At 46.1% G+C, this 72,089-nt stretch overlaps 1 long non-coding RNA gene across 1 annotated transcript; it reads right to left on the reverse strand.

The window, feature by feature from the left end:
- Positions 1–13,569: 13,569 nt before the first annotated feature.
- On the reverse strand, positions 13,570–46,173 carry LOC134944522 (uncharacterized). Its single transcript, XR_010181894.1, has 4 exons — positions 45,532–46,173; positions 18,762–18,891; positions 17,349–17,431; positions 13,570–14,978 (listed from the first exon to the last, which is right to left on the reverse strand). It is a non-coding gene; the product is annotated as an uncharacterized LOC134944522 (long non-coding RNA).
- Positions 46,174–72,089: the final 25,916 nt, after the last annotated feature.

Raw genomic sequence — 72,089 nt, forward strand, 5'->3', positions numbered from 1 at the left:
TCTGAATCAAACACAATATGACTTATTTGAACTTTGTTTTGCAACAATAAAAATAAATTTTAGCATCTTAAATATTATGAGAAACACATTGTCCCTTGAAATTTCATATCATTGGCTTATTGATAACACAACAATACACGTGGATGTTATTCATCAGCGTCGCGATGCGTCCATCGGAGCCGGTCGATCACAGCCGCGTTTGTAATGTACAGTGCATCATTAAGACCTTGATATCGCGGACGAGCCCGCATCTGTAAATACCAAATTGCTTTCTAACAAATATTTAAAATGCCCACTCTAATATATACTGCAGACGCCAGGCGCATCTTATTACCATATACGATAAAAGTGCGCTGTACATCTCAAAACACTGCATCCCATAAGAGAAAACAATACACCCACACATTATCTGAGTTCCAAAGCTCATTGATGTATATATTTGTTATTAAAAGGATATGTATTTAGTATATCACAATGTACAGTATACATATAGTTACATGGATACAATAGCACAGTAATCAGTTAATACAAAATACATACAGTTACAGGCCAGCATACCATACCCTTCCCTCAATGCATCTTCCTCTTAATATATCTCTCTCTCTCAGCAAATAAATGCAGGAACCGGATTAGAAGCACCTCCATCATCGTCTGGGACAAAACAGTAACTGGCAACTGTGTGTCTCTGTAATGTGTTATCTAGTTTTGGGGGAGGGAACTTTCTCATTCATGATGAGTCATTAGTCTGTTCGTATGCTAAATAGGTTCAGCCTTGAAGACATCAAAAGGGGCTGGCCTGAGCTTCCTGTCCACTACCTGTTTCTGTAAATGTCTATTGTCCTAATAAGAGTGATTTTAGCTTTCATACATTTAAGCATAACTCCTTGTTGCAATGTCCTACAACTTAATAACAAGTATCAAATGAATCTACACATTAATCTGCTTGCTTTAATACCAAATATGACAGGTGTATCTGGCTTCGTTCCCATAATACACATACATGACATTACTCCTTTATATAATTTTAAATCATTATGATGTCTGGCGCTTGATATTATTATAATTATGTATTGTATGAAATAAGTGTCGAATCCATCTCTGTGGCATGTCCGTGTAAATGCGTGTGTGACCATATATTGCTGTGCTTGCTGCACGTATTTGCAAGCATAGCAACTTATATGTGTGTAGTCTGTATGTTCTTTCTATGTAATATTTTTTTTACTTCGACAGTCGACACCCATTAGGATGACACCCATTGGTCGACAGTAACTAGGTCGACACTATAAATATGTCGACATGACAATTAGATCGACATAAACACGGTCGACATGCAAAAAGGTCAACATGAGTTTTTCACATTTTCTTCTTTTTTTGAACTTTTTCATACTTTACGATTCACGTGGACTATGATTGGGAACGGTAACCTGTGCTGAGCGCAGCGGTAGCGGAGCGAGGCAACTTGCCCCAAGCATGGTGAGTGAAGCGAGCCATGTGAGGGGACATGGTGCACTAATTGGGGTTCCCGGTCACTTTACGAAGAAAACAACATCAAGAACATACAGCCTTTTTTCATGTCGATCTTGTTCATGTCACCCTAATGGCCGTGTTGACCTATTTCTACTGTCGACCTAGCCACTGTCGACCAATAGATGCTGACCTAATGGATGTTGACCTAGACACTGTCGACCCTGAGTCCCATACCCGTCACGGCGACCCCACCCACCACCACCACCACCACACATACATACAGAGGTGGATTTAGAACTTATGAGGCCCAAAGCAAGGCACTGATTTGGGCCCCCCTTCCTTAAACAATTCTAGTGTGCAGCTCCGCACCAATTGTAGCAGACAGGCCCCCACTCATTGTGCTGACCCCCAGTCAGTGTATGATCCCCAATCTGCCCCCGCCCAATTACAGCAGGCAGATGGTAGTTGTACTAGTGTACTTAAAATCAAACTTTTACCAGCAGGGCCTCCTGGGATCAACAGGGCCCTAAGCAGCCACTTGGTTGCCTTGTGGTAAATCCTCCTCTGCATACATACATACATACATACATACATACATACATACATTCACACACATTTAGGCACAGACATACATAAAAAAACATATATACATAGATATATGCACATATACACACACACACACACATAAACATATAAATATACACACAGATATACACAGACATACACATATACACACAGACATACAAAAACACACACACATATACACAGACATATACACACACAAACATACATAAATACACACATATACTCACACATACTGTATACAAAGATATATACACATAACACACACATATACACACAGACATACATAAGCACACATATACACAGACATATACATGTATACACATAAACTTACATATACACATTAACACACAAACACTCACATTTACACAAACAAACACACACACACATACATATATATATATATATATATATATACACACACACACACAGACGTACACATAAACACACAGTATACAGAGACATAAACACATACACACATATACACACAGTAAACACACATTAATTATCACTAAGTGTGCAGCAGCAGAGCAGCTCCTCGTTCTAGCCTGGAGGGGCGGAGCTTCTATGTGATTGACTTCCGTAGGTAGAAGGAAAGGACTGATGAAAGGGAAGGGGTGGCCACTACACTGCCTGCATGTTTCATGTCACTGAATGCAGATACCTGACAGCAGGAAGGTTCTTCTGGCAAGCCTCCAAACCTCCCCTCTTCCCTAACTACATACCACACTACACTGCACTGGACGGACTCTCTTCACTGCAATCAGTGATATGGAACATGCAGGCAGTGTGGTTGCCACCCCTTCCCTCTCTTCTAGTCATCTCTTCCTACCCTGAGTCCTGGCTCCCAGCTCTGTTACAAAGAGACGGCGCCTTCTGTCCCCTGCGGCGCCTGGAGCTCAAGCTCCACTCGTTCCACCCTGGCTATACCCCTGATTGTACATGTGCCACATGTTCTGATTTACCACCACAGTATTCCAGGGAAGACATTGATGGCAAAATTAAAGCAATTTTCTTGTTAGCTGATGTATCAACAAAAGCACATTGTCTATGGACCTTAGATTAGTTTTACAAGTTCATTTAAAAAAGAAAACAGTTGTTTAAACCTATAGTTTGTGTTCATAAAAAACTTTAAAAAATCATAAAATAGAGCAAATATAAGTATTAAATAAGAGTCACACCAAAATTGAAAAATCTTTTTCCGGCAAAAAGTACTTTCAGGTTTGAAGCCCTGATTTTAAAGCAGTCTTGCAATGCTAAGACCAGGAGAACACATTTCATCTGTGCTAATCATATTTGTATATTTGGCACATCCTCTCGTATGTCTATATAGGGGGTAATTCAGATTTGGTCCCTAGGCAGCAATTTTTGCTATCGTGCGTTCAGATAGTCGCCGCCTACAGGGGGAGTGTATTTTCACTCTGCAATTGTGCAAACGCATGTGTAGCAGACTGCATAAACTGCACAGCCAAGTACTTACTCAGCCGCTGAGATCATATCAGCCTGTTCGGGACCGGATTTGATGTCAGACACCCTCCATTCAAACGCTTGGTCCCTCCTGCATTTTTCCAAACACTCCCTGAAAACGGTCAGTTGACACTCACAAATGCCCTCTTCCTGTCAACCTCCTTGCGAACGCCCGTGCGAATGGATCCTTCGCACAAACCCGACGCTGACCGGCGATCCACTCTGCAGCCGTTCATATCGCCTGCACATTGAGGTGCATATGCATGCACAGTTTGGATCTGAATGCCTGCTTTGCGAAAACACACAACAGCGGTCAGATCTGAATGACCCCTATAGTCAAAATTTAAATACTTCAGATGGAGGATTGAGCAGAAGCAGTCAGGAGTCTGCAGTAGGGAACAAGAGAGGCAAATTAAAATTTGTTTTTAACAACAACAACAAATAACTTTTTTGGATGGGTCAAATTTGTTTGTCCAGGTTCCTATTCACTGTTGTCCCTACCCGTAACTACCTGTAACACCATGAGATGCAGACAGGGCTGGCTCTAGACCTTGTGGCACCCAGGGCGAAAAAATACAGGTGTGGCTTCATGGAGAAGGGGAGTGGTCAGTTATGCCCCTGTAGCTGTGCCCTCAGTAGTTGTGCCCCCTGTAGAGTTGTGCCCCCTGTAGAGTTGTGCCCCCAGTAGTATTGCCCCCAGTACTGTGCCCCCTGTAGAGTTGTGCCCCCTAGTTGCGCCGCTTACAAAAAAATAAAATTTTTTATTAATACTCACAATCCCCGCTCCTGCTTCCCGACTGCTGCTGCCCTCCGTCTCCGGCCATCAGACAATTATGACCTCTAGCGTCTATGTGCCGCTCCCACAATGCAGTGCAGTGCGATCATGCACCGCACAGCACCGCATCTACACAGCACCGGGCGGCACCAGTAGCCGATCTTCCCACGGCGGCGGCGGCCTCTGGAAGGCAGGGCCCCGGGCAAAAATCCTGCTTGCCCATAGCAAGATCCGCTACTGGATGCAGATGGTGAGCAGTGACAGATCAGTGAATAACCAAATAAAATTTGGGAAATAGAAATGCCAAGAAAGATTTCCTTCACTGACTCCTTCATCATATACAGATACAAAAGTACACAAGAGCTGATATGGTAATTCACTGACCAGTCACCGTATGCCTCCTGATCAGGGCCGGCACCACCATTAGGCAGCTTTAGCTAGCTGCCTATGGGCACTGGTCACTGGAGGGCGTCATTAGTAAGGATTGCAGCCATTTTATCCCCGCCTCTGCCCTAGACAGCACTTCAAGTTCTCCCCTCTGGCTACCATCGACGATCCCTCCCCCTAACATTATCATCATTACTGCTGCCGGAAGCCCCAAGATGAGGATAGAATGGGCAGAGGGGTGACGCTGCGGATGATGATGTCTACTGCATCTGAAAGGTGAGAATGCACCACTGTGGCACCAGGTTAGAACTCTGCTCCTGTGGGCACACACAGTAACACCCCCTAGTGATGTGCGTGAGTTGTCACCACTTCTGCCGCTGGTCACATCCACTAGGGCTCACCAGTGGTGCAATTAGAAATAATTTTTCTTAGTGGTACTGAGTGCCGAAAAATGGGCGTGGTCATGTGTTGTGAGGGGTCGTAGTCACATGCTGCTAGTGGGAGTGGCTACATGACACTAGCGGCGTGGCCACACGGCAGCCCCTTTTTTTGGGGAATCTGGAGGCAAGGCTAAAAATATATAGTGATACCTTCAGTATAATAGAAATCTATAGTAATGCCCCCAATTTCATAACAATATATAGTAATGCCTCCATTATAACAGGAAAATACAGCCACTGTCACACTCCCAGTAACCCTGACAAAGTGGGAGGAGCTGTCATGCTGCCAAGCACCATGGTCTTGTTGCTTTGTGGCACATTATAATTGTGGTAATGGCAAAGTGTGTGGCAGGTGGTACTGCGTACCCGCTGCCAAATTCTTAAGGGTACTATGTACCCGAGCGTACCCACATACTTCGCCTCTCCACCGCCCTGGTCACTGCTTCCCATGCACGAGTTCAGGATTTTGCCCGTGCTGCACCCCTTCAGTGGAACGCACTCCCCCGCTCCATTAGACTCTCCCCAACCTTGCAAAGCTTCAAACGGGCACTAAAAACCCACCTATTCATCAAAGCATACCCTCCCGATGCATAACGCAGTGCTGAAGCCGCGCCTCCACCCCCCTGCCTCATGCCGTGAACATCTCAGCTTTGCTTGCATACTGCCATCAGGCTACCTCCCACTTGCCTGCACCTCTTGTTATCTGTCTGTCGCCCCTCCCCATTAGATTGTTAGCTCTTCAGAGCAGGGCCCTCTTTCCTCTTGTTATCTAAGCCATCATCTCAACACATTTCACTCACAGCTCTGCCCTACTCAACGACCATCTTTATCCTGCTAGTAAAGGCTCATCTCCATCTATGGCCACCAGCCTCTAGTAGTACGATGATCACTCCCTCAATACTTACATCTTAGCTGTATTATGTCTTGAGAATGTGTGGTGCTCTGTTACCTGTACTCTATTTCTGTTATTTATTTACTGTAATGCAATGTTTTGTCCCCTGTACTGTCCTTTGTACGGCGCTGCGAAACACATGTGGCGCCTTATAAATAAAATGTAATAATAATAATAATAATAATAATTGCACCACTGGGGCTCACCTAGTTTAAGAGTTCCCACAGGACTAGGATCAAGCTCAGCACACTGCCATAGAGAATCAGTACAGTACCAGTGTCTCTACTATGTTGCTCATTATGTCTCTGCCCTCGGAGTCCACCCCACTACACTCCCCTCTTTTCTCCTTCCTCAGCTTCTTTACTGGCAGTGAGGGGACTTTTGTCAGGCACACATTACCCAGGAAAAATGCTGCAGGCACAGCACAATAAGTTGTACAAGAATATCTCTCACTGTGTTTGCTTCTCCCTATCCCCTCCCTGCCGCCCGCATCTCCCTATCCCCTCCCTGCCGCCCGCATCTCCCTATCCCCTCCCTGCCACCCCGCATCTCCCTATTCCCACCCTGCTGCCCGCGTCTCCCAATCCCCTCCCTGCTGCCCAGCGTCTCCCAATCCCCTCCCTGCCTCCTCGCGTCTCCCTATCCTTGGGGTCAGGGAACTTTTTTACTTTTTACCCCAAAGTATATTTAGATACGTCAACGTTACCCCCTTGATTTGAAAGGAAGGAAATCATATATTATTGTGCATATACAGTATACTGGTTATCACTATTTATATGGCATTTCTGAGATACTGTGTCTTTTTACATTGTCTTTTTTTATTTCTTTTTTTTATTATTTTCGCCAATTATTTTTTGGCCATAAATGGGTTAATTAACACTTTCTCCCCAAACCACCAGAATGAATGTAAGAAAGATGGATGAGGGGTGAAGGGGGGGATGACACAACTTTTAGGAGACAGATGGTCACATCCTCACCTCAGTAATGTCAGTGGGAATTTCCCACTGTTACGTGGGCCACTGTCTGATCCTGCGAAACTCCGTCAGCGGTCAGCCGCAGAACACTTCAAGTTCTGCGTGTGGGTTGGCGGGCCGCGGGTGGGAGGACAGGACAGCGCAGGACGGGCGTCGTGAGGGAGCACAGCACAGGGCGGCCGGGAGCACAGGGCAGGGCAGGCAGGAGGAAGCGCAATGTGACGTCAGCACGGCCGGCCGGTGCTGGACGGGGCTGTGTCTCAGCAGCATGACTGTCCATTACACCCAGGAATTTCATTTTTATTCCATTTGGGGTAATTTACTGCCCTATCCCATCCATGCCACTCCGCGTCTCCCTATTTCCTCCCAGCCGACACATATCTCCATACTCCCTCTCTGCCGCCCGCGTCTCTCTATCCCCTCCACGCCATCCCGCGTCTCCCTATCCCCTCCCGGCCGCCCTGCGTTTACCTATCCCCTCCCTGCCATACCGCTTCCCCATATCCCCTCCCTGCCACTCGGCGTCACCCTATCCCCTCCCTGCCGCTCGGCATCTCCCTATCCCCTCCCTACCGCTTGGCATCTCCCTATCCCCTCCCTGCCGCTCCATGTCTCCCTATCCCCTCCCTGCCGCCCCACGTCTCCCTATCCCCTCCCTGCTGCCTGCGTCTCCCTATCCCCTCCCTGCCGCCCCACATCTCCCTATCCCATCCCTGCAGCCCCGCGTCTCCCTATTCCCTCCATGCCGCCCGCATCTCCCTATTCCCTCCCTGCCGCCCCATGTCTCCCTATCCCCTCCCTGCAGCCCAGCGTCTCCCTATCCCCTCCCTGCCACGCTGCGTCTCCCTATCCCCTTCCTGCAGCCCCGCGTCTCCCTATCATCCTGCATCTCCCTATTCCTTCCCTGGCGCCCTTTCAAGATTCTGCTACGGGGGCCCACAAAGTTCTAGTTACAGCCCTGGTGCCTATCTATAATACTGTATAAAAGAACAGACTGTGGTATTATACTATATATGGATTTGGGGCTGGATGCATTTTGACCTGTGTGTATTTAATATAATATTTGTCATAAGGTTTTCTTTTTCTGTTATTTTGCTGCTTCAGGAGGATCAACATATTGTTAACTCTAGATAACGTGATCACTCCACTGTCCAAGCAACAGGGGGAGGGGGGTGGGGGTGGGGTGTCGAGTAGTCAGAAATTTTGCCTAGGGTGCCAAGAAACCTTGCACCGGCCCTGCTTCCTGATTCTCATGAGGCACACTGGCTGTGCCATGAACATGGCAGTTCCAGGTTGGGTGGCATACAGTAGATGTCATCATAATATACATTTTTTTTATCATGAAATATTAATTGTATCTTTCCTTATATTTTATTTGGGAGAGAGAAAACGTTACAAAACAGATAATAAATGTGGTGCAGATTAAAAAATTCTGAACTTTACACAATAATAAATATGAACACTTATATAAATTCACCTTAATTTATCTTAAATTGTTTTGGTGTATTTGGTCATTGTGACTTGTAGGCTAATATTTATGCCTTGCAAGCAGGGCCATTACTAGGTATGTGTGGAGTGTGACACTGCACATACCGCTGTTGGGTAGGGGCGCTGTTGTCAGCACTTGTCAATTATCTGTTTTTATTACTTCCACTTGTATATTCCCCCATTTTGAAGCCCAGCATCTCCTGACCACCCCTGTCTCCTTCCCGCACCCCTTCCTAATAGCTATACAACATTCATGAACATAACTTGAGAGCTCATTGTGATTCAGTCACACTGTCCTGTATTAAATTTCAAGTTGCTGACATGCCTGGGACTCAAACCCATTGCCTGTGGCATTGCAGACACTCTATTCATTGAGCTATCTGCAACAGGTTATGGGTTTGAATCCTGGGTATTGCAGTATATTGAGATGTGTTATTTAATAAAGGGTATTATAGTAGAATAAAAATGAGCTCTCCCAAGTTAAGTGCATTAAAGTGGTATAATGAGGATTTGTGCCCACATTTTGTCCTGGCCCGTACCCACAAGGGCATACGCCTCATGTTCCTATTGGAAAAATGGGGTGGTAGGGGGAATTTGGCGCCAAGTCTTTTTCTGGTACAGACAACCACAAAGTCTAGTTATGGCTCTGCTTGCAAAGATGCTAACAACAAAAAATATTTTTTTAGGTTATTTCTCAAAAACCTTTACATTTCAAGAGCTGTTACTCACAATTAAACACTGTGGGGGTCATTCCGAGTTAATCGCTAGCTGCCGTTGTTCACAGCGCAGCGATCCATGAAAAAAATGGCTAATCTGTGCATGTGTATGCATCTCAATGCGCACGCGCGACATACGGGTACAAAGAGCATCGTGGTTTTGCACAGGTTCTAGCGAAGCTTTCAGTCGCACGGGCCGAACGCAGGAAGATTGACATGAAGTGGGCGTTTCTGGGTGGCAACTGACCATTTTCAGGGAGTGCTAAGAAAAACGCAGGCGTGTCGGGAAAAACGCAGGCGAGGCTGGGCAAACGCTGGGCGGGTGTGTGACGTCAAAGCCGTCCCTCTGTCGTTATAATCAACGCACACGACGAGTAACTACAGGGCTGGTCTTGTTTTGCACAAAACGATTTTGCAGGCGCTCTGCTGAACAAGCATTTGCACTTCTGCAAAGCGAAAATACACTCCCCGGTGGGCGGCGACAATGCGTTTGCACGGCTGCTGAAAACTGCTAGTGAGTGATCAACTCGGAATGACCCCCTGTAACTGCAAAGCATGCAATATGTGTAAAAAGAAAACCCACTATATTGTGTCCACATCCATTTGCATTCAAACATAAATGCATATGCACTGGAGTTTGGTGCAATGTCTCTCTGCACCCTAGAAAAAAACATCAGCCTACTATAGCGCCCCCTAACCTACCAAACCCCCCCCCACACACACACACACACACACACACACCAAATTTCGGACAGAAGATGCAGGTGGCCAATAGGAAGTCTGAGGTGAACTGCATCATGATACATATACAGAGAAAAAGGTCTATTAAATTGAAAAAGTATATTGTAAACAAAGTCAATACATTTTGTTACTTTATTCACAATGTACTTTCACTGTCACCTTTAAATCCTTGAGTAATGACCATTCTTTCTGCCTATGTATACACGCTAGCTGAATTGTATAGGACACTGAGACCAATGGGCATATTTAATTGTATGTGGGTATACATATACATTTAGTAGGGGGCAAAGTCAGCCCTAGGCATAGGTAAACTAGGCAAATGGCTAGGGCATTTTGAATGCATGGGAACACCCTAAGCCTAGGGCTGGCATAGCTTGACTGCGGGCAGTGGCAGTTTGTGGCACACAGTGGCATGGGGACCGTGAGGCGCTGCCAGGCAGGCAGCATCAAATGAACATGTCTGACATGTCAGTGAAGCAGGCAGGAGAGGGCAAGGTGCGCAGCCGCATCTCACGGTCCCTGCTACAGAAATATATGACAAGTTTCCACAGGTTGGTGTAATTCCCGGCACCTGCTGTTCTGCCTGTTACCCTGGGGTCAGCTTACAGTTATGGCTGTGGGTTTAATGCTATGAGTATGATGCAGCTCTGGGACCTGGGACGTGGGATCCCCACGACTGGATGTTACTTAATAAACAAAATTATGGTCCATGGACCTAATTCAGACCTGATCGCAGCAGCAAAATCGTTCTCTAATGGGCAAAACGAAGTGCACTGCAGGTGGGGCAAATATAACATGTGCAGAGAGAGTTAAAGGCCTCATACACTAAAACGATAATGCCCAATTTCATCCGATTTCGGGCACTTGGGCCGATATATCGGATGAAATCAGGCATTTTGGAGGTGTTTCCGATCCGATCCGATGCGCGTTCCCGTGAGCATCGGATCGGATCCTCCAGATTGACCGTGATGCACTAGCGATCATGTCTGACCCTGCAGGCATGGCTGGGATCGCCCAAGATACATCGTATGCAAGAGGACAGCATACGATGTATCTTGGCCGATCCTGCCGCCTGGGAGATGGCCTGCGACATGATCGTCAGACATGTCGCGTTAGTGTATGGGGCCCTTTAGATTTGGGTGGGGTGTGTTCAAACTGAAATCTAAATTGCAGTGTAAAAATAAGGCAGCCAGTATTTACCCTACTCAGAAACAAAATAACCCACCCAAATCTAAATTTCTCTGCACATGTTATATCTGCCCCCAGTGCACATGGTTTTGGCCATTAGAGAACAATTTTGTTGATGCGATCAGGTCTGAATTAGGCCCCATGTTTGTATACTGTATTGATTGCATGCGGCAAGTGCACAATGGATTGTTTTATCCAAAACATGTTTTATGAGAAATATACATATTGCATAATGTGTCTTCTTAGAAAGCAAACCTTTCATTTCTATACTGCTAATGTAAAATTTGTTGAAACATTTTTAGATTGGGGTGTAATAATATGTGGCATACGTGTAAGGGGCATTACTGTGTGTCATTATTTGTATAAGGGGTGGAATTACTGTGTGACATTATGTATATAAGGTGTGGTATTACTGTGTGGCATTATGTATATAAGGGGCGCTATTACTTTAAGGCACTGTGTGCATAAGGAGTGGTATTACCGTGTGGCATTATGTGTATAAGGGGCGCTATTAGGACTTGGCTGGCAGGCATTTGTGAAATATGCATTTGTTAATCTCTAATTAAATCTAGTTCCACAAACACTGCAGCTCAAAATCATTATGTGGCCTTTCCTCACCTCTGCCATGAGAATACCAGTATCAATGCTTACTACCCCTCCGTCTGAGAACATCATGACTGCCCCCGGGCCTACCACTTAAGTTGAGCAGGGAACTGAGGGGGTGTACACTAGGAGCAGGACTAGCAGGGTTATTTCCATTGGACAAATAGTGTGTGCCCCACATTCTCACACCCACCTGCACTGCTCCCATAATGCCAGGACATTTATAATTTTCTCAAAATAATGTTATTACAGTTTTCTACCATAAGTTTGTTCCTGCAATGTGTTCTTTTTCTTTTTACATCATACCTCCACCCTACTGTGTGCTATTACTACACTGATTGCACACCCTGCAAGCAGCGACCTACTAAGTGCACCCCAGATGGCTGCCTCAGATGGTTCCTCCATGGGCAGTGTGTACTTCATGGGGGCCACCCATCGCAGAGCAAGGACGCCCAGCATGCTGACCATCCCTCCCCCTTGACCAAGCTATCGCACCGTAATTTCTGCTTGATCGCAAAAATGGGGTAGCCTCCAGCCGGCACCCACAGGAGGCCCGCTGCCATTTTTCTGATCACAGCGGCTGCCTGTGACATCATACAGCCACCCCCATCATGCGCAACACCCCCGGAACGCTCCGTCTCCGCCTTTGGAAACGGAGTGTTCCCGCCCCGCGAACGCATCTGCCTGATTGACAGGCACATCTTTTTTGCATTTTTTGCGGTTGGATCGCATATTGCAATCCAACCTGAATTGGGCCCTATATGGGCATATATGCGAAGCATGCAAATGCATCCAGGATTTGTCAATCAACAGTATGCAGGTATAACATGTGCAGAGAGAGTTAGATTTGGGTGGGGTGTGTTCAAACTGAAATCTAAATTGCAGTGTAAAAATAAAGCAGTCAGTATTTACCCTACTCAGAAACAATAAAACCCACCCAAATCTAAATCTCTCCCCCCCCCCCTCCCCGCAGTGCACATGGTTTTGCCCTTTAGCTAGCAAATTTGCTGCTGCGATCAGGTCTGAATTAGACCCATGATTCACATGTACAAAGGTTTTCTGTTTACTGTATACACATTTTCACATGCACTTACATACTGGATAAGAGCCCTAAGCGCAAACAAGATAAAATTAAACAAGAAATAAAAAGCCATAAAATGTGTTGTACTTTTCAACTTTCGAGTGATTTTGTTCTACAAACGGAATATTTTTTATTTTTCTTTAATCTAAAACTATGCCTTCATAATAATTTATTGCTATTTGATGCTGCTGAGGTACACAGTAAGGTACAGCCTATAATACCAGAATACTGAAGGGTTAACTATGTACTGGTGACCTGTTCTCTTGCCTTGTTCACACAGTCTGACACCATAGCAACAAGGACCATTAACTTGTCGCGATCTTGTCACCACCATGTTAAACCCTAATAGTTCAACAAAAGAAAAACATAAAACAAAATTTTATCTAAGTCGATCTTTTACACAAAGTAATTTCTCAGAAACTTGAGCAGCACTACAGACAGCAATAACCTAAAATGGAAAAAAAAACTGGATGGTGGGAGATCTCATTCAGCCATTTAATAGATGACAGAAAAATGGCTGGACACATAATCACAGCATTTGACCTTTTTGACTGACAAGTGAACAATTGGCCACCAAAATATGATTATGATCCTTTTACTTAGCTCTAGATAAGAATAAATCAGTTTTCAAAGTCAGTTACATGCATTTTTTTATACAGCACAACAAATGACATATACGTAATTCTGCTGATAACACTTATATAGTCTAAATAATAATGTATTAAAGTAATAATTTTGTAGTGAATTAAAATATATATATATTTTTTTTTTTACATTTTAATTTTTATTATTGAATTTTTATTGACGTTTTTCAACATATAAACATCATAGTATGGGGGAATACAAAAAGAAAGGAGGGGAAAATGGGGGAAAGGGGTATATAAGTACATATAGTAAAATAGGCACACAGTATAGTATGGAGATTCAAGTGTAGTTACATGAACAATTCAACATGTCATCAAGAGATTCCATTAATAAGTACACTGTTCTAGAGACACGCAACGTACATTCGATGAATATAGAAATAAATGACAAAAATAGAGGGATCACTATATATTAGCACTGAATCTGAGATATAAGTGGAGGAAGCCTCCCTAACTCTTTTTCAAGGGTGTAGTATGGGTGACCGGCGGTCTCCTGACCGCCGGTCACCTTACCGACGCCGGGATCCCGGAAGCATACCGACACTGGGATCCCGGCGGGGAGGGGCGAGTGCAGCAAGCCCCTTGCGGGCTCGCTGCGCTCGCCACGCTGCGGGCTCGGTGGCGACCTGTGGTCGCCGCGGTTTCTATTCCCACTCTATGGGTGTCGTGGACACCCACGAGTGGAAATAGTTCCTGTTGGTCGGCATGCCGACCATCGGGATAGTGAGCTGTCTGGCTCACGGAGGAGGTCATGTGACTGTCGGTCAGCCGACCGGCGGTCACATGACTACCACCCCTTTTTCAAGGCCCTGTAGTTGTTCCACTGAAACCATATAAGATGAGGACAATTGGCAGAGGAGTAATAAGCTGCTCCAGCCATTTTAAACGCACAATGAGAATGAACCACATTTTATATAGCATCCATTGAGGGGATTAAAGATGTGCGCCAATGGCGCGCTTTTAATATTTTAGTTGTAATGAGGATATGACTCATTATATACCTATTGTTACTTGACATATTGCCGTAATATAAATGGAGCAAATCGAGTTTCGGGTGGGGATTTACGTGGAATCCTTAGACTCTAGATATGAGATAAAAAACCAAAATCAATACCCAACATATCAAATTAGGGGCAGTTATAGGAAAAAGCAGGGAAGAATAAATAAAGAAAAAAATAGAAGGACAAAAGGCAACTCAAGGATGCTATCTGAGGTTGCCAGAAGAAGTAACACAAGGGGTCATGGTAGGGTAACACACCCTCCCTCGCTCCCTAAAACATAAGAGCTATATAAAAGGGAAACTGTTTTCATATATTTCAAATACGGTAACATCAGTATTAATCAATAATTTGTAAAATATTGCAAACAACATGGCGATTAGTAATAACCAGCAGATGCATTCTCCAAGACGGGTAAACATTACCGTAATCCGTCCCTTTGAAATCTCCTCTAATATAGAAGAAGGTGGATATGGGCGTATCCATTCTTAGACAATACACCGTGGGGACATAATGACCACAACCATAGCTATATCTAGTTTAAAAAAAAAAGAAAAAGAAAGAATGCATCAATACTGTGAAGATAGGAGTGGATCAACACAAAGATGCCTGGGCAGTACAAGAAACCAAACATCCTCAACATAGATTGGATGCAGCATCTGGTGACCCTGAAAGAGTCGGTACAAACATATCCATCTCTCATAACGTTTTCCTAAACATATCCCAAATATTTCAATAATTCTAAATATTATTACAGAACAAGTCCAGTTTGAAATAAGAACAAAAAACAGCTTATTGGAATCAATCCCATATGACCTGTATGTTAGTGTGGTTAGGTCCCGTTCAAATCTCCAGCAACTGACGAATCCTGATCAACCTTAAGGTGTTTTGGGGCTTTACTTGGAATGTCCTCTAAGTTCCATTTAGCTAAGAGCTGCATCTCCACATCTGGGGTCGAAACTACTGATGTGAAGCCATGTCGTCTCATAAAGAGCTTGGTTGGAAAGCCCCACTTATATGGTATCTCAGCTTTTCAAAGTGCTCTAGTAACTGGAAAGAAGGACCTTCGCATAGCTAGAGTTGCAGGTGAAAGATCGCAAAACACCTAGAGGTACCCAAGGATAGGAGATGAAATGTCAGATGGCATCGCAGCTCTGAGAATCTGTTCCTTTATATGGAAATAGTGTAAGTGCATCAGGGTGTCTCCCGGAACGTATTTCGGTGCATTCCTAGCCTTTGGAAGCCTGTGAATCCGATCTAGCAGGAAGCAATTGATGGATATAGTAGGCAAGAGTTTCATGAACAGATCTGTCACAAATTGTTTGAGGTCTGAGTTGGATACAGATTCAGGGATACCCCAAATTTTTATATTATTTAGACGAGATCTGTCTTCCAGGTCATATGCTTTCCTTCTCAAGTCCTCAACTTCTGTCTGTAAGTACTCACAGCGTGTTATCAGTTCGTTATGAGATTTAACAACCTCCTCCAATTTGTTTTCAAGATGATCAGTGCGCTGACCCAAAGCATCCACCAACTGTTGGCACATCTGTAAAGCTGCTGTGAAGTCTGCAGCAATGTCTGCTTTAAAGAAGGCTAACAGTTGTTTCATGGAACCAAGCGTGAGAGATGCGTCATCACCTACATCGTAATTTTTATTTGCAGGTGAAGTGGTCTGATCTGAGGATAGACTTTGATATGGTAACTGTTTTGACCAGGATTCAGCCATTCCAGAACTTTTTAAATTTTGGACAGGGGTGAGTGTTTGAAAAAATTTTCTGTTGGAACTGAAGTTGGATCTTTCTGACTTTAGGTGGCATGACCTTAGAATCTAATAAAATTCCGATGATACAGCTGAGAATATTTAGAAAAACTAAAAAATTAGATAAGAGAAGGAAACAAAAAGCACCAGACCAAGTTTCCATGATACTGCAATACATCACATCAGGATGAAGTGAGGGAGGGTGGACCAACCACCTTATGCAGGTGACATTTCACAAATCACCTCAGCCAGAACTTCTGGATTTTCAAGCTTTCTGAATTAGGAGGTAGAATAATAAGTGATCAGTGGGGACTGTGTCTGCACTGGTCCCACTTCTATATCAACAAACTATCACTCCTCTATCAACAAAAGGTAATAAGGCTGATTGAGACAAAGACTTCTGCTTCAAGGAGGCCATGCCAGAAGGGGCACAGGGTGCACCCAGTGCCTCTCTCACCGGCAGCCACGGCCCACAGGAGAACCTGCTCCAAGTCTCAGATGATAGGTTCTCTGTGGGTGGAGAGGGAGGCCGTTTGGAGTCCCAGCAGCAGGGTAAAAGGGCTCATAACCTTCTGGCTCCCTGCTCGCATCCACCGGAGCTCAGCACTTGGGAGGGCAGCAAAATTGAGCCCCCAGCTTCACGCTGGGAGAAGACCGCAACCTGCAAAGCCATATATACTGATTCCTGGCTCTGCAGCACCTTCCCAACACATCAGGAGACACCTGGTGGATTTGTATAAGCTTTATAGTCGCCTATTGAAGGGAGGATAGCCACTTAGTTAGGCTTTAAATGTGTTGAAGCAGGAGCTGCATGCAGACACATCCTCTCTGCCTCACAGCCAAACCACGCGCCCCCCCCCCCCCCCCCCCCCAAATTAAAATATTTTTTGATGTGACAGCTGACATATATTCAACAAAATCTATCTAGAGCAATAATAGTTTCTGATTGCTATAGAGTGCTTGATTTCTTCTACAGTGCATGTGGTAGGGCTCAGTGCTTATTTGGAAGTGGACACTAAAATTTGATTTTACTTATACTGTTATAAGAAATAATAAGATGTTTGTTAATACTTTTTAAAAATAAAAATTTTTCTATGCCTGTGTATATGTGTAAAAGGGCCAGAGGGGTCCCACACGTATACTCACCTCTATTTCAGATGTTAACACTCCGGAGGATAGGTTCCAATATCGACCAACCTGGGCAGGTCATGGAACATAATTGAGTAGATCTAGAAAGAAAAGACAATCCAAATGGAGGTCACTTCCGAGACAGCGGAAACGCCCACAGGTCCAATATTGTACAAAACGTATCTAGAGAAGTGGAAATCATCCCTGGCACCTTTGGCGTCAAATTATTAGTTTTACCTACAGTAAGAGTGCATCTGCACTAGAGAAAAACTCAAGGAATACAGGAAAAAGGGAACTTTGGCTTATTAGTTCTTACAGCACCCTGTAAAAAAAGACAACTAGCTGGGAGCTTTCTCTGTTTTCTGCCACACAAAACTAAATAACTAACAAACTGAACCCTATACTCACGGGTAGAGATGAACGGGCGCGGTTCTCAGAGAACCAAGCACACCTGCACTGATGACACCACCGGCAACCCCACACTGCCGACACTACTGCACTGATGACCCTGCCATCGCCCCTGCAGTAAGGACACCTCTGGCACCCAAGCACAGAGGACATCACCGACACCCCCACACTGCTGACACTGCCAGCACTCCTGCACTCATGACACCGCCATCACTCCCGCACTGTGGACACTGCTGGCACCCACGCACAGAGGACATTGCCTGCACACCCGCACTGCTTGATACTGCTAGCACCCCCATACTGATGACACTGCCAACACCCCTGCACTGATGACACTGCCGGCACCCCCACACTGAGGACACTGCTGGCACCCCCACACTGCTAACACTGCCGACACTCCCAAACTTAGGACACTGCCTGCACCCACTATCACAGTAAGTGCACTATTTGTGTATCCTACCTGTACTATATCTGACCCACACTGTATCTGACCGGCTCTGTATCTGACGCGCATTGTAACCAGTAGTCAAACACCCCTGGGGCTCAGGCCTTGTTCCTGTCTGACCAAGGTCTAATCAAAGCCTAACTATGACCATTGGCCTAGTGCCTGCCTACTTAATACTATTTAACTTAATACTGTCACTATTTGTGACAATATTAACCAAGGCTTGATGACCAGAGACACTGCATCAGGCACATGGGTCTAGTACCAGCCTAATTGCTGCTTTTTGGTGTGACCTAGCCCTAATGCCCAGCATCACTTATGTGAGGAGGAGAGCAGTGCGTTGCCTGAAGTGAGGCACAGGCTTCTGCCCACTTGTCCCACTGGGTGAAGGCCTGACTGTGCTCATGAGCCTAGTGTCCAACAATCCTGGTGGTCTAGGGAGGCCTAAACATAGGTGGTAGTGATATAATGCTGCCTACTAACATTGTCAGGAGAGGCCACAGTGTGGAACATTATGCAGTTATTTTGATTCCCTCCACTACAGTCATCCCCAGTCCTTAGCTTCTCTCTTGACTCACACCAATTGCTGCTATCCTGCTGTTATCTTCTTCCTTAAGCCTGCCATCTACTGCTGGATGTCTACTCTGTAGCTGCTTCTTCTTTGTTCTCCGCCAATGACCTGAGCCACTCCGCTCCACTCTGATGCATCTAATAAAAAATAAGAATTTACTCACCGGTAATTCTATTTCTCGTAGTCCGTAGTGGATGCTGGGAACTCCGTAAGGACCATGGGGAATAGCGGGCTCCGAAGGAGACTGGGCACTCTAGAAAGATCTTAGACTACCTGGTGTGCACTGGCTCCTCCCACTATGACCCTCCTCCAAGCCTCAGTTAGGATACTGTGCCCGGACGAGCGTACACAATAAGGAAGGATTTTGAATCCCGGGTAAGACTCATACCAGCCACACCAATCACACCGTACAACTCGTGATATGAAACCCAGTTAACAGTATGAAACAACAGAGCCTCTCAACAGATGGCTCAACAATAACCCGATTTAGTTAACAGTAACTATGTACAAGTATTGCAGATAAACCGCACTTGGGATGGGCGCCCAGCATCCACTACGGACTACGAGAAATAGAATTACCGGTGAGTAAATTCTTATTTTCTCTGACGTCCTAGTGGATGCTGGGAACTCCGTAAGGACCATGGGGATTATACCAAAGCTCCCAAACGGGCGGGAGAGTGCGGATGACTCTGCAACACCGAATGAGAGAACTCCAGGTCCTCCTCAGCCAGGGTATCAAATTTATAGAATTTTGCAAATGTGTTTGCCCCTGACCAAGTAGCAGCTCGGCAAAGTTGTAAAGCCGAGACCCCACGGGCAGCCGCCCAAGATGAGCCCACCTTCCTTGTGGAATGGGCATTGACAGATTTTGGCTGTGGCAGGCCTGCCACAGAATCCAACGAGCAATAGTCTGCTTAGAAGCAGGAGCACCCAGCTTGTTGGGTGCATATAGGATAAACAGCGAGTCAGATTTTCTGACTCTAGCCGTTCTGGAAACATATATTTTCAGTGCCCTGACAACGTCTAGCAACTTGGAGTCCTCCAAGTCCCTAGTAGCCGCAGGCACCACAGTAGGCTGGTTCAGGTGAAACGCTGACACCACCTTTGGGAGAAACTGGGGACGAGTCCTCAATTCTGCCCTATCCATATGGAAAATCAGATAAGGGCTTTTACAGGACAAAGCCGCCAATTCTGATACTCACCTGGCAGAAGCCAAGGCCAATAACATAACCACCTTCCACGTGAGATATTTCAGATCCACGGTTTTTAGTGGTTCAAACCAATGTGATTTTAAGAAACTCAACACCACGTTGAGATCCCAAGGTGCCACAGGGGGCACAAACGGGGGCTGAATATGCAGCACTCCTTTAACAAATGTCTGAACTTCAGGTACTGAAGCTAGTTCTTTTTGAAAGAAAATCGACAGAGCCGAGATCTGTACCCTAATGGAGCCCAGTTTTAGGCCCATATTTACTCCTGCTTGCAGGAAATGCAGAAATCGACCTAGTTGAAATTCCTCCGTTGGGGCCTTTTCGGCCTCACACCATGCAACATACTTCCGCCATATGCGGTGATAATGAGTTGCTGTGACCTCTTTCCTGGCTTTAATAAGCGTAGGAATGACTTCCTCCGGAATGCCCTTTTCCTTCAGGATCCGGCGTTCAACCGCCATGCCGTCAAACGCAGCCGCGGTAAGTCTTGGAACAGACAGGGCCCCTGCTGTAGCAGGTCTTGTCTGAGCGGCAGAGACCACGGGTCCTCTGAGATCATCTCTTGAAGTTCCGGGTACCACGCTCTTCTTGGCCAATCCGGAACCACGAGAATTGTGTTTACTCCTCGCTTTCTTATTATTCTCAATACCTTTGGTATGAGAGGTAGAGGAGGGAACACATAAACTGACCGGTACACCCACGGTGTCACTAGAGCGTCCACAGCTATCGCCTGAGGGTCTCTTGACCTGGCGCAATACCTCTCTAGTTTTTTGTTTAGGCGGGACGCCATCATGTCCACCTGTGGACGACCCCATTGATTTACAATCATTTGGAAGACTTCTGGATGAAGTCCCCACTCTCCCGGGTGGAGGTCGTGCCTGCTGAGAAAGTCTGCTTCCCAGTTGTCCACTCCCGGGATGAACACTGCTGACAGTGCTAGTACATGATTCTCCGCCCATCGGAGAATTCTTGTGGCTTCTGCCATTGCCGTCCTGCTTCTTGTGCCGCCCTGTCGATTCACATGGGCGACTGCCGTGATGTTGTCTGACTGGATCAGCACTGGCTGGTGTAGGAGCAGGGATTTTGCTTGACTTAGGGCATTGTAAATGGCCCTTAGTTCCAGAATATTTATGTGAAGGGCAGTCTCCTGACTTGACCATAGTCCTTGGAAGTTTCTTCCCTTTGTGACTGCCCCCCAGCCTCGTAGGCTGGCATCCGTGGTCACCAGGACCCAGTCCTGTATGCCGAATCTGCGGCCCTCCAGAAGATGAGCACTCTGCAGCCACCACCGAAGAGACACCCTGGTTCTTGGGGACAGGGTTATCAAGCGATGCATCTGAAGATGCGATCCGGACCACTTGTCCAACAGGTCCCACTGAAAAATTCTGGCATGGAACCTGCCGAATGGAATTGCTTCGTAAGAAGCTACCATCTTTCCCAGGACCCGCGTGCAGTGATGCACCGATACCTGTTTTGGTTTTAGGAGGTCTCTGACTAGAGAAGACAACTCCCTGGCTTTCTCCTCCGGGAGAAACACTTTTTTCTGGACTGTGTCCAGAATCATTCCCAGGAACATTAGACGTGTCATGGGGACCAGCTGTGACTTTGGGATATTCAGAATCCAGCCGTGCTGGCCCAGTACTTCCTGAGATAGTGCTACTCCCACTAACAACTGTTCCTTGGATCGTGCCTTTATTAGAAGATCGTCCAAGTATGGGATAATTAAAACTCCCTTTTTTCGAAGGAGTATCATCATTTCCGCCATAACCTTGGTAAATACCCTCGGTGCCGTGGAGAGTCCAAACGGCAGCGTCTGGAATTGGTAATGGCAATCCTGTACCACAAATCTGAGGTACTCCTGGTGAGGATGGTAAATGGGGACATGCAGGTAAGCATCCTTGATGTCCAGGGATACCATGTAATCGCCCTCGTCCAGGCTTGCAATAACCGCCCTGAGCGATTCCATCTTGAACTTGAATTTTTTTATGTATGTGTTCAAGGATTTCAAATTTAAAATGGGTCTCACCGAACCGTCCGGTTTCGGCACCACAAATAGTGTGGAATAGTAACCCCGGCCTTGTTGAAGTAGGGGTACCCTGATTATCACCTGCTGGGAATACAGCTTGTGAATCGCTGCTAGCACCGCCTCCCTGTCTGAGGGAGCAATCGGCAAGGCAGATTTTAGGAACCGGTGGGGTGGAGCCGCCTCGAATTCCAGCTTGTATCCCTGAGATACTATTTGAAGGATCCAGGGATCCACCTGTGAGCGAGCCCACTGATCGCTGAAATTCATGAGGCGGGCCCCCACCGTACCTGGCTCCTCCTGTGGAGCCCCACCGTCATGCGGCGGACTTGGAAGAGGAAGCGGGGGAGGACTTTTGTTCCTGGGAACCTGCTGTTTGCTGCAGCCTTTTTCCCCTACCTCTGCCTCTAGACAGAAAAGACCCTCCTTTTCCCCGCTTGTTTTTCTGGGTCCGAAAGGACTGAACCTTCAATTGTTAGCAGAATCGTGTCTCTGTCTAAAGTAATGTGTCAATATTTTCTGACAGTTTATCTGACCACGCAGCGGCAGCACTGCACATCCATGCTGACGCAATAGCTGGTCTAAGTATAATGCCTGAGTGTGTATATACAGACTTCAGGATCGCCTCCTGCTTTCTATCAGCAGGTTCCTTAAGGGCGGCCGTATCCTGGGACGGTAGTGCCACCTTTTTAGACAAATGTGTGAGCGCTTTATCCACCCTAGGGGGTGTTTCCCAACGTAACCTATCCTCTGGCGGGAAAGGGAACGCCATTAGTATCTTCTTAGGAATTACCAATTTCTTATCAGGGGAAGCCCACGCTTTTTCACACACTTCATTTAATTCATCTGACGGGGGAAAAACTACAGGTAGTTTTTTCTCCCCAAACATAATACCCTTTTTTGTGGTACCTTGATGTAAATCAGAAATATTTAACACCTCTTTCATTGCCTCAATCATGCAGTGAATGGCCTTAACGGGCATTAAATTTGACTCATCGTCGTCGACACTGGTGTCAGTATCCGTGTCGACATCTACTTGTGCCATCTGAGATAGCGGGTGTTTCAGAGCCCCTGATGACTTTTGAGACACCTGGACAGGCACGAGCTGAAGACTCGGCTGTCCCACAGTCGGCATGTCGTCAAATTTTTTATGTAAGGAGTCTATACGTGCACTCATTTCCTGCCATAAACTCATCCACTCAGGTGTCTGCCCCCCAGGGGGTGACATCCCTGCTAAAGGCATCTGCTCCCCCTCCACATCATTATCCTCCTCAAACATGTCGACACAGCCGTACCGACACACTCCACACACACAGGGAATGCTCAAACAGAGGACAGGACCCACAAAAAGCCCTTTGGGGGGACAGAGTAAGAGTATGCCAGCACACACCAGAGCGCTATATATATATACAGGGACTAACTGAGTTATGTCCCTAATAGCTGCTTTTCAATAAAATATATATACTGCCAAATGTAATGCCCCCCCTCTCTTTTCCCTCTTACTGGTACTGTAGATTGCAGGGAAGAGCCAGGGAGCTTCCTTCCAGCAGGAGCTGTGAGGGAAAAATGGCGCCAGTGTGCTGAGGAGATAGGCTCCGCCCCTTTTTCTCGGCCTATTCTCCCGATTTTTATGGAATTCTGGCAGGGGTATTTACCTCATATATAGCCCCTGGGGCTATATATTGAGGTATTTTAGCCAGCCAAGGTGTTTTTATTGCTGCCTCAGGGCGCGCCCCCCCCCAGCGCCCTGCACCCTCAGTGACCAGAGTGTGAAGTGTGTGAGAGGAGCAATGGCGCACAGCTGCAGTGCTGTGCGCTACCTTGATGAAGACAGAGTCTTCATGCCGCCGATTTTCCGGACCATCTTCTTGCTTCTGGCTCTGTAAGGGGGACGGCGGCGCGGCTCCGGGACCGAACATCAAGGCTGGGCCTGCGGTCGATCCCTCTGGAGCTAATGGTGTCCAGTAGCCTAAGAAGCCCAATCCGGCTGCAAGCAGGCGAGTTCGCTTCTTCTCCCCTTAGTCCCTCGCTGCAGTGAGCCTGTTGCCAGCAGGTCTCACTGAAAATAAAAAAATCTAAGACTATTACTTTCTAAGAGCTCAGGAGAGCCCCTAGTGTGCATCCAACCTCGGCCGGGCACGAAATCTAACTGAGGCTTGGAGGAGGGTCATAGTGGGAGGAGCCAGTGCACACCAGGTAGTCTAAGATCTTTCTAGAGTGCCCAGCCTCCTTCGGAGCCCGCTATTCCCCATGGTCCTTATGGAGTTCCCAGCTTCCACTAGGACGTCAGAGAAAGACACAGCAGAGCTATAATGTAGCAAACTGCGATTGGCTCTCTGGCTCTCTGTGGTGCTTGTAACTGGCTGCCTGTCTATGAGCCACAATTTGCTTGTGGCTGGCACTAATTTCAAAATGTCGCAATTCTATTGGATGAACCTTGATCTTTGCAGAATCGGGCTTGTCTGCATGAAATGGCATTTGCATCGGTGCCATAAGATATGGTGGCCCCCACACATATGAGCCCTAAATATAAAGGCAATTGTACAGGAAAAGTTATTCTATTGACTAATTAAGTCTTTGTTTCAATCCATAAATATTATTATTAAAATAATCATGATTCCAAAGGATGTAGCTTTTTTGAACATTTTATAAATGCTAACATGGGCAAGATTTACTAAGCGATCCCCATTGGTTTTGTAAACTCCTATCCTATTGCAAACCCACAGCTATTTTAAAGCACTGAACAGATAACTAGGATCTGTAAGTGATTTTCCACTAACCAGCTCTAGGTTTTACTAGCCAGGGTAAAATCCGTGCAGTTTGGGAGTCTACCCATCAAGATCCTGGCCAGTTGTCAAGACAGCTGACTTCCCTGTTAGGGTGTAGTATGGTATGCCAGCGGCCGGGCTCCCGGCGACCAGCATACCGGCGCTGGGAGCCTGACCGCCGGCATACCGACAGCGCAACGAGCGCAAATGAGCCCCTTGCGCCACGCTATTTTTTTCTCCCTCCAGGCGTTGGTGGACCCCCATGAGGGAGAATAGCTGTCGGTATGCCGGATGTTGGGATTCCGGCGCCGGTATACAGTGCGCCGGGATCCCGACATTCGGCATACTGAAGACCACCCCCCTGGGAGGTTGGGCATGCAAAAAAAAAGTATGGGCCCCCTTCTGGGGTATAAACACACCTGGTGCCAATAGCACTAGGGATTTTTCCCACATCCCAGGGCATTAGGTGTGAGCTTAATAATAAGACTGCGCTGCTCTATTCTGACCAATCAGATTACTCCCATTCATTCCCATGAGAGTATCCGCAAGTAACCTTTCATTACAGTCAGGCTTCCTTATTGAGAAATCACATTGTTTATCATGCTTTTTCTTTTTGACAAAATACATGAAATGCCAACATGGAAGGAAAGGACATTTGTATGTATTAAATTGGTGAACAAGGGGTGTGGGGGGAGTCTTTTTCCATAAAAGATGTTTTTATATTAGGTTTGTGAACTGTTGTTATTTTAATATTTCCTACTCTACAGGTGCCAATAGGCCTTGTATGCCAGGTCATGCTGGCACTTGTAGTTTTACAAATGCCAGCATATCATTGCAGTCTTAAAATTGGGCATGCTAGCCTTGCTAAGAACTTTAGTGTGCCAGTATAGGACATAAATATTTATTGGTGTTGGAAAATGTCAACAGATGTGCAACGGATGACATTCAACAACAAAGTGTTTTATCCATAGTTACATAGGGTCTAATTCAGATCTCTTCACTCGCTAGCGTTTTTTTGCTGCGCAGCGATCAGGTAACTACTGCTCATGTGTATGCACCGCAATGCGCAGGCCCGTCGTATGGGTACAAAACGGATCGTTGCTGTGCACTGGTTCTAGCGAAGAATCCATTCGCATGGGCGATCGCAAGGAGAGTGACAGGAAGAGGGCGTTTGTGGGTGGCAACTGACCGTTTTCTGGGAGAGTTTGGAAAAACGCAGGTGTGTCGAGGCGTTTGCATGGCGGGTGTCTGACGTCAATTCCAGGCTCGAATAGGCTGAAGTGATCGCAGCGGCTGAGTAAGGTCAGAGCTACTCAGAAACTGCACAATCTGTTGTTGTACTGCTTGGCTGCACATGCGTTCGCACACTTGCAAAGCTAAAATACACTCCCCTATAGGCGGCGTCTATCTGATCGCAGCGTTGCAAAAAATAGCTAGTGAGCAAACATATCTGAATTAGGCCCAAAGTTACATAGTTTCTGAGGATGAAAAAAGACAATTTGTCCTTCATCTTCAACCTGTTTGTGTTCTCCTATGCTGTATTATTTTCAGGACTAATTTTATCTGTTGATAAAGTCGGCCGTTGTGTTGTGTTTTTTCTCTCATTTTATTATAACTTTAGTGCCTGATCTAAGCACCATAAACCTGTATACCAGGAGTGGGGAACCTCCGCCGTTTGTTCTGGCCTGATGCTGTGTGTCAGCGAGACACGCCGCCCCTCAGTCCGGCGGCGGTGTATCTCGGCTGTCAGGTCAGGAAGGAGAGTGCAGCTATGTCTGGCGGCAGGTAGGATCTCAAACCAGCCGCCAGTTCGTGAGCCAATCAGAGCTCACAGACCGGCAGCCAATCAGAAGCAGCCGCTGCCGGTCCGCAAGCTCTGATTGGCTCACGAACCGGCAGATGGTTTGAGGTCCTACACGCCACTGCCGCCCGACATAGCTGCGCTCTCATCCCTGCCTGGTCCCTGACAGCTGAGACAGGCCAGCGGACTGAGCAGTGCACCAAGGGGCAGGAGAGGCGCACGATGCAGCAGTGGTGAGCAGCACAGTGGGGTGGGGGGCATGTGTGGGGCATTTGTGTATCTGGCACTGTGGGGCCTTGTGTATCTGACACTGTGGGGCATTGTGCATCTGGCACTGTGGGGCACTTGTGTATCTGGCACTGTGGGGCACTTGTGTATCTGGCACTGTGGGGCACTTGTGTATCTGGCACTGTAGCGGCATATGTGTATCTGGCACCGCACTATTGGGGCATATGTGTATCACGTCCCATTTTTATTGGCCACACCTATTTTTTGGCACGCGCACTCAGTACCACTAAGGGGCATAACTACTGGGGGAATAACTACTGGGGGGCAGGCTAATTTTTAAGTTGATAATTTTTGTATGGCCCCCAAAGGATTTTTATAAATATCCAAATGGCCCTTGGTAGAAAAAAGGTTCCCCTCCCCTGCTGTATACCCTTATCCATTAGAAATGTATCTAGTTCATTCTTAAAAGTAATGACCGAGTCTGCCATCACTACTCTCTCAGGCAGGAAATTCCAATCTCGTATTGTCCTTACTGTGAAAAAAACTTTTTGCTTCTGTGTGCGGAATCTCCTCTCCTCTAACCTAAGTGGGTATCCACGCGTCTTCTGTGTTGATCTTACCAAAAACAGATCCCCGCAAGCTTTGAGTATTGTCCCCTTAAATATTTATTTATAAATATGTCCCCTCTTAGTCTCCTATTTTCCAATGTAAACATGTCAAGCCTTGCAAGTCTTTCCTGGTATTCCAGCATCTCCATCCCCTTAATGAGTTTGGTCGCCTGTCTCTAAACCTTCTCTAGTTCCAGGATATCCTTTTGGTGCCCAAAATTGTGCGCAGTATTCCTATTCCAGGTGGGGCCTCACTAGGGCTTTATATAGTGGAAGTATAACACTCTCATCCCATGCATCAATACTCCTCTTTATGCAACCTAGTAACTTGTTAGCCTTTTTTGCTGCTATACTACATTGGGTGCTGCTGCTAAGTTTGTTATCTATGTGAAGTCTTTTTCCAGTACGGAGTCCCCTAACACCACCCCATTTATTATGTAGGTGTTATTTTTGTTCTTGCTACCAAGGTGCATTACCTTGTACTTGTTTGTATTGAAACTCGTTCTCCATTTTTCTGCCCATGATTCCAGTTTAACTAAGTCATTCTGGAGAGACTCAGCATCTACCTCCGAATTTACAACTTTACATAGTTTGGTATCGTCTGCAAAAATTGTCACCATGGGGGTAATTCCAAGTTGATCGCAAGCAGGAATTTTTTAGTAGTTGGGCAAAACCATATGCACTGCAGGGGGGGCAGATATAAAATTTGCAGAGAGAGTTAGATTTGGGTGGGTTATATTGTTTCTGTGCAGGGTTAATACTGGCTGCTTTATTTTTACACTGCAATTTAGATTGCAGATTGAACACACCACACCCAAATCTAACTCTCTCTGCACATGTTATATCTGCCTCCCCTGCAGTGCACATGGTTTTGCCCAACTGCTAACAAAGATCCTGCTGCGATCAACTCAGAATTATCCCCCATGCTCTCTAGACCTTCTGCTAGATCGTTAATGAAAATGTTGAACAATAGTGGTCCAAGTACAGACCCTTGTGGCACACCACTTAGTACTTCAGTCCAATTCGAAAAAGTTCCATTTACCACAACACACTGCTCCCTATTATCTAACCAATTTCTAACCCAAGTGCATATTGTGCTCCCTAGCCCCAGTTCTTGTATCTTATAGATAAGTCTCATGTGTGGCACTGTGTTGAAAGCTTTAGCAAAGTCTAAAAAGATTACATCCACCAATTTACCCTGATCAAGGTTCACACTAACTGTTTCATAAAAGCCAAGTTTGTTTGACATGATCTATCCTTCACAAATCCATGTTGGTTCTTAATAATAACCTTTTTGGCTTCAAGAAACTTCTGTATACTATCCCTTAGAATGCTTTCTAGAACTTTCCCCACTATAGATGTAAGGCTAACTGGTTTATAATTGCCTGGTTCAGCTTTACTTCCGTTTTTGAAAATCGGCACTACTTCCACTATATGCCAGTCTTTGGGAACCATGCCTGATGTAAGTGAATCAATGAAGATTAAAAGTAGAGGTCTTGCTAGTTCGGAGTGTAGCTTCATGAGAACCCTTTGATGAATACTAGTGATGTGCACCGGAAATTTTTCGCGTTTTGTGTTTTGGTTTTGGATTCGGTACCGCGGCCATGTTTTGGATTCGGACGCGTTTTGGCAAAACCTCCCTGAAAATTTTTTGTCGGATTCGGGTGTGTTTTGGATTCGGGTGTTTTTTTACAATAAACCCTCAAAAACAGCTTAAATCATAGAATTTGGGGGTCATTTTGATCCCATAGTAACCTCAATAACCATAATTTACACTCATTTCCAGTCTATTCTGAACACCTCACAATATTATTTTTAGTTCTAAAATTTGCACCGAGGTCGCTGGATGACTAAGCTAAGCGACCCAAGTGGCCGACACAAACACCTGGCCCGTCTAGGAGTGGCACTGCAGTATCAGACAGGATGGCACTTCAAAAAAATAGTCCCCAAACAGCACATGATGCAAAGAAAAAAAGAGGCGCAATGAGGTAGCTGTGTTACTAAGCTAAGCGACCCAAGTGGCCGACACAAACACCTGGCCCATCTAGGAGTGGCACTGCAGTGTCAGACAGGATGGCACTTCAAAAAAATAGTCCCCAAACAGCACATGATGCAAAGAATAAAAGAGGCGCAATGAGGTAGCTGTGTGACTAAGCTAAGCGACCCAAGTGGCCGACACAAACACCTGGCCCATCTAGGAGTGGCACTGCAGTGTCAGACAGGATGGCACTTCAAAAAAATAGTCCCCAAATAGCACATGATGCAAAGAAAAAAAGAGGTGCAATGAGGTAGCTGTGTGACTAAGCTAAGCGACCCAAGTGGCCGACACAAACACCTGGCCCATCTAGGAGTGGCACTGCAGTGTCAGACAGGATGGCACTTCAAAAAAATAGTCCCCAAACAGCACATGATGCAAAGAATAAAAGAGGCGCAATGAGGTAGCTGTGTGACTAAGCTAAGCGACCCAAGTGGCCGACACAAACACCTGGCCCATCTAGGAGTGGCACTGCAGTGTCAGACAGGATGGCACTTCAAAAAAATAGTCCCCAAATAGCACATGATGCAAAGAAAAAAAGAGGTGCAATGAGGTAGCTGTGTGACTAAGCTAAGCGACCCAAGTGGCCGACACAAACACCTGGCCCATCTAGGAGTGGCACTGCAGTGTCAGACAGGTTGGCACTTCAAAAAAATAGTCCCCAAACAGCACATGATGCAAAGAAAAAAAGAGGCGCAATGAGGTAGCTGTGTGACTAAGCTAAGCGACCCAAGTGGCCGACACAAACACCTGGCCCATCTAGGAGTGGCACTGCAGTGTCAGACAGGATGGCACTTCAAAAAAATAGTCCCCAAACAGCACATGAAGCAAAGAAAAAAAGAGGCGCAATGAGCTAGCTGTGTGACTAAGCTAAGCGACCCAAGTGGCCGACACAAACACCTGGCCCATCTAGGAGTGGCACTGCAGTGTCAGACAGGATGGCACTTCAAAAGAATAGTCCCCAAACAGCACAAGATGCAAAGAAAAAAAGAGGCGCAATGAGGTCGCTGTGTGACTAAGCTAAGCGACCCAAGTGGCCGACACAAACACCTGGCCCATCTAGGAGTGGCACTGCAGTGTCAGACAGGATGGCACTTCAAAAAAATAGTCCCCAAACAGCACATGATGCAAAGAAAAAAAGAGGCGCAATGAGGTAGCTGTGTGACTAAGCTAAGCGACCCAAGTGGCCGACACAAACACCTGGCCCATCTAGGAGTGGCACTGCAGTGTCAGACAGGATGGCACTTCAAAAAAATAGTCCCCAAACAGCACATGATGCAAAGAAAAAAAGAGGCGCAATGAGGTAGCTGTGTGACTAAGCTAAGCGACCCAAGTGGCCGACACAAACACCTGGCCCATCTAGGAGTGGCACTGCAGTGTCAGACAGGATGGCACTTCAAAAAAATAGTCCCCAAACAGCACATGAAGCAAAGAAAAAAAGAGGCGCAATGAGGTCGCTGTGTGACGAAGCTAAGCGACCCAAGTGGCCGACACAAACACCTGGCCCATCTAGGGGTGGCACTGCAGTGTCAGACAGGATGGCACTTCAAAAAAATAGTCCCCAAACAGCACATGATGCAAAGAAAAAAAGAGGCGCAATGAGGTAGCTGTGTGACTAAGCTAAGCGACCCAAGTGGCCGACACAAACACCTGGCCCATCTAGGAGTGGCACTGCAGTGTCAGACAGGATGGCACTTCAAAAAAATAGTCCCCAAACAGCACATGATGTAAAGAAAAAAAAGAGGCGCAATGAGGTAGCTGTGTGACTGTCAGGTCCGGGTGTTTTTGTGAATCCGTTAACCCGGGACCAACCACAGGTGTAGGTGCTAGGGTATGAAGAAAGCAGGGAGGACGAAGAAAGTTCCGTTTCATATTTTATTAGAAATAACAATTCAGTAAAGTGTTAAATGACAAGTTGTTAATCATCATATTATATGGAAGTATTGCTGGAATGGCAGAAATAATATGCAGGATAAAACTCAAAGACAAATAAAAGAAATGTTCATGGAACTGTATATAAAACAAGCTGATGAATAAATGTTGAATTGTCCAAATATAAACAAGCTTTGATGCTGAACTGTAGGATGTGTTTAACTGGATAATGCAGACATGAAGAAATAACTGTAAGGATTTGCAATGAAGTTTTGAGAGTTAACTGAGAGGCTGTGAAGAATTATCCTTGTTATGGTAACATAGAAAATATAAGTACTTAAGTGAGTTACTTGCGGGTTCCGGAGATCACTGTGAAAACTGTAGCAGATGACAAGGTGATGAACGGGTTAAATGTTGAGTAGAACAAACGAACAGCTGAGGGTAGTGGAATCCTCCAAACTTTGTATGGTTGAAGACAGGCAGACAAGGTAACATCATGCAGGACTCTGGGAATCCAACTGCTTCCAGTAGGTGTGCAATTAACTGACAGCACAGCGGGGAGCTGGTGGATCTTTTAGCAGTGAAGGCTGCAGACGGACCTCTGGGAACGGAGGCGATATCTGGACCACGGGAATCACACAGGAATGCACGGAGAGAGCTCAGAGCTAGAGCACAGCGTTGATACAACAAAGCACTGGCCCAGAGTAACATAATCCCAGCCTACTTAAAGGCAGCACAAGCACGGGATTGGCTTACACCTGCCCACAGGTGTTTTCACAAGTGCTCTGTATTACCTATTTGGTCTCCAACATGGCCACCTCCTATACAGCAGACACACCGCAGTGCCTTAGGCCATTTGGTCCCCGCACTCACAGTTCCCAGATTCTGCATTACCTGTGCCACCGATCACGCCGCGTCCCCACACGGGCGCACAGCACCACGAGCAACCGCACTGGCAACGGATGAACCCCAGAACCCGCAAAGGTAAAAGACCGGTTCGTGACAGTGACTAAGCTAAGCGACCCAAGTGGCCGACACAAACACCTGGCCCATCTAGGAGTGGCACTGCAGTGTCAGACAGGATGGCACTTCAAAAAATAGTCCCCAAACAGCACATGATGCAAAGAAAAATGAAAGAAAAAAGAGGTGCAAGATGGAATTGTCCTTGGGCCCTCCCACCCACCCGTATGTTGTATAAACAGGACATGCACACTTTAACAAACCCATCATTTCAGCGACAGGGTCTGCCACACAACTGTTACTGAAATGACTGGTTGGTTTGGGCCCCCACCAAAAAAGAAGCAATCAATCTCTCCTTGCACAAACTGGCTCTACAGAGGCAAGATGTCCACCTCCTCCTCATCGTCCGATTCCTCACCCCTTTCACTGTGTACATCCCCCTCCTCACAGATTATTAATTCGTCCCCACTGGAATCCACCATCTCAGGTCCCTGTGTACTTTTTGGAGGCAATTGCTGGTGAATGTCTCCACGGAGGAATTGATTATAATTCATTTTGATGAACATCATCTCCACATTTTCTGGAAGTAACCTCGTACGCCGATTGCTGACAAGGTGAGCGGCTGCACTAAACACTCTTTCGGAGTACACACTGGATGGGGGGCAACTTAGTTAAAATAAAGCCAGTTTGTGCAAGGGCCTCCAAATTGTCTCTTTTTCCTGCCAGTATACGTACGGACTGTCTGACGTGCCTACTTGGATGCGGTCACTCATATAATCCTCCACCATTCTTTCAATGGTGACAGAATCATATGCAGTGACAGTAGACGACATGTCAGTAATCGTTGGCAGGTCCTTCAGTCCGGACCAGATATCAGCACTCGCTCCAGACTGCCCTGCATCACCGCCAGCGGGTGGGCTCGGAATTCTTAGCCTTTTCCTTGCAGCCCCAGTTGCGGGAGAATGTGAAGGAGGAGCTGTTGACGGGTCACGTTCCGCTTGACTTGACAATTTTCTCACCAGCAGGTCTTTGAACCTCTGCAGACTTGTGTCTGCCGGAAAGAGAGATACAATGTAGGTTTTAAATCTAGGATCGAGCACGGTGGCCAAAATGTAGTACTCTGATTTCAACAGATTGACCACCCGTGAATCCTGGTTAAGCGAATTAATGGCTCCATCCACAAGTCCCACATGCCTAGCGGAATCGCTCTGTTTTAGCTCCTCCTTCAATCTCTCCAGCTTCTTCTGCAAAAGCCTGATGAGGGGAATGATCTGACTCAGGCTGGCAGTGTCTGAACTGACTTCAGGTGTGGCAAGTTCAAAGGGTTGCAGAACCTTGCACAACGTTGAAATCATTCTCCACTGCGCTTGAGTCAGGTGCATTCCCCCTCCTTTGCCTATATCATAGGTAGCTGTATAGGCTTGAATGCCCTTTTGCTGCTCCTTCATCCTCTGAAGCATATAGAGGGTTGAATTCCACCTCGTTACCACCTCTTGCTTCAGATGATGGCAGGGCAGGTTCAGGAGTGTTTGCTGGTGCTCCAGTTTTTGGCACGCGGTGGCTGAATGCCAAAAGTGGCCCACAATTCTTCGGGCCACCGACAGCATCTCTTGCACGCCCCTGTCGTTTTTAAATAATTCTGCACCACCGAATTCAATGTATGTGCAAAACATGGGACGTGCTGGAATTTGCCCAGATGTAATGCACGTACAATATTGGTGGCATTGTCCGATGTCACAAATCCCCAGGAGAGTCCAATTGGGGTAAGCCATTCTGCGATGATGTTCCTCAGTTTCCGTAAGAGGTTGTTAGCTGTGTGCCTCTTATGGAAAGCGGTGATACAAAGCGTAGCCTGCCTAGGAACGAGTTGGCGTTTGCAAGATGCTGCTACTGGTGCCGCCGCTGCTGTTCTTGCTGCGGGAGGCAATACATCTACCCAGTGGGCTGTCACAGTCATATAGTCCTGAGTCTGCCCTGGTCCACTTGTCAACATGTCCATGGTTAAGTACAACTGCATTTTTTAGGACACTGGTGACTCTTTTTCTGACGTCTGTGTACATTTTCGGTATCGCCTGCCTAGAGAAATGGAACCTAGATGGTATTTGGTACCGGGGACACAGTACCTCAATCAATTCTCTAGTTCCCTGTGAATTAACGGTGGATACCGGAAACACGTTTCTCATCACCCAGGCTGCCAAGGCCTGAGTTATCCGCTTTGCAGCAGGATGACTGCTATGATATTTCATCTTCCTCGCAAAGGACTGTTGGACAGTCAATTGCTTACTGGAAGTAGTACAAGTGGTCTTCCGACTTCCCCTCTGGGATGACGATCGACTCCCAGCAGCAACAACAGCAGCGCCAGCAGCAGTAGGCGTTACAATCAAGGATGCATTGGAGGAATCCCAGGCAGGAGAGGACTCGTCAGACTTGACAGTGACATGGCAACGTGTAAGAAGAACTAGAAAAGCGGTTGTTAAGTTGGGTGCACAATATCTATTTGTTGATTTAATTATCAAATTTAAACGTAGCTTTTATTGCTTATATTAATATTAAGAAGGTCCTTGTCATGGGACACATACAGCAAAATATAGGGGTTAAAAACATGACATTAACAAACATATATGTGATAAAGAAAGAAAGATTGTGTAAGACAGATTCTTAAAAAGTGGGGTCACCACAATAACTCCTGCAACTTGTATAATTGTTTATTTCTGTGTGGAACAGAAATCACTCAGGACAGTGACATGGCCTGCAGGACTATTGGCTTTCCTGTCTAAGGAGGAAATTGACACTGAGGGAGTTGGTGGTGTGGTTTGCAGGAGCTTGGTTACAAGAGGAAGGGATTTAGTTGGCAGTGGACTGCTTCCACTGTCACCCAAAGTTTTTGATCTTGTCAATTACTTCTGATGGATGCGCTCCATGTGACGTATAAGGGAGGATGTTCATAGGTGGTTAACGTCCTTACCCCTACTTATTACAGCTTGACAAAGGCAACACACGGCTTGACACCAGTTGTCCGCATTTCTGTTAAAATAATTCCACACCGAAGAGGTGATTTTTTTTTGTATTTTGACCAGGCATGTCAATGGCCATATTCATCCCACGGACAACAGGTATCTCCCCGGGTGCCTGACTTAAACAAACCACCTCACCATCAGAATCCTCCTTGTCAGTTTCCTCCCCAGCGCCAGCAACACCCATATCCTCATCCTGGTGTACTTCAACAGTGACATCTTCAATTTGACTATCAGGAACTGGACTGCGGGTGATCCTTCCAGCACTTGCAGGGGGCGTGCAAATGGTGGAAGGCGCTACCTCTTCCCATCCAGTGTTGGGAAGGTCAGGCATCGCAACCGACACAATTGAACTCTCCTTGGGGATTTGTGATTTAGAAGAACGCACAGTTCTTTGCTGTGCTTTTGCCATCTTAACTCTTTTAAGTTTTCTAGCAGGAGGATGAGTGCTTCCATCCTCATGTGAAGCTGAACCACTAGCCATGAACATAGGCCAGGCCCTCAGCCGTCCCTTGCCACTCCGTGTCGTAAATGGCACATTGGCAAATTTACGCTTCTCCTCAGACGATTTTGATTTAGATTTTTGGGTCATTTTACTGAGCTTTATTTTTTTGGATTTTACATGCTCTCTACTATGACATTGGGCATCGGCCTTGGCAGACGATGTTGATGGCATTTCATCATCTCGGCCATGACTAGTGACAGCAGCTTCAGCACGAGGTGGAAGTGGATCTTGATCTTTCCATATTTTACCCTCCACATTTTTGTTCCCCATTTTTAATATGTGGAATTATATGCCAGTAATATATCAATAGCAATGGCCTACTACTATATATACTGCGCACAACTGAAATGCACCACAGGTATGGATGGATAGTATACTTGACGAAACAGAGGTAGGTAGAGCAGTGGCCTACTGTACCATACTGCTATATATTATATACTGGTGGTCAGCAAAATTATGCACTGTCCTCCTACTATGTATATAGTGTGCACAACTGAAATGCACCACAGGCATGGATGGATAGTATACTTGATGACACAGAGGTAGGTAGAGCAGTGGCCTGCTGTACCGTACTGCTATATATTATACAATGGTGGTCAGCAAAATTATGCACTGTCCTCCTACTATATATATACTGTGCAAAACTTAAATGCACCACAGATATGGATGGGATAGTATACTTGACGACACAGAGGTAGGTAGAGCAGTGGCCTACTGTACCGTACTGCTATATATTATACACTGGTGGTCAGCAAAATTATGCACTGTCCTCCTACTATATATATACTGTGCAAAACTTAAATGCACCACAGGTATGGATGGATAGTATACTTGACGACACAGAGGTAGGTAGAGCAGTGGCCTACTGTACCGTACTGCTATATATTATATACTGGTGGTCAGCAAAATTATGCACTGTCCTCCTACTATATATATACTGTGCAAAACTTAAATGCACCACAGGTATGGATGGGATAGTATACTTGATGACACAGAGGTAAGTAGAGCAGTGGCCTACTGTACGGTACTGCTATATATTATATACTGGTGGTCAGCAAAATTATGCACTGTCTTCCTACTATATAAATACTGTGCAAAACTTAAATGCACCACAGGTATGGATGGGATAGTATACTTGACGACACAGAGGTAGGTAGAGCAGTGGCCTACTGTACTGTACTGCTATATATTATATTCTGGTGGTCAGCAAAATTATGCACTGTCCTCTACTATATATATACTGTGCAAAACTTAAATGCACCACAGGTATGGATGGGATAGTATACTTGACGACACTGAGGTAGGTAGAGCAGTGGCCTACTGTACCGTACTGCTATATATTATATACTGGTGGTCAGCAAAATGATGCACTGTCCTCCTACTATATATATACTGTGCAAAACTTAAATGCACCACAGGTATGGATGGATAGTATACTTGATGACACAGGGGTAGGTAGAGCAGTGGACTACTGTACCGTACTGCTATATATTATATACTGGTGGTCAGCAAAATGATGCACTGTCCTCCTGCTATATATATACTGTGCAAAACTTAAATGCACCACAGGTATGGATGGGATAGTATACTTGACGACACAGAGGTAGGTAGAGCAGTGGCCTACTGTACCGTACTGCTATATATTATATACTGGTGGTCAGCAAAATTATGCACTGTCCTCCTACTATATATATACTGTGCAAAACTTAAATGCACCACAGGTATGGATGGGATAGGATACTTGACGACACAGAGGTAAGTAGAGCAGTGGCCTACTGTACGGTACTGCTATATATTATATACTGGTGGTCAGCAAAATTATGCACTGTCTTCCTACTATATAAATACTGTGCAAAACTTAAATGCACCACAGGTATGGATGGGATAGTATACTTGACGACACAGAGGTAGGTAGAGCAGTGGCCTACTGTACTGTACTGCTATATATTATATACTGGTGGTCAGCAAAATTATGCACTGTCCTCTACTATATATATACTGTGCAAAACTTAAATGCACCACAGGTATGGATGGGATAGTATACTTGACGACACAGAGGTAGGTAGAGCAGTGACCTACTGTACCGTACTGCTATATATTATACAATGGTGGTCAGCAAAATTATGCACTGTCCTCCTACTATATATATACTGTGCAAAACTTAAATGCACCACAGGTATGGATGGATAGTGTACTTGATGACACAGGGGTAGGTAGAGCAGTGGACTACTGTACCGTACTGCTATATATTATATACTGGTGGTCAGCAAAATTATGCACTGTCCTCCTGCTATATATATACTGTGCAAAACTTAAATGCACCACAGGTATGGATGGGATAGTATACTTGACGACACAGAGGTAGGTAGAGCAGTGGCCTACTGTACCGTACTGCTATATATTATACAATGGTGGTCAGCAAAATTATGCACTGTCCTCCTACTATATATATACTGTGCACAACTGAAATGCACCACAGGTATGGATGGATAGTATACTTGACGACACAGAGGTAGGCAGAGCAGTGGCCTACTTTACCGTACTGCTATATATTATATACTTGTGGCCAGCAAAATTATGCACTGTCCTCCTACTATATATATACTGTGCAAAACTTAAATGCACCACAGGTATGGATGGGATAGTATACTTGACGACACAGAGGTAGACAGAGCAGTGGCCTACTGTACCGTACTGCTATATATTATATACTGGTGGTCAGCAAAATTATGCACTGTCCTCCTACTATATATATACTGTGCAAAACTTAAATGCACCACAGGTATGCATGGGATAGTATACTTGACAACACAGAGGTACACAGAGCAGTGGACTACTCTACCGTACTGCTATATATTATATACTGGTGGTCAGCAAAATTATGCACTGTCCTCCTACTATATATATACTGTGCAAAACTTAAATGCACCACAGGTATGGATGGGATAGTATACTTGACGACACAGAGGTAGAGCAGTGGACTACTGTACCGTACTGCTATATATATACTGGTGGTCAGCAAAATTCTGCACTGTCCTCCTACTATATACTACAATGCAGCACAGATATGAAGCGTTTTTCAGGCAGAGAATGTATACTGGTGGTCACTGGTCAGCAAAACTCTGCACTGTACTCCTACTATATAATACTGCTGGTCCCCAGTCCCCACAATGCAGCACACTGAGCACAGATATTTGCAGCACACTGAGCACAGATATGGAGCGTTTTTCAGGCAGAGAACGTAGATATTTGCAGCACACTGAGCACAGATATTTGCAGCACACTGAGCACAGATATGGAGCGTTTTTCAGGCAGAGAACGTAGATATTTGCAGCACACTGAGCACAGATATTTGCAGCACACTGAGCACAGATATTTGCAGCACACTGAGCACAGATATTTGCAGCCCACTGAACATAGAAACTGAGAGGACACCAGCCACGTCCTCTCACCATCATCTCCAATGCACGAGTGAAAAATGGCGGCGACGCGTGCTCCTTATATAGAATACGAATCTCGCGAGAATCCGACCGCGGGATGATGACGTTCGGGCGTGCTCGGGTTAACCGAGCAAGGCGGGAGGATCCGAGTCTGCTCGGACCCGTGCAAAAAAGGGTGAAGTTCGGGGGGGTTCGGATCCCGAGGAACCGAACCCGCTCATCACTAAACCAGAAGAATTCTTTATTAACAGGAACACGCAGGGTTAACATAGCATGGATTGTGCATAGTGTGCACAAGGTAGACGCAGGGTTAATGCACATACTGTATTAGTAGTGGTAGAGGCGCCTGTTTAGCTGCAGCATCTCACAAACACACTTTTCTCACTATAGAGGAGAACACAGACACATGAAAATCTATGCAGTAGTGTACAGAAGGCCTGATCCAGAGGAGGATGCAGCCAATGCTTTAACTCTGCACATGCGCCTGAGTTGCACTGTGTTTACTGCTTAATAATTACTGCCAGCATTCGCAGAACAAATGTGGACGGATGGATGGAATTTCAGTGGGTGTTCCTTGGTGGGTGTTGCACTGGTGTCGCATGGGGGTGGATGGGTACTAATTACCCAGACCCGGGAATGCTGGAGGGCCCGAGTCAACTACTCCCCCTTCCCCCTCCTGAGTATACTTACCTTGATCTGAGAAGAGGGTCCCTCCGCAGCACAGTGAGAAAAGGCTCATGCACCATATTACCAACTAGCACTGGGTGGATGGCACTGTCAGAGGATGAGAAACCCGGTTCACGGATCAAGCAAGGTAAGCTGCCGCCCCAGCACACTGTCCCTACCCCCCATCTGTACGGCGCCCCTCTGTAAAGCAGAGGTGACCCTAAAGTTATTTTATTTTTTTAAATGTATTTTTTTTCTAAGGAATTTGAACACAACCCTTGTAGTGTGGGGGCACAGCGCACTGGCAACAGCATCCATGTTCTGATAGACATTATGAACAATCATAGAGCTGTTCAAATGGCCGATGCCCCTCCCCCCAGTGCTGTATTGAGGTGGGCAAAAGTGGCACATGCTTTGGGCCCCAATTTCTCAGGGGCTCATTGGGCTAATTCTTACAGCTGTGGAACAGGACTCCTCTGCGCACTGTAAACAAGCTATGAGTGGGAGGATGTGTAGCCCATGTAGGGTAACAGGGCTATCCAGCACTGTGAAGGCATGGGACATCGAAATCCTAACATTGATGTTACCATTAAAGATGACATAAACACATGACCATCAGTGGTGGTAAAGCATTGATTGCAAACATCAATGTTGATGTAAAATCATTAGTTGGAATCTAAGCTGCTATCTGTGTCAGACGCTGTAGGATAGATGGCCGCCATCTCAACACAGATCACAATGCTCTATGCGTCCCCTCCAATCTATCGGAATTGTGCTAAACACTTTGGTGGCTAATCAGCATATGAAAGCAGGATAACCAGCCACAGAGTATCCGGGCCTTTTCCAGTCCACTGCAGTAAGTACAGTACTAAAGGTGACATTTTTAAATCTTGAATAGAGATAAAGCAGAGAGTGATAATATACCAACCAATCAGCTTCTGACATTTTACAGGCTGTGCTAATAAAACGACAATTAGAAGCTAATTGGTTGGTACTTTATATCTCTCCATTTTATCTCTTTCCAAGATTTGATAAATCTTCCAAGTCAACTGAACACCTTTACTCTGCTACAACCTATCCAGTTAACCCTTCTGCAGCTGCTCCCACAATGACTCTCATTTTCTGTGGCAACACAGCTTCTTCCTACATACCTACTGAACTTCTCTGCCTCCACTGATTTACCCATCTTGCAGCTTCTGTAACTGGGCCTGGAGGCTAGGCCACTGCCCAGCCTGTCTTCTATTTTCCACTTGCAGATCTACTACTCTGAACACAAGTTTGACAGCTCAACATTTCAGTGCCTGTGACCAAAAGCTGCACCATATCAGGCTCCTGTGATTTCCTAAAGGGCCAGTGACAACTTACCACATAATTCTTGGGGATACCCTTGTGGACCGTGTCAGAGTTCTGAATTTTCTGAAGCATTTAAGGAACTTCTTGGAGTTATCTCAGATGTCCTACAGCTGGGCAGTCTGCTGACTCAGAAGAGTATGCAAGGGATGGATGGTGAAAATAATAATGCAGCAGTATTTAGACTACAACTCAGATGAACTCATTGATCATTGGGAAAAACAGCCCACTCTCTTCATCGATGAGAAAAACCTGATGAACATTGACATTAAACATTGATGCTTTCCAAACGTCAATGGTCTATGTTCATCCCTAAATACTGAAATCAACATAAGACATAGGAGAAGAGGAGGTGTTGCAGACTGGCAGATAGATGTTTAACTGGCCTTTAAGGAGAGAGGTAGAGGGTATTCTATATTGTGACCGCTCCCTCCCCCTCTTCTGCATTTCTATGTGACTCTGCATATGTGTGACTCCATTTGTATGGTAAACAGCTCTGACCCATCAAGGCATGAACTCTATAAGACCTATGAAGGTGCCCTGTGGTATCTGGCACCAAGAAGTTAGTAGCAGATCCTTAAAGTCCTGTAAGTTGTGAGGTGGGATCTCCATAGCTTGGACTTGTGTTTCCAGTTCAAGTCAACACCTTGAACCCTTTGTCATGTTCCTCAAACCATTCCTGAACAATTTCTGTTGTGTGGCAGAGTATATTAACTTGCTTGAAAAATGCCACTGCTATCAGGAGACACTGTTGCTATGAGGGCGTGTACTTGGTTTGCAACAATGTTTAGGTAGATGGTAAGTGTCAAAGTAACATACACATGAATGCCAGGACGCAAAGTTTTGCAGCTGATCATTGCTCAGAGCATCACACTGCCCTTCATTGGCTTGCCTTGTTCCCATAGTACATCCCGGTTCCATCCCTACTCCATGTAAATGACGCACATTCACCAAGCTGTCCACATGATGTAAAAGAAGATGTGATTCTTCAGAGCAGGTCACTTTCTTACATAGTTCCATGGGGCAGCTCTGATGCTCACATGCCCATTGTATGCACTTTCAGTGGTAGACATGTGTGTGCATGGCTAGACAGACCAACACACAGCAAGTTGCAATGCACTGTTGTTCTGGCACCTTTTTATCACACCCAGCATTACATTTTCAGAAATTTGTGCTACAGTAGCTCTTCTATGGGATAGGACCAGAGGGGTTAACTTTCACTCCCTATGTGCATCACTGAGTCTTGGGGGCCCATAAGCCTGTCACCAGTTTACCAGTTTTCCATCCTTGGACCACTTCTGGTAGGTGCTAACCAAAGGGAGAGGAGAGGGTCTCCGTGCAGCTCCAACTGGCCCCGTCCCCTCTTGCAGCACATTGTGCCAGAGTTTACTGCTAATGGGCAAGTCTCTGGGTACAAGTGTAACACCCCTAGTGGTGTTGTAGTGTGTCAGTGTGGACCTTACCTGTTCTCTTCAGGAGTCCCCACACCAGTGCAGAGAGACAGGAGATTCCCCTAGTTTCCCTATACAATGTCAATACAACTGGTGAATTGATGATTGGTTTATTTGTCTGGATCACTCCGTCATTCTTTCATTGTCTTAAATAAAGACAGGGTACAACACTATGGGGGTCATTCCGATCTGATCGCATGATGCGGAATTTCACAGCGCAGCGATCAGGTCAGAACTGCGCATGCACTGCAATGCGCAGGTGCGTCGTACGAGTGCAAAGCGGATTGGCGCCAAGCGATGGATTCTACGTCGAATCCGTTTGCACGGGCATTTCCAAGAAGATTGACAGGAAGGAGGTGTTTCTGGGTGTCTTCCGGGAGTGGTTGGAGAAACGCAGGCGTGTCCAGAAGTTTGCAGGGCGGGTGTCTGACGTCAATTCTGGGACTGGACAGGCAGATGTGATATCGCAGCGGCTGAGTAAGTTCTGAGCTACTCAGAAACTGCACAAATTGTGTTTGCATCTCTTGGCTGCAAAAGCGATCGCACCCTTGCACAGCAAACATACACTCCCCGGTGGGTGGCAACTATGCGTTCGCATGGCTAGCTAGCGATCAACTCGGAATGACCCCCTATATTATATCTGTATATATATAACAGAAATATTCACTGGCCATTCATATTGAAATATTGACTGACCAGGCTTTTGTCAGTGCATGTTAGATGCAGAGAGACCTTGGGGGTCACTCCGAGATGATCGCTCGCTGCTGTTTTTCGCAGCATAGCGATCAGGCTAAAAACTGGCAGTTCTGGGCCGCAGGCGCATGCGCCAAGTAATTTCACACAAAAACTATGCAATTTTACACAGGGGCAAGCAACGCTTTTCAGTCGCTCTGCTGATCGGTGAGTGATTGACAGGAAGTGGGTGTTTCTGGGTGGAAACTGACCGTTTTCCGGGAGTGTGCTAAAAAACGCAGGCGTGTCAGACTAAAACGCAGGAGTGGCTGGAGAAACGGGGGAGTGGCTGGTCGAACGCAGGGCGTGTTTGTGACGTCAAACCAGGAACTAAACAGTCTGCAGTGATCGCAATCTAGGAGTAGGTCTGGAGCTACTCAGAAACTGCAGGAAAAGATTTTCAAGCAATTCTGCTAATCTTTCGTTCACACTTCTCCTAAGCTAAGATACACTCCCAGAGGGTGGCGGCTTAGCGCTTGCACTGCTGCTAAAAACAGCTAGCGAGGGATCAACTCGGAATGAGGGCCCATGTGTAGAGAGAGTTTTACACACTAATATCCTCAGGGAGCTGAGTGTCGCTGTTATTTCTGGTATTGATAAGGTTAATGGAATCTGGTATGATGCACTGAGGACCAAAGATGATGCTTCTCCCAAATACTGGAGTACTGCTGTTCATCAGGATTGCGGACAATTAATGCTGTATAAAATATTTTAAGACTGTAAAAATATTTAACTGTTCAAACTGTGAGATTGGGACTAAGTCGTGCTTCAGGCAGGGTCACAGGGAGGCACATGACCCCACTCGCTGAAATTCACTTGGAATATGTATCAACAAAACTCCAGGCTGTATATATGGGGCTATTACCCACAAATGTTGCAAAGAATGTCTATATGGGTAGCTATTACTATAACTCAGACTTACACAAAGTTTCGGAATTCAGGGACTCCAATGGTGTTGTGTCCCTTGCGCTTATATTCTTGGATAGGCACCTGTGTGTGGCAAGTGTAAATTAGTGTACTACTTATCATTGTGCCCCAGACCTGTTCCATGCTGCTGTCAGACCTTCTGCAACTCTATCCCTCTCCATTGCTGTCCCAGGGGGAGCTCTCCATAGCATAACCACAATGGCCACTTTTGCAGTTTCTGCCCTCTGATCAGAGTAGCCACAAGGGCCCATGTGCACCACACCATGCACCCATGATAGATAAGCCAGTGACACTAACCACTGTATACTGTACTGAGAACACCCCACAAGACCTGTTGTTTTAGAGAGGATCTGATTATATCAATTGTTCATTTGCTGCCTAATATATCTCACCCCTTGACAGTTGCCATTACAATCACTGTTACTCACTTCACCGGTGAGTGGTTTTACTGTTATGGCTGAAGGTTGTATGTGTGATCATTCTATAGGCAACACCATGGTTTTTGAAACTTATTTTAGAAGTACATATATTCTTATCAAAATTAAAGAGGGATGTGAATTAAAAGCAGCATTTAAATCTCACTTTGATTACTATGGGCCTTATTCTGAGTTGCACGTAACACGGTTGCAATTCTGGCTGTTTCTTTGTTATCGGAAGTCATCATTATTATCCTTATTTATGTGGCACCACAAGGGTTCTGCAGCGTCTTACAAAGTACATACACGAAAACAGTATAAGCAAAACAAGAAAAAAGTGACTTACAGTACAGAACATTGCAGGATATGGACTACAAGGTGTATAAACATTGCTGCATCATAAAACTCAAATAAGCAGCGGGGTGGCCTAACCTAATGGTTTGGTGCTTGTGTTGGCAGTGGGGAGGAGATGATGATATAATTGAGGGAAAGAAAATGAACAAGAGGAAAGAGGGCCGTGCTCGTGAGAGCTTACAGACTAAAGATGATTGGCAGACAGAATTTAGGGGTCCATGTACTAAACGAAGATAAGCCTCCACAACGAAAAATTCAGTGAAAATGCTTGTACATATCGCTTCTCTGCATGTACTAAAGCATTTTCACTGACTGTTATCTGCCTGTGCTAAGTACTGTGCCTAATATCGCACTGCCATAGGCTACTATGGCGGCGATATTCCCCTCTGCTATTACTAAAACCTCTGATGGCTCACCGCTGCCCCTTTCCTCCTGTGCCCGCTTCGTCAGGTTTAGCTGCCGTTAACAGCCCTCCGGGCAGCACAGAGCCGCTATCTGCTGACCTGCAGTGTTCGTTTTTGTTTTACTGATTAAAGTTTTTCTTGTTTGTAAAAAAGAATCCTGCTGGAGCAGGTCAGCTGACGTCACGTGGCTTCTTTCACTCTGTCTGTGTCCTCGAGGCAGGTTGATGCAGCTGTGCAGTGTGTTTCTGGATCCTGGATTGTTTATTTATTAGAGCTCTCTCTTGTTTAGCCCTGGTCAGGATACTCAGTGTAAATTGTGAGTTTTTATATAATAAAGGCTGTGACTGTGTCTGTTGTGTGGGTGGGCTCTGGGTGATGTATTTGTGTTGGCAGCAGCAGAACCATCTGTAGACATGACAGGATGATGACCTCTTGTCAGCTATATATCTTTACTATTGTGCTGCAGTGTCAGTAAAGGGGTTTCTGTCATTGCACCACACCAAGACCACATACATCAGACAGGTCTGACTACTGCTACATATATCCTCAGAAAAAGTTTCATTATATGTCCTTTCTCGTCTCATGTCATCTGCCTCTCCCAAACCCACATATCTCTCTCTTTCCCTACTCCCCTTCTCTCTCCCTGCACCTCTGTTTCTATCCCCCTACAGGTATACCTCTTCCCCTAACCCCTGTTACACTATTTACGCCCCTCTGTCTTTCTGCCTTGTGAGCGATCACCACACTGCCTGCATTTTGTCAGCCGGCATCCCACTGTCTGTAATCATCCCAACCCCTACCCACCCCCCATCTCTTTCTCTTCCACTCCCCCTTAATGTTTCCTTTCAAATCCTAATTGGCCCTACACACTGGCAGATCTGCCACCGAGTTGCCCGACGGCGGATACAGCCGACGGGCGATCCGGTGACGGGGGCATTGAAGTTTCTTCACTCCCCCCGTCACCCGGCTCCATAGCACTGCATGCTAATATGGACAATCTCGTCCATATTGGCCTGCATGCATAAGCGACGGGGCACCAACAATTAATGAGCGCAGGGCCGCACATCGTTAATCGTTGGTGTCTACACACTGCACGATATGAACGAGAACGTTCATATCGTGCATTTTATCTGCCAGTGTGTAGGGCCCTTATGTCCCCATGTCTCCCTCAATTCCCAACCACCAAGTCTTTTGTACTTTTAGCCTCCATGTCTCTTGGTCCTTCTTCCCGACCAGCCTCTCAAACTCCTTTTCACTACAGGTATATCTTTCTCCTCTCCGTCTGTGTCTCTCATTCTCTTTATTCCCTACAGGATTACCATTCTCCTCTCCCACTGTGTCTCTCATTCTCTATCACCCTACAGGTATATCTTTCTCCTCTCCCTCTGTGTCTCTCATTCTCTATCACCCTACAGGTATATTTTTCTCCTCTCCCTCTGTGTCTCTCATTCTCTATCCCCCTACAGGTATATTTTTCTCCTCTCCCTCTGTCTCTCATTCTCTAACCCCCTACAGGTATATTTTTCTCCTCTCCCTCTGTGTCTCTCATTCTCTAACCCCCTACAGGTATATCTTTCTCCTCTCCCTCTGTGTCTCTCATTCTCTATCCCCCTACAGGATTACCTTTCTCCAGTGCTGCGTTACACGTGCCAGTTTTCTTTTTTTAATCTCCCTCCAGGGGTGTCGTGGACACCCCCAGTGTGAGAAGTTGTGGTGTCATGCTGGTCCTTCTGGATCCCGGTATCGTGAGCGCTGGGTTCCCGACCGTCAGGATCCTGACTTGCTCCCTTCTCCAGCTCTCGTTGAGATTTCAAGATGGATAGTTATCTAGTAGGTCTCAGGGGCAGATTTATTAAGCCTGGTGAAGTGATAAAGTGGAAGGTGGTAAAGCACCAGCCAATCGGCTCCTAACTTCCATGTTACAGGCTGGGTTTTGAAAAATGACAGTTAGGAGCTGACTGGCTGGTGCTTTATCACCTTCCACTTAATCACATCACCAGGCTTAATAAATGGGTTTGGGACTCAAGGTTGACACCACTTTGGTCGACACCACAAATAGGTCGACATGGGCAAAATGTCGACATGAACAAGGTTGACACAAACAAAGGTCGACATGAGTTTTTTCTGGTTTTTTTGGTGTCGTTTTCGCCGTAAAAATAACTGGAAACCCCCATTAGTGCACAGTGTTCCCTCGCATGGTTCGCATCACTCGCCATGCTTTAGGCAAGGTGCCTTGCTCCACTAACGCTGCGCTCGGCACAGGTTACTATTCCCAATCGTAGTCCAAGTGGATAGCAAAGTATGGAAAAGGTTGTTAAAAAAATAAATAAAAAATTGAAAAACTCATGTCGACCATTTTTCAGGTCGACCTTAGGTGTGTCGTCCAATGGGTGTCGAGCTTAGTGGTGTCGACCAGGAGTCTCGATATCATTCATAAATCTGCCGCTCAGTTCCTGGCTGATTTAGTTTTTTTTGTTTATATAAACAGAGGTGCTTTTTGTTCTGAGATGGGTGAACCAAATTAGAGGCTTCTAAATTATGGAGGTCCTTCCGACTTGTTCGCTTGTTGCCGATTTTCGCAACGGAGCGATTAATGCGAAAATGCGCATGCGCATGGTACGCAGTGCGCATGCGCTAAGTATTTTAGCTCAAAACTTAGTAGACTTATTCACGGCAGAACAAATAATTTTCATCGTTAAAGTGATCGGAGTGTGATTGACAGGAAGTGGGTGTTTCTGGGAAGAAACTGACCATTTTCAGGGAGTGTGCGGAAAAACGCATGCGGGCCAGGAAAAAACGCGGGAGTGTCTGGAGAAACAGGGGAGTGGCTGTCCGAACACAGAGCGTGTTTGTGACGTCAAACCAGGAACGAAACGGGCTGAGCTGATCGCAGTGTAGGAGTAAGTCTCGAGCTACTCAGAAACTGCTAAGAATTTTCTATTCGCACTTCTGCTAATCTTTCGTTCAAAATTCTGCTAAGCTAAGATACACTCCCAGAGGGAGGCGGCCTAGCGTGTGCAATACTGCTAAAATCTGCTTGCGAGCGAACAACTTGGAATCACCCCATATGTCCCGTGTTTTTCTCCCAATATCACGGTAATAAGAAATTACTTTCCAGGGCTATTTTTCCATATTATCCTGCAGGGACAGCAGCTCCAATAAGATCCCGTCAATGTGCAGACTAGAATGAAAAATTATATTTTACATGAGTACAGTAGTTTGCGTTCTATGGGGGTAATTCCAAGTTGATCGCAGCAGGATTTTTGTTAGCAAATGGGCAAAACCATGAGCACTGCAGGGGAGGCAGATGTAACATGTGCAGAGAGAGTTAGATTTGGGTGGGGTGTGTTCAATCTACAATTTGCATCTCAGTCCGATGCCGCCAATGCCCACTGCCTGCCTGCTCATCATACTTGTTGTATATTGTACATTTTTATAGAAAAAAATAAATAAAAATAGTGTTTGGGACTGGGAAGGAAGTGGGAGGAGGGCATGAATGCAATTCTTTTGTCCAGGGCTTCCATTAACTTAATGGAGAAGGGTCTGAATGGGTTAAAAAAATGTAACAAAAAAATGCGTGAGGTCCCCCCTCCAAAGTATAACCAGCCTCGGGCTCTTTGAGCCGGTCCTGGTTGTTTAAATACTGGGGAAAAATTGGACAGGGGTTCCCCGTATTTAGACAACCAGCACCGGGCTCTTAGTCCGGTCCTGGTTCCAAAAATACGGGGAACAAAAGATGTAGGGGTCCCCCGTATTTTTAAAACCAGCACCGGGCTCCACTAGCCAGGGACATAATGCCACAGCCGGGGGACACATTTATGTAGGTCCCTGCGGCCGTGGCATTACCCCCCCCAACTAGTCACCCCTGGCCGGGGTTCCCTGGAGGAGTAGGGACCCCTTAAATCAAGGGGTCACCTCCCCTCCAGGCACCCAAGGGCCAGGGGTGAAGCCCGAGGCTGTCCCCAGCACCCCTGGGCGGTGGGTGCCGGGCTGATAGTCATGTGTGTAAAAAAAAGAATATTGTTTTTTGTTGTGGAACTACAAGGCCCATCAAGACTCCCCCGCTTGCTGGTACTTGGAGAACCTCAAGTACCAGCATGCGGGGAAATAACGGGCCCGCTGGTACCTGTAATTCTACAACAAAAAAAATACCCAAATAAAAACACAACTCACACACCGTGAAAGTAAAGATTTATTAAAACACACTTACACACTCACACATACTTACCTACATCCCACGCCGGTCACGTCCACTTGTCCAGTAGAATCCAATAGGTGGTTCCTGTAAAAATAAGAGAAAGATTACTTGCCTACATCCCACGTCGGTCACGTCCACTTGTCCAGTAGAATCCAATAGGGTAGGGGTTCCTGCAAAAATGAACATTATACTTACAAACTGAGAGAGAGAGAGAGAGAGAGTGTGTGAGGGCGGGATGTACTAAGCAGTAATATAGCGGTAAAACCTGTTACCGGCCCGATGTCTTTTCCCCGTATGTTCTATTAATCCTCAGCCTACTGCGCTGTCAGTTGCTTCTGCATCTCCTGTTACACGTGACTTCTTCGGCACGGTACCTGCTGTCATAGGTAGCCTATTGTTCCACCACGGGCACCGTATGTACGAGCGTACAGGACCTGTCACCTCCAGGCATATGTGCCATCGTTTAATGATCGGAGGTGATGGGTCCCATACGTTCGTATATACGGTGCCCGCGGTGGACCAATAGGCTACCTATGAGAGCAGGTATCGTGCAGAAGTCACGTGTAACAGGTGCAAGTGACAGCGTGGCAGGCTGGGGGTTAATTCAATACGGGGAAAAGATATTGAGCTAGTAGGACACCCCCCCCCCTACCTGCTGCTGGGGAGAGTCGCACGAGACCCCCACACACACACACACACACCTCTACCTGCTGCTGCGCACACACACACCCTACCTGCTGCTGCACACCCCCCCCTCCCCCCTACCTGCTGCTGCTGGACACCCCCCCACACACACCTGCTGCTGCTGGACACACACACACACACACTACCGCTGCTGCTGCTGCTGCTGGACGACCCCCCCCCTACCTGCTGCTGCTGGACACACACACAACACACACAAACACTACCTCTGATGCTGCTGTACCCCCCCGCCCCCACACACACCTGCTGCTGGACGGACACACACACAAACAAACACACACTATCTCTGCTGCTGGACGCCCCCCTACCTGCTGCTGCTGAACACACACACACAACACACACAAACACTACCTCTGATGCTGCTGGACACCCCCCCCCCCCCCCCCCGCCCCCACACACACCTGCTGCTGCTGGACGGACACACACACAAACACACACTACCTCTGCTGCTGGACGTCCCCCCCCCCCCTACCTGCTGCTGCTGGCTGGACACACAACACACACAAACATTACCTGCTGGGGAGAACCGCACCGGAGGAGAGAGAGACGCTCCGGTCAGCGGGAGGGGGAGAGCCGCACACCACGGCGCTTTGATCAGCAGGAAGACATAGGAGGTCGGGGAAGAGCCGCACTCCCGCCTACCTCCAGCGCCACTCGCCGCCGGGACCCGCCGCCTCCAGCGCCGCATGTGTGGGATTGTGTCAAACAGGCAGAGGTAGCAATTCATGTATATTCACCCTTCCGACGATGCGCTGCGGTGTCTGGGGCTCCTGCAGGGAGGTCATCTCCAGCGGTCCTTCCCAGCGATGCGCGGGGTCCAGCGCTGGGTTCCTTTGCGCATGCGCAGGGTGTTGACCTCCCGGCAGGCCGCAGTGGTTGCTGGGAGGTCGGTGTGCGGAGCCAGCGCGAGGTGCAGAGCAGCGATCAGGGAAGCATTGAGCTTCCCTGCCGTCTCCGCACTACAGTTCAGGTTACGCCATCCAGAGATGGCGAACCTGAACTCCATGGAGAAGCGGAAAGCAGAGCTTTCCGCACCTTCATGAATCGCACTCACCATACAAAGTTATGGTGATGCGATTCAGGCACAGAGCGGGGGTACCACTGGAGAAGTCAGACTTCTCCACGGTAACCCGCTCTGTGAATTGCAGTAGGCAGAGAAAAGCCCTGTTTAACGCAAAACAGGGCTTTTCAATGCTACATGAATAGACCCCTAGGTACCCACATATACAACTAATATATTCCTATACAGCATGTACACATATCACTATACAGCACATTTAACCCTATGCTTACATGGTATACATCACACTACATACAGTACATACAGCCCTGCATGAATCTGGTATACAGCACATATATCCCTACTTACAGCAGGTAAACAGCACACAGATCCCTGTATATACAGAGCAGGTAGAGCACTAAATACAGCACATATAGATTCCTATATACTGCAGGTATATAGATATATATACAGGGATCTGTGGACAATAAATTGAGCTGTAAATTACAGTCACCGAGGAGAGAGACAGAAGTTACAGATAGGGAAGTGGGGAGAGACAGGAGGAGGGAGAGGGACCGTGAAAGAGAGAGAGTGAAAATCACACTCACGGACAGGAGCTCTGGCAGGAGAGGGGGGAGGAGGCGGGGGGAAGATAAGGAAGGCACTCCGCGGCAGACACACGGAGCTCTGCTCCACAGAGGCACAGACAGCAGCACCTGGTAGTTGGCAGCGCTGAGCTATATGTAGTGTGAGAAGGAAGTGCAGGCAGTATAAGCAAGGACACTGGTCTCCAGGAGCTGTCATCTCAGCACATGTAGCGCAGCATCTGAGGATGTACAATGCCTGACTCTAACTGGGCAAAAAGTTCCCAGGAGTCTGTGCGTGAGGAGCGTTTCTCAACCAATCACAGCAGGCCCGTCTGGGATTGGCCAAAGGAGGCTGCACATGCGCAGTATACCAGCGCTATGAACTAGGACAGTCATCGCAGAGAGGGTGAGTTACCGTTCAGCCGCTTCGTCTAGCAGAATCTTAGTAATAGAAGCGGTAACTGCACCCAGAAACACAGCGTTAAGCAGGCGAAGCAGGAGGAGGATTAGCGCAGGGAGCAGAGTACTGTTAGTAACTGGACCCCTTAGCCCTATGAATATTTAATAATGTTGTTTGAATTACCACAATTCAAGCATCAACAAGGTCAACCAATCCTGAGTTTATCTGGGATGTTTCAAAGCTATATAACCCAATGGGTTCTGCATGCACCCAGTCAAGGTTCTGGCAATAATAGATTGGCCATTGCCCAATAACCTTAAAGTCATACAAAGGTTCCTAGTCTCAGCCAATTACTAAATACCATTCATCTGGATTGTTTCCACTATTGTACCACCCATCACTGTTATGACCAAATCCTTCAGACTCATATGGTCATCTAATGCACTTGTATCTTTCAAAAACTTGGAGACAGTTTTATCTGCCCCTATATTGCTATGCCTTATTAGAATATGGAACGTGTTTTAGAGGTAGAAGTCTGAGAAATTTGACTGATAGGTCATTATCTATGATATTCTTGAGAGACTCAACCTATGTGTTATTTTTGAGAAAATGATCTGCTGGATTGAATTATGATGAAAGCAATAGAGAATACTAGCAATTAAGTTGGCATTTGAAGAGTAGAGGCATAGACTGTAAGGGACACTCCATCCCATTAGTGTTTATATGATGGACCATAATAACTTATCTGCTAGAGAATTAACTCCACACAGAAGAGGTGTGTTCGCTTCCATATATTTTACCATCTCCTTTCAATTAGAGTACCAAAGCATATTACCTTTATCATAATTAGTGAATGATTCCATTATCCTAAAGCCATGTACTTTTTTCCTCACATTCTTATCTTTGGATTTGCTGGGCTTGCTGCTTACTGATCAAGAGTAAGATCATGTTAATATTTGGATACAGTGTAGGTTACAATGCTGGTTACATTGAGGGTCAGATACAGTGCAGGTTGGATACAGTGTGTGCCTAGAGGTTAAAGTGAGCCGGAACAGGGCGGAGTTGCGTTCTGTCAGTTCCAATTGGAGACGGAACGCAGTTCTGCCTCCTCCGACTCACCCAACCCAAAAATGTGAGCCTGGAGCCGCATGGGGATGAAGGGCGCTCACTGAGATTGTGTTACCAGCGGGCCCCGGCACCTTCCCCTCAGCAGCAGCAGGAGCTCACTCTGAGCTCCGGCTTCCGCTGAGTACGGCTGTGTGCGGCGCTATGGGGGAGACGTCATGACGTTTCTCCCATAAATCCAAGGAGCGGGCGTCCAGGCGGAGGTCAGCGGTCCGGAAGCAGGAGCGGGGCTGGTGGATATTGTGTTGGATTTTTTTTTGTGTGTGTGTGTGAAGTGGCGCTACTTGGGGGCATCTTCTACTGGTAGCAGCTGTACTGGGGGCATAACTACAGGGGGCATCTGTACTGGGGGCAGCTTCTACTGGGGGCATAACTACAGGGGCAGCTTTTACTGGAGGCAGCTGCTAATGGGGGCATAACTACAGGGGGACTCTGTACTGGAGGCAGCTGCTAATGAGGGCATCTGTACTGGGGGCAGCTTCTACAGGGGGCATAACTACAGGGGGCATCTGTACTGGGGGGCAGCTTCTACTGGGGGCATAACTACGGGGGACAGCTGTACAGGAGGATGCTGTACTGGGGGCAGCTCTACAGGCGGCAGCTTTACATAATTTATATTGGGGATACTATTGGGTGACCAAGCCCCTTTCTATTTTGAGACCACGCCCCTATTTGCCAAGCGTGCCTACGACGCGCATAATCCCTTTAGAGCTGTGGTGGGAGGGTGAGTTCCACCTCCTCTCCAGTACCACTTTAAGCACTGTGTATGCCAGATACAGTGCAGGTTAAAGTGTGGGATGATTACAGTGCATATTGGATACAGTGTGGGTCGGACATAGAGTGAGTTGGACAGAGTGCTGGTTACAGTGCGTGTTGGATACAGTGCAGGTTGGATAGAGTGTGGGTTGGATATAGTGTGGGTTAGTGTTGGTCAGATCAGTAGCGTCACAAGGCAGGTGCAGGGGGTGCGGCCCACATCCGGGTGTGACACCAAATGTCAGCTCCTCCAAAGTGACAGGAGCCAGGTGCTGCAGTGTGAAAGTCTCCTACAGCACCTTGCTCCTGTCATAGAAGAGGAGCCGACAGCGTATGGAGACTGTCTCCGGGGGCAGCCCAGCATCCCCGAAGATGCTAGGCACACCCCCAGAGTATATGGCACACCCCCTGTATATAAGGCCACACACCCTTTTTTGCCACCCTCGAATTGGCCCAACACTGCCGTGTTTAGCGTTTAGTAAATTACCAAGATGCATTTTCTGTTGAAGTACGTTTCCCTACATGTGTCTGGTATTTCAAAAAGGATGTCCCAAATAGAGCCAGCTTACATTTCATTGGGCCCTAGGCAAGTTACTGGTCTGGGTCTCCCCCCCACTGATCCCTTCAAGTAAAAAAAATTCTACATAAACTAAACCTATTCTGCAAGAAGTAATACTTTCTTAAATTATTTTAATCTGCTAAAAGAACAGGTATTGTGGCAAAACAAGTGCCACCATAATACCTGTGCCATAGCCAAATTAAAGAAGGGGACACAGGGCATACTGTACCCCGGGCTCCCCATTGACAAAAGAGGGCCCCCCGGCCGGAGCACATGGACATCTCTAGCTTTCCCTCTTAAGCAGCAGCAGAACAGGCAGTCATAATGCAAGCATCGCTAGCTCATGATATCTGATACGCCCGTGTCTCTGCCTGCACTGCTTACTGTCCGTAAGCAGTGCAGGCAGAGACATGGGTGTATCAGATATCATGAGCTAGCGAGGGAGCTTTCTGGCCAGAGGAGAGATAGGAGGGGGAGAGAGCTGTAAGTGACACAGGATTCCCAGCTTCTCTTCCTCCCCACCTGTGTGCCTGGGTCCTCTGAACCTGTTATCTAATGAGGATCTAGAGAAACACAAACATACAGAGTCCTCCTGAGTCCTGTCCCAGTGTGTAAGTAGTAGAGAGGCTGCTGCTATTCTTGCATATTACAAGATAAAATATAGATTTTATTTTTCTAAGTGTATGTTAAGGTTAAGTTATCTGTGCTCCCCTACAAGACATTTTTATAAAATAGTTGCCTCCCAACATAACCCATTCCAAGAGGGACAAATTGCTATCTACCTGGACTTCCTTCTTAACCACTTGCCTGGCATGGTTGCATCACATGAGACCACACCAGCAAGTGCTTTATCTGACCTAGTCACGCAGGATGTGATCAGTCAGATAAACAGTGTTAGCAGATGCAGGGAAGGGAAACTACCGGTCCCTCTGCCTCCCTGCACCCTCCCCCAGAGTTTGCCGTGCTGCCGATCACTGCTGATCAGTAAACACGGCAGGACCCCCCCCCCCCCCCCCCCCCCCCAGCAGCTACAGACAATAGCAGCCGCTGGGGAAATGTAACTTAACCTCCCCAAGCCCACCCTTTGTACCTGGAGGCTGTCCCAGCTTTCAAAATGATAGACGCGATAGTCGCAATGTTTCTGATGGTCATGATGTTCCAATTGTTGCGACCAATGTTCAGAAGTTTGGGGGGGGAAATATTTTTTTCTAATATAAAAAAAAAAATCTATTTTTTTTGTACTAAAATCATTTTCGATAAAGTTAAATACACATTCTTCACCTAATTGACTAATAAAAACACAGCCAATTTCTGAGCGAATTTTGGGAAAAAAATTGTCAGTTAAGTGGTTGTTATGCACAATCTTCCACTGGGGTCCCCCTGTCGTATGTGCCCCAGACACCCCCAAGGCTTAATCCGGCACTGACCTGTACTGTTCATATGGTAAAGCTTTACTGGTGAAAACTGCCTTCAGGGTTTTTGCCAGCAACAGTACCGTTTTAGAGGGAAAAATATAATTTAAAGCACAAGATTGTGCTTACCTGCCATCCTCAGATTTATTCACGTCGCTTCTGATCACCAACCAGCAGGACTCCATCACCTTCTGTGTAAAAGGAGGAGGAAGGTAAGGGGTGAAGAAGGGACAGTGAAAGAAGAAAGGGGGTGGTGGAAGGAGGAGAAGTGGTTTGTTAGGGGCATTATGGAAAGATGGGTAAAAATGATAGAATTAAGGTGGTCATTCCGAGTTGTTCGCTCGATAATTTTCTTCGCATCGCAGCGATTTTCCGCTAATTGCGCATGTGCAATGTTCGCACTGCGACTGCGCCAAGTGAATTTGCTAAGAAGTTTGGTATTTTACTCACGGCATTATGAGGTTTTTTCTTTGTTCTGGTGATCGTAATGTGATTGACAGGAAGTGGGTGTTTCTTGGCGGAAACTGGACGTTTTATGGGAGTGTGTGAAAAAACGCTGCCGTTTTTGGGAAAAACGCGGGAGTGGCTGGAGAAACGAGGGAGTGCCTGGGCGAACGCTGGGTGTGTTTGTGACGTCAAACCAGGAACGAAACTGACTGAACTGATCGCAGTGGAAGAGTAAGTCCCGAGCTACTCAGAAACTGCTTAGAAATTTCTAGTCGCAATTTTGAGAATCTTTCGTTCGCAATTTTGCTAAGCTAAGATTCACTCCCAGTAGGCGGCGGCTTAGCGTGTGCAATGCTGCTAAAAGCAGCTTGCGAGCAAACAACTCGGAATGAGGGCCTAAGTGGGGGGATAGATATAAATGGAGTAATGGAAGGCACATGCAGAAGAAGGAGGGAAATTATAGGCCAGATACTCTGACACACACAAAGATAATACAGAGACACATGGACACATACTGTACACACCTGTGACTGGGAAAGAGGGGACATGACAAAATACACTCTGTGACTGAGGGGGTGGGGGCAAACATACAAACTTGGGACTGGGGGGAGGGGGACATAAAGACCTACACACTGGTTACTCGGGTGGAGGGGGTATGTGGAGACTTACACACTGGTGACTGGGGTGAGAGGAGAGGGCATGGAAATGTGCACACAGGTGACTGGGGGTGGGGGGAGGGCAAATGGAGACATACACACTAGTGACTGGATGGGAGGGGGACATGGAAACGTACACACAACTGGTGGGAGAGGAGCACATGGAGACATACACACTGTTGGTGGGGAAAGGGTACATGGAGACACATACACTGCTGTGGGGTGAGGGGAGCACAGAAATATACACACTGCTGGGGGGAGAGGGACTTGCATACATACACACTGTTGTTGGGGGGAGGAGGACATGCAGATATACACACAGGGGTGGGGTGAGGGGGCATGGAGAAATTCACATTGGTGACTGGGGATGGGGCATAGAGACCAGGGTTGCCACCTCATCCCTTTAATTCTGGACACATAATAATTACACAGGTTCTGTGGCTGATTAAAACCAGGTGGAATGGAGTCTTGACGTCAGCCTGCCACAGAACCTGTGTAAGTAATATTTGTCCAGAATTAAAGGGATGAGGTGGCAACCCTAACAGAGATATACACATTCATGACTGTGGTGAAGGAGCACATTGAGACATACACACTGCTGGTGGGAGGAGGGGGGCATGGAAACTAGAGATGAGCGGGTTCGGTTCCTCGGAATCCGAACCCGCCCGAACTTCATGTTTTTTTTCACGGGTCCGAGCGACTCGGATCTTCCCGCCTTGCTCGGTTAACCCGAGCGCGCCCGAACGTCATCATGACGCTGTCGGATTCTCGCGAGACTCGGATTCTATATAAGGAGCCGCGCGTCGCCGCCATTTTCACACGTGCATTGAGATTGATAGGGAGAGGACGTGGCTGGCGTCCTCTCCATTTAGATTAGAAGAGAGAAAGTGAGATTGATTTGAGACAGAGACACTTGATTTACTGGAGCTTAGGAGTACTGTAGAGAGTGCAGAGTTTAGTAGTGACTGACCACAGTGACCACCAGACAGTGCAGTTTTATTTAATATAATCCGTTCTCTGCCTGAAAAAAACGATACACAGTGACTCAGTCACATACCATATCTGTGTGCACTGCTCAGCCCAGTGTGCTGCATCATCTATGTATATATCTGACTGTGCTCACACAGCTTATAATTGTGGGGGAGACTGGGGAGCAGTGCCAGTTATAGGTTATAGCAGGAGCCAGGAGTACATATTAAAATTAAACAGTGCACACTTTTGCTGCAGGAGTGCCACTGCCAGTGTGACTGACCAGTGACCTGACCACACTGACCACCAGTATAGTTAGTAGTATACTATATTGTGATTGCCTGAAAAAGTTAAACACTCGTCGTGTGACTTGTGTGGTGTTTTTTTTTTTATTCTATAAAAAACTCATTCTGCTGACAGACAGTGTCCAGCAGGTCCGTCATTATATAATATATACCTGTCCGGCTGCAGTAGTGATATATATATATTTTTTATATCATTATTTATCATCCAGTCGCAGCAGACACAGTACGGTAGTTCACGGCTGTAGCTACCTCTGTGTCGGCACTCGGCAGTCCATCCATAATTGTATACCACCTACCCGTGGTTTTTTTTTCTTTCTTCTTTATACATACATACTACATCTCTTTATCAACCAGTCTATATTAGCAGCAGACACAGTACAGTACGGTAGTCCACGGCTGTAGCTACCTCTGTGTCGGCACTCGGCAGTCCGTCCATAATTGTATACCACCTACCCGTGGTTTTTTTTTCTTTCTTCTTTATACATACATACTACATCTCTTTATCAACCAGTCTATATTAGCAGCAGACACAGTACAGTAGTCCACGGCTGTAGCTACCTCTGTGTCGGCACTCGGCAGTCCATCCATAATTGTATACCACCTACCCGTGTTTTTTTTTTTCTTTCTTCTTTATACATACATACTACATCTCTTTATCAACCAGTCTATATTAGCAGCAGACACAGTACAGTACGGTAGTCCACGGCTGTAGCTACCTCTGTGTCGGCACTCGGCAGTCCGTCCATAATTGTATACCACCTACCCGTGGTTTTTTTTTCTTTCTTCTTTATACATACATACTACATCTCTTTATCAACCAGTCTATATTAGCAGCAGACACAGTACAGTAGTCCACGGCTGTAGCTACCTCTGTGTCGGCACTCGGCAGTCCATCCATAATTGTATACCACCTACCCGTGGTTTTTTTTTCTTTCTTCTTTATACATACATACTACATCTCTTTATCAACCAGTCTATATTAGCAGCAGACACAGTACAGTACGGTAGTCCACGGCTGTAGCTACCTCTGTGTCGGCACTCGGCAGTCCGTCCATAATTGTATACCACCTACCCGTGGTTTTTTTTTCTTTCTTCTTTATACATACATACTACATCTCTTTATCAACCAGTCTATATTAGCAGCAGACACAGTACAGTAGTCCACGGCTGTAGCTACCTCTGTGTCGGCACTCGGCAGTCCATCCATAATTGTATACCACCTACCCGTGGTTTTTTTTTTTCTTTCTTCTTTATACATACTACATCTCATTATCAACCAGTCTATATTAGCAGCAGACACAGTACGGTAGTCCACGGCTGTAGCTACCTCTGTGTCGGCACTCGGCAGTCCGTCCATAATTGTATACCACCTACCCGTGGTTTTTTTTTCTTTCTTCTTTATACATACTACATCTCATTATCATCCAGTCTATATTAGCAGCAGACACAGTACAGTACGGTAGTCCACGGCTGTAGCTACCTCTGTGTCGGCACTCGGCAGTCCGTCCATAATTGTATACCACCTACCCGTGGTTTTTTTTTTCTTTCTTCTTTATACATACATACTACATCTCTTTATCAACCAGTCTATATTAGCAGCAGACACAGTACAGTAGTCCACGGCTGTAGCTACCTCTGTGTCGGCACTCGGCAGTCCATCCATAATTGTATACCACCTACCCGTGGTTTTTTTTTTTCTTTCTTCTTTATACATACTACATCTCATTATCAACCAGTCTATATTAGCAGCAGACACAGTACGGTAGTCCACGGCTGTAGCTACCTCTGTGTCGGCACTCGGCAGTCCGTCCATAATTGTATACCACCTACCCGTGGTTTTTTTTTCTTTCTTCTTTATACATACTACATCTCATTATCAACCAGTCTATATTAGCAGCAGACACAGTACGGTAGTCCACGGCTGTAGCTACCTCTGTGTCGGCACTCGGCAGTCCATCCATAATTGTATACCACCTACCCGTGGTTTTTTTTTCTTTCTTCTTTATACATACTACATCTCATTATCATCCAGTCTATATTAGCAGCAGACAAAGTACAGTACGGTAGTCCACGGCTGTAGCTACCTCTGTGTCGGCACTCGGCAGTCCGTCCATAATTGTATACCACCTACCCGTGGTTTTTTTTTTCTTTCTTCTTTATACATACTACATCTCATTATCAACCAGTCTATATTAGCAGCAGACACAGTACGGTAGTCCACGGCTGTAGCTACCTCTGTGTCGGCACTCGGCAGTCCATCCATAATTGTATACCACCTACCCGTGGTTTTTTTTCTTTCTTCTTTATACATACATACTACATCTCTTTATCAACCAGTCTATATTAGCAGCAGACACAGTACAGTAGTCCACGGCTGTAGCTACCTCTGTGTCGGCACTCGGCAGTCCATCCATAATTGTATACCACCTACCCGTGGTTTTTTTTTTCTTTCTTCTTTATACATACATACTACATCTCATTATCATCCAGTCTATATTAGCAGCAGACACAGTACAGTACAATAGTCCACGGCTGTAGCTACCTCTGTGTCGGCACTCGGCAGTCCATCCATAATTGTATACTAGTATCCATCCATCTCCATTGTTTACCTGAGGTGCCTTTTAGTTGTGCCTATTAAAATATGGAGAACAAAAATGTTGAGGTTCCAAAATTAGGGAAAGATCAAGATCCACTTCCACCTCGTGCTGAAGCTGCTGCCACTAGTCATGGCCGAGACGATGAAATGCCAGCAACGTCGTCTGCCAAGGCCGATGCCCAATGTCATAGTACAGAGCATGTCAAATCCAAAACACCAAATATCAGTAAAAAAAGGACTCCAAAACCTAAAATAAAATTGTCGGAGGAGAAGCGTAAACTTGCCAATATGCCATTTACCACACGGAGTGGCAAGGAACGGCTGAGGCCCTGGCCTATGTTCATGGCTAGTGGTTCAGCTTCACATGAGGATGGAAGCACTCAGCCTCTCGCTAGAAAACTGAAAAGACTCAAGCTGGCAAAAGCACCGCAAAGAACTGTGCGTTCTTCGAAATACCAAATCCACAAGGAGAGTCCAATTGTGTCGGTTGCGATGCCTGACCTTCCCAACACTGGACGTGAAGAGCATGCGCCTTCCACCATTTGCACGCCCCCTGCAAGTGCTGGAAGGAGCACCCGCAGTCCAGTTCCTGATAGTCAGATTGAAGATGTCAGTGTTGAAGTACACCAGGATGAGGAGGATATGGGTGTTGCTGGCGCTGGGGAGGAAATTGACCAGGAGGATTCTGATGGTGAGGTGGTTTGTTTAAGTCAGGCACCCGGGGAGACACCTGTTGTCCGTGGGAGGAATATGGCCGTTGACATGCCTGGTGAAAATACCAAAAAAATCAGCTCTTCGGTGTGGAAGTATTTCACCAGAAATGCGGACAACATTTGTCAAGCCGTGTGTTTCCTTTGTCAAGCTGTAATAAGTAGGGGTAAGGACGTTAACCACCTCGGAACATCCTCCCTTATACGTCACCTGCAGCGCATTCATAATAAGTCAGTGACAAGTTCAAAAACTTTGGGCGACAGCGGAAGCAGTCCACTGACCAGTAAATCCCTTCCTCTTGTAACCAAGCTCACGCAAACCACCCCACCAACTCCCTCAGTGTCAATTTCCTCCTTCCCCAGGAATGCCAATAGTCCTGCAGGCCATGTCACTGGCAATTCTGACGAGTCCTCTCCTGCCTGGGATTCCTCCGATGCATCCTTGCGTGTAACGCCTACTGCTGCTGGCGCTGCTGTTGTTGCTGCTGGGAGTCGATGGTCATCCCAGAGGGGAAGTCGTAAGCCCACTTGTACTACTTCCAGTAAGCAATTGACTGTCCCACAGTCCTTTGCGAGGAAGATGAAATATCACAGCAGTCATCCTGCTGCAAAGCGGATAACTGAGGCCTTGACAACTATGTTGGTGTTAGACGTGCGTCCGGTATCCGCCGTTAGTTCACAGGGAACTAGACAATTTATTGAGGCAGTGTGCCCCCGTTACCAAATACCATCTAGGTTCCACTTCTGTAGGCAGGCGATACCGAGAATGTACACGGACGTCAGAAAAAGACTCACCAGTGTCCTAAAAAATGCAGTTGTACCCAATGTCCACTTAACCACGGACATGTGGACAAGTGGAGCAGGGCAGGGTCAGGACTATATGACTGTGACAGCCCACTGGGTAGATGTATGGACTCCCGCCGCAAGAACAGCAGCGGCGGCACCAGTAGCAGCATCTCGCAAACGCCAACTCATTCCTAGGCAGGCTACGCTTTGTATCACCGCTTTCCAGAATACGCACACAGCTAAAAACCTCTTACGGCAACTGAGGAAGATCATCGCAGAATGGCTTACCCCAATTGGACTCTCCTGTGGATTTGTGGCATCGGACAACGCCAGCAATATTGTGTGTGCATTAAATATGGGCAAATTCCAGCACGTCCCATGTTTTGCACATACCTTGAATTTGGTGGTGCAGAATTTTTTAAAAAACGACAGGGGCGTGCAAGAGATGCTGTCGGTGGCCAGAAGAATTGCGGGACACTTTCGGCGTACAGGCACCACGTACAGAAGACTGGAGCACCACCAAAAACTACTGAACCTGCCCTGCCATCATCTGAAGCAAGAAGTGGTAACGAGGTGGAATTCAACCCTCTATATGCTTCAGAGGTTGGAGGAGCAGCAAAAGGCCATTCAAGCCTATACAATTGAGCACGATATAGGAGGTGGAATGCACCTGTCTCAAGTGCAGTGGAGAATGATTTCAACGTTGTGCAAGGTTCTGATGCCCTTTGGACTTGCCACACGTGAAGTCAGTTCAGACACTGCCAGCCTGAGTCAGGTCATTCCCCTCATCAGGCTTTTGCAGAAGAAGCTGGAGACATTGAAGGAGGAGCTAACACGGAGCGATTCCGCTAGGCATGTGGGACTTGTGGATGGAGCCCTTAATTCGCTTAACAAGGATTCACGGGTGGTCAATCTGTTGAAATCAGAGCACTACATTTTGGCCACCGTGCTCGATCCTAGATTTAAAACCTACCTTGGATCTCTCTTTCCGGCAGACACAAGTCTGCTGGGGTTGAAAGACCTGCTGGTGAGAAAATTGTGAAGTCAAGCGGAACGCGACCTGTCAACATCTCCTCCTTCACATTCTCCCGCAACTGGGGGTGCGAGGAAAAGGCTCAGAATTCCGAGCCCACCCACTGGCGGTGATGCAGGGCAGTCTGGAGCGACTGCTGATGCTGACATCTGGTCCGGACTGAAGGACCTGACAACGATTACGGACATGTCGTCTACTGTCACTGCATATGATTCTCTCAACATTGAAAGAATGGTGGAGGATTATATGAGTGACCGCATCCAAGTAGGCACGTCACACAGTCCGTACTTATACTGGCAGGAAAAAGAGGCAATTTGGAGGCCCTTGCACAAACTGGCTTTATTCTACCTAAGTTGCCCTCCCACAAGTGTGTACTCCGAAAGAGTGTTTAGTGCCGCCGCTCACCTTGTCAGCAATCGGCGTACGAGGTTACATCCAGAAAATGTGGAGAAGATGATGTTCATTAAAATGAATTATAATCAATTCCTCCGCGGAGACATTGACCAGCAGCAATTGCCTCCACAAAGTACACAGGGAGCTGAGATGGTGGATTCCAGTGGGGACGAATTGATAATCTGTGAGGAGGGGGATGTACACGGTGATATATCGGAGGATGATGATGAGGTGGACATCTTGCCTCTGTAGAGCCAGTTTGTGCAAGGAGAGATTAATTGCTTCTTTTTTGGGGGGGGGTCCAAACCAACCCGTCATATCAGTCACAGTCGTGTGGCAGACCCTGTCACTGAAATGATGGGTTGGTTAAAGTGTGCATGTCCTGTTTATACAACATAAGGGTGGGTGGGAGGGCCCAAGGACAATTCCATCTTGCACCTCTTTTTTCTTTTATTTTTCTTTGCGTCATGTGCTGTTTGGGGAGGGTTTTTTGGAAGGGCCATCCTGCGTGACACTGCAGTGCCACTCCTAGATGGGCCCGGTGTTTGTGTCGGCCACTAGGGTCGCTTATCTTACTCACACAGTCAGCTACCTCATTGCGCCTCTTTTTTTCTTTGCGTCATGTGCTGTTTGGGGAGGGTTTTTTGGAAGGGCCATCCTGCGTGACACTGCAGTGCCACTCCTAGATGGGCCCGGTGTTTGTGTCGGCCACTAGGGTCGCTTATCTTACTCACACAGTCAGCTACCTCATTGCGCCTCTTTTTTTCTTTGCGTCATGTGCTGTTTGGGGAGGGTTTTTTGGAAGGGCCATCCTGCGTGACACTGCAGTGCCACTCCTAGATGGGCCCGGTGTTTGTGTCGGCCACTAGGGTCGCTTATCTTACTCACACAGTCAGCTACCTCATTGCGCCTCTTTTTTTCTTTGCGTCATGTGCTGTTTGGGGAGGGTTTTTTGGAAGGGCCATCCTGCGTGACACTGCAGTGCCACTCCTAGATGGGCCCGGTGTTTGTGTCGGCCACTAGGGTCGCTTATCTTACTCACACAGTCAGCTACCTCATTGCGCCTCTTTTTTTCTTTGCGTCATGTGCTGTTTGGGGAGGGTTTTTTGGAAGGGCCATCCTGCGTGACACTGCAGTGCCACTCCTAGATGGGCCCGGTGTTTGTGTCGGCCACTAGGGTCGCTTATCTTACTCACACAGCTACCTCATTGCGCCTCTTTTTTTCTTTGCGTCATGTGCTGTTTGGGGAGGGTTTTTTGGAAGGGACATCCTGCGTGACACTGCAGTGCCACTCCTAGATGGGCCCGGTGTTTGTGTCGGCCACTAGGGTCGCTTATCTTACTCACACAGCGACCTCGGTGCAAATTTTAGGACTAAAAATAATATTGTGAGGTGTGAGGTATTCAGAATAGACTGAAAATGAGTGTAAATTATGGTTTTTGAGGTTAATAATACTTTGGGATCAAAATGACCCCCAAATTCTATGATTTAAGCTGTTTTTTAGGGTTTTTTGAAAAAAACACCCGAATCCAAAACACACCCGAATCCGACAAAAAAAATTCGGTGAGGTTTTGCCAAAACGCGGTCGAACCCAAAACACGGCCGCGGAACCGAACCCAAAACCAAAACACAAAACCCGAAAAATTTCCGGCGCTCATCTCTAACATTGGAAACATAAATACTGGAAGGGGACATACTGTATAGACATACACACTGATGATTAAGAGGGAGGAGCACATGGAGACATACTGAGCACATGAAGACATACACACAGACTGGAGGAGGGAAACAGGCTTTTAATGTTAAGTACAGATGTAACACACTAAATGAATGTATTATACTTCAACAGATCTCGCTAGTTACCATTCTCCTTACCCATGTTCTTTTCTTCAGGCAGAGGGCTGAAGGTAAGTAATTCTCTCAGGTACGGAGATTCAAGATTGGTCAAACAAAGCAATCTTTATTAAATAAAAGGGTGACACTTACAAGGCAACAGGATAACCCTTGTTCCTAAGCAGGTAATACAATAAGAGCACATTGGCCAAGTACAACAAAAGATAATAAAAGTTTGTTATTACAAATAATTGTTTACAGTTGTAATTTGGTTACGCTCACTACGGAGAACCAATGAGAAATGTATTGCATTTCGACTGTTTCTGTCTTCCCACTGTAAATAAAGGCTGGTTAGCAATTCAAAGAGAATAATACATTTTAAATACTATTTGGGTACCTAATAAATGGTTTGTATCCACTTTTACTCAAAGTTTACCGGTGCTGGCCAGGCACTGTATGTTTGTGTACACACTTTAACCTAAACCACACTGCATCAAAGTTATCCTTTTCTGTACTAATGGAAGCAGGACGGGTGCCCTTTTGCTGACAGTGGGTCTAATTCAAGGTTGATTGAAAAACAACATTTTCCTCTAATGGGCAAAACCATGTGCACAGCAGGTGGGGCAGATATAACATGTACAGAGAGTGCCCTCAACTTGTTTACTCTCTCAGGAGTTCTCCTGACAGGACGAATCACCCCCCAGCTAAATCACTCTGCCCTATCCTCAGAGACAGATCACACTCTTCTCTGTATAACTCCACCCCTCAACCTCCTCCCTGTGAATGTATCTCAGGTATTTTTTTAAATGAATGTCCATACACTGTATGCACATAATGCCCATACATTCATTACAGGTGGTTGCATTATTGGGGCATCACAAAGAGAGCAGGGCAAGAACAGAGTTACTGGGACAGGAGGCATATAGGGGAGGGGAATAAGGAGCACAGGTTTCTTATTATAGTGTGTGGCCAGCTGTGGGTCTTGAATGGAGGTACCCCGTCATCTTCCAATGTGTCACTCCGTGAAAAGGACAGGGCTGAAGGTGATGGGCACAATGCATCACTGCACCCACCCCCAACTCCCCATCAGCGCTGGTGTATCCACCCACACCACACACCCCACATAAATGCAGCAATGGTAACTAGCTTCAGCGGGGGATTCCATCCCACAGAGCAGTGTGCCCTGGAGCAGGCACCTGGCAGCTGTCCAATCAATGCACTAACAGCCTGCCAGGGCCCAGAAGTACAGTCCATTATACACCCCTGTCAGTGTACCCCCTGTGACCCACTGGGCCCTAAGTAACCACTTGTGTTGCCTACTACTACAGGTCACAAAGCTTCCTAAAGCTAAACATGGCAAAAAGAAAACTTATAATTGACTCTTCTCCCAGAGTATCTACTTCACTGAAATGCGTTATCACCTTCCACTTATCACTGCTTTATCACTTCTCCAGGCTTAATACATCTCTGGTAGTTATCTTTAATTGGCACATGCAAGACTTCTTCCATGCAACTATCTATTTATGAAGTCCTTGTTATACCGTGCACAGTTAAACTCTCCCACTGCCTCACACTCACTGAAAACTCATCTACAGTATTTATTAGAGAATACCTCACTCCATCTATAATATACTAAACCACTGTCGTTACTATTTCAAGAACCACTCTAAGGCTGGTTACACATTACAATAGCCTGGATCACGGCTGATGGGACAATATAAAGATACATTGTTCGATCGTACACACAGACGGGATCAGTACTAAATGCCGCCGGACGGAATCCCGGTGGTCGAAATACCGACGCCGGAATCCCGACCACACAATCCCGACAGGGGTGGCGAGCGGAACGCAGCCCCTTGCGGGCTCGCTTCGCTCGCCACGCTACGGGCACGGTGCCTCGCTACGCTCGGCACACTATTATATTCTCCCTCTATGGGTGTCGTGGACACCCACGGAGGGAGAATATGTCGGGATTGTGGCGGTCGGGATTCCGGCGTCGGTATTTCGACCACCGGGATTCCGGCCGGCGGCATATTGACCGCATCCCACACAGACTGATCGTAGACACAGCAATATATCATTCAGTGGCAGCATCCAGGAACATATTAGAAAAGAAAAGGGGAGAAAAAGCAGATCAACTTCTGATAGCAGCACTCATTCCCATTATTTTATGTTGATTAAAAATATACTTCATTCAAATATTTTATGAGTGATAATATTGGTTATGAAAAAGATTTTCAATACCCACATGTGATGTAAATAAATATCTTTATTATTACCACATGTGATGTATTATATGTCCCCTGTAGTTTAGAGGGGACAACTAAGTGAAATATTAAAACACCAGAGACAGAATAACGTGTAAGGAAAAACAAATAAAAATTTGTGTGAGTAAAGATATATTAAAAAAAAGGGCTAGTACGCTGTCTTGATTTCTAGATCAATTAACACCTGTGATTCAATAAGTTTTTAATGATTTAATTACTTTAATTGATTAAGATCACCCCTGACCATTTCTAGCCAGTTGTGTATTAAATAGGGTTACAAAATATATCAGTGTTATAATATATCTGATAAATTCTCAATTTTATATATCACAATGCAATATTTGTTGCTATATAGTGAAATAAAGAGAATATTCAGGAACATGACATCATCTGCTGGCTCCTCACATCTGACATGCGGAACATCAGACGTGACAACATCGCTGATGACTTGCGGGAGCCCACAATTGAAGGTATACACTAGACGATGTGGGCGATATGTCTCTCTGATCCACAGTATATGTTTTGATCAGTCACATGTCTTCAGCTGTGCTAGACTGCAGGAAGAAACAGGAAAAAACACTGAAATCAACAAACAGGTAAGACACACATTTATTTACTCTGCAGCACACTGTTCCTACTGCTACATATCCCATCCCCTAGCGTCAACAAGTCAGGCGACTTTGCTCTCCCGCAAATTTCCAGGACAAGGCATCTGCAATTGTTGTGTAGGATCCCAGGTCTATGCTCCACTGTGAACTTAAAAGGTTGTAACACCACGAACCAACTGGTAACCTTGGCATTCACCTCTGTTTCTCTGCATCTACTGTAATGGAGCATGGTACTTGGTTAAGGAGAACTCTCTCCCTAGCAAATAGTATCTAAGTGCCTCTTTGGTCCACTTTATGGCCATGCACTACTCTACCATAGCATATTTCCTGCTCAAGTACAATACAGGGTGTTCTAACACCTTACTTTCCAGGGACAGGACTACATCAAAGCCAACATCAGAGGTGTCTGGAGAAAGAACCAGTGTGCAAAATCAGATGCCTGTAGTACCTGTACTACAAGCATATGCAGGACAGGACATATGTCCTAAGAATTGCAGCATTTAACTGCTTCATCTTAACACTGCTGAGCCGGACAGTGTATTTCCTTACTGCTATACCCCAGTGCTAAGGGGAGGAAAGCAGGAGTCTGCATACTAACGTGTGATCCCGGGCAAGGATGCTTGCTATAACAGCAGCAGGGAGAGGTACTACTTTTGGGTACATTGCATAGTGTACCCTAAGCACTGGTTGGATTCTATTTAGTTTTAATGCTGCTATTATACAGTATGGGCAATATTTACTAATATTCGTGTTTGAGTCGGTTTGTGTAGTGTTTAAACTCGTTTTGTATCGGGTGCATTTTCATGCAACTTTTTGAATCCATATACGCAAAGTTACGAAGCAGTCGACTTTATGGTTGTCGTGTTTTCCGATGTCGATGCCAGTCGTTTTTTTTTTTTTTGGCACATGTACGGCTGTCATTGTCGTTTGCGTACGTGTTTTTGTTGTATTTGCTGTTTTTTTTCCTAAGTTAAATGCGGCAGGGTTTTTTTTTTCCAGCGGCCGCATTTTCACTTTCAGTTTCGATTTTCATCCCCGTTCGTGATTGGTTGTGTTTCAGATGGTAGGAGTGTCTGTGCGCAACCATATAAATACGCCCCAAACCGTCCGCACCTCGTGGGTTTAGTAAGTGGTGAGGAGGAGGGAGGTTGTGCTGTGGAGGTAGGTGAATTTGTGGTTTGGTGAGGAGTGTTGGTAGCGATTTCTGAGTGTGGTATTGTGTTTGAAAGTCATCTTGTCATTCTTGTTGTCTTGTATTTTGTGGTTTTGTCTCATTTTTAGTCCTAGTTATTTTTCTTTATAGTCCCTTGTCAGTGTTTGTGTGTGTGGGTGTGTGTGTGTGAGTTGTGTAGTGGTAGTGGAGGAGTGTGTTGGGTTTTTTTTTCTGTGTTAACTGTTTAGACACACAATTATGTGTGACTCAGAGGTGGGTGAGGTGGAGAGTGTGAGTGAGGGGGAGGAGGTCAGTCAGGTGGAGGAGGTGAGTGTTAGTGAGGTTAGTGAGGTGCAAGAGGTGGGTGAGGTTGCTGCAGCAGCCTCAAGTGATAGTGACAGTCAGAGTGCTCCGCAGCCACGCACCACTACTAAGACTGGGCGGAATGTAAAGTTTAGTTTTGCTGAAAATGTGGCATTGGTGCGTGAGCTGATGAAGTATCAAAGGCAGCTATTTGGCCCTGAGTCCGCCAAGGTGCCAACACGGAGGAAGATGGTGTTGTGGGCGAAAGTTGTTGCTGCTGTCAATAGTGAGGGGGTGGTCAAGCGGACGGAGGACACGTGCCGCAAACGGTACTATGACATAAAGCGACGTGTCAAGTCCAAAATGGCCAAGGAGGCCAAGTCGGCTCGGAAAACCGGTGGTGGGCAGCCCTATATTGCAAGACATCTGGAGTATGAGGAGCCCATGCGGAGTGTAATACCTCCTGAAGTTGTCTCTGCAACCCATGTCCGGGATTCAGATCGGCCCAGGAAGAATGGTGAGCATGTGTATTTGCATTTACATTCTATGTTAGTTTTTTTTTTCTTTTTTTAAATGTGTGTCATGTGACGTTGCATATTACTCCCATCTTCAAGTGTGTGTCAGCCAATACATTGTTTTGGTATTTGTTTTATACAAAAACCAATGTAACATCTTACTTTATTGTATGTCATGTGTTTTTCTGAAAGATATTTTGCATGTGTAGTTTGGACTTGGTGTGTCTCTGAATTGTCCTGCAATAATGTTTTCCTTTGGCCGTTTTTTATTTTAAATTTGTGACTATGTTTTATATTAAAGTGATCCATGTGCAATGTTTAAAAAACAGTGGTAGTCATGTTAGAGGCTGGAGTAGTGGAAAGTGGTTTGGAAACCACTTACATGTGTAATGTCATTATTAGATAATGTTAAATTTTTAATCAAAATAACACAATTTCTTTGATAATTTTTTTCTTGTATTTGTAGCGTGACACCACACTGCAGTGTAATTTTTAAAATATTGCTACATTTTGTTTTGGCTCATATAGTGGTAATGTGTGTTTGGAGTGCCACATCACAGAGCAATTTATATATTGCATCTGTAATATTTATCCTTTCAATACAAAATGAAGATGTGTGTGTTTTTGGTTGTTTTTTTTTATTTTTTTTATTTTGCCATAGAGCATATGTCTATTGGACAATGTTTATTGTTTTATGTTTTTTAATTTTGTTTTTCCGGTCCTTATGTTTTTTTTTTTTTTTTAAACAAAGCATTTCTAAAAGAATAAATGTTTATAAGCATAATGGGTGGATGTATACACAATAGCATGAAAATTTTTATATTTTTTATTTTATACAGTGTTAGAAAAAAGCAGTACTACTCGTCGGCTAGTAACTCCTATCACATCTGATGATGATGACGCTGCGGAAGCAGGTAAAGTGTCCATTGTAGTATAGGGAATGCTTGTAAAGGAATGGCCATAACAAAATTGCACTTTCATTAAAAGGTCCATCAAAAGAAGTATGGAGCAGCAGAAGTGGCACTTCTGTAAGACATCACCACAAAAAAAACCTGTGGCCGAAAAGAAAGCAAGGTCGTATGTCCCGGCCCGAAGATTATTGTCCGTATGTTCTGTCCCCCCACTCCAAATTTTGGACACACCTCCCAAGACGTCATCCACACTCCCCTCATCTTGATTGTGAGTATCAAACTGAAATAAATGTGAAAAATTAAAGAACATAATCAAAATATTTCATAACCGCATTAAGTTAAAACA

Source organism: Pseudophryne corroboree, chromosome 1 (assembly GCF_028390025.1).
Source record: "Pseudophryne corroboree isolate aPseCor3 chromosome 1, aPseCor3.hap2, whole genome shotgun sequence".
Lineage (NCBI taxonomy): Eukaryota > Metazoa > Chordata > Amphibia > Anura > Myobatrachidae > Pseudophryne > Pseudophryne corroboree.